The sequence below is a fragment of the Ambystoma mexicanum genome, chromosome 1p (assembly GCF_040938575.1).
Source record: "Ambystoma mexicanum isolate Mex_15411 chromosome 1p, UKY_AmexF1_1, whole genome shotgun sequence".
NCBI classification, from domain to species: Eukaryota; Metazoa; Chordata; class Amphibia; order Caudata; family Ambystomatidae; genus Ambystoma; species Ambystoma mexicanum.
The window spans coordinates 770,239,133-770,311,221 of NC_090921.1; the positions used below are offsets into that span (position 1 = coordinate 770,239,133).

Genomic DNA, 72,089 nt, shown 5'->3' on the forward strand with positions numbered 1-72,089 from the left:
CGTGTTTGGAGGACGTAGATCTAAGAAGGAAAAGTATGGTTTTAAGTGAAAGCTCGATACTGTGACTCTAGAAGTAGTCGATATCTATCCCCACTTAGGAATCCCAATCATGAACAACCCTTTGAAAACCTTTTAAAACAATATAATTGAAGCTAAAGTGACAAAAAAATGGAATGTCATGAGGAGATATATGGCTAAAAAGGGTGGTCATTCTGTTGAAGGTTGCCTTGAAATATACAAGAGCAGCATTGTGCCAGGGGCATTATATGCCCTTGAGACTATTGAAGTCAGATATATCACTGGCCTGGACAAGCTAGAAGGTAAACTATGGAGACCAGTTCTGATACTGATTTAGAAATGAGAGAGTTGCTTCCACACTGCACACTTAATCAAAGAGGATTCAATGCATAGGTTGCATGAATTTAATTATTGAGAATGCAGCCTGACACGTGTTTCGAGCTGTAAGAAAATGCTCTTCCTCTGAGGCTTTCAGGTCCTTATCAAACACCTCTGACACAGTGAGAGTTATTAATAATGTTATTTTTTCAATCTCAAATCAAGGCTCCACTATATATTCCGCAATTGCGATAATCCCATTAGTTCTGACTAGTGTTTCCGCACGAATGCCGTCTTTGGAATGCCGCCCCCAACATGAACAATTTAAGCTCCCTCCTCCCATCTCTCCCAGATTTTGTGCGCTTTCTCGAGACATCCCCTTGCTGTATATATTCTCTTTTCTAGAGACACGCAAATGTCTATACCAGATATCCATTTTCTATATTTACGGTGCTCGGGGACAGCCCAGGGTATGGCAATGTTATGCTTGATAAGACCGATCGTTGTATATAGAACTAGTTTCTCATACTGGTTGTAGGTATTCTCTCCCCATATCCGCAACAGTAATAATTTTGGTTTGCACGGCATCTCCATTCCCCGTGTTTCCGTCAGTTTATTAAGACATATATTCCAGAAATGACAGATTTGCAAACACTTTTTCAAAACGACCCCAGCGAAAGTGTGAAACCCAGGGATAGTAGACCCTATGCCGAATTTTAAGTTGTATAAATTGGAATCTAGCAGAAATCGCAAAATCTCTATGAAACATCAGGGCCTCTACCCAATCCACTGGCTCAATGAGACCCAATCCTCTGCCCATCTGTTTTTTAAATTCAATAGCTAAGGAGTCGCAAAAGCGGATATGACTTTGTATAGTGTAGACGTGACTTTGGTTGTGATACGTTCTAGTAGGATATTCCTCTCTAGTGGGGAGCATTGTGGGATCTCTGGGAAGTCTATCAACTGTTTACATAAGGCATGAGCTATCTGTATGTAGTGATATATTTCAGTATTGGGTAGTCTGTGTACCTGTAACTCACCAAAAGGATTTAAGACTTCCTTCTACAACTACGTCATTCAGTGTCGGGATATTGGCAGTAACCCATACTGTGTTTTCCATGTATTCATTTACGATATCTGTGCATTTCCCCAAAGTGGTTGCACCAATGTCAGCTTGTTACCCCATCTGATATGTTTGTGAGCTTCCCTCCATATCTGTATCATGTGTTGGATCATCAACGGGAGGGAAATCAGACCCGACCGCTTGTACAGGGGGTATATGACACCCCCCCATCCACTTTAGCCCAGCCCCAATGTGGGGTAGATGGGGATACCCATGGAGCCAATCATTGATAGTCACCAGTTGACTAGCACAGTAATAGCATTGGATATTTGGCAGCCCGATGCCTCCCTCCCATTTTGAGCTCTGTAGTATACTGAGGACCACCTGAGGTTGTTTCCCTCCCCACAGTGTCTCTCTAAGGGCTGTGTCGATCCTATTGAACTCTCGCCTGGGGATCATTAGGGGGCATTTGGTAGAATATACATGTATCTGGGTAGTGTCTGCCCCTTAAATAGGACAGCTATCCCCAGCCAAGTGAGCAGGAGGGATTTCCAATGTGTAACATCTCATAGGAAACGTTCTGTAATAGGATGAATATTGTGTGAGAGAAACCTTGCATGTTCTACACCGATATGAATGCCCAAATATTGAAAGCCTTCCCTACCTGATATCGACAGCTGGGCAGGATCGTTCGATCTTCATCTTACATAGGGAAAATGATAGACTTGGTTTAGTGTAGTCCTCTATGACACTAGCTTGACTAGTATTCTTTCACATGCAACAGCGCCTCAACGCCTCCAGGTTGTATGCGTGCTATACAAATGAAATAAATAAATAGATTTGCTCCAATGTATCCATAGCCTCTGACTTATTGACCCTTATTTGATGTGCCACTACCCACCGAGCCCTCCCTTGTTGTATTTGTGCCCCCTGGATCGCCCCCCCACTAATACTGATTTCTAGTGATGCCACTATGCCCAAGCTAATGTTATGCCTCAGTCCTTCCTACCTGTTTAGAGTAGCGGCATGACAGCAAGTGCTACGTTAAATAATACAAGTAGCCCGTCAAATAGAAAAATATCTTATTTATTTAGCTGTGGGGACTTCCTATCGCGAGATCTCGTTCATATGCATATTTGCAGGACTAAGAGCCATGCCAGAGGCTGGCTAAGACGATGATGTATACCTGGAAGCAATTCGCCGCAGCGTAAAGAGGTTCACCAACAAAGAAAATGTGGTGTTGCAAAGACTGAGGTTTTACACCCGCAAGCAAGAGGGCAACGAGCCAGTCGACGACTATATTACTCGAATGAGGGAATTAGCATCCCTGTGCGGATTTGGCGACAATACAGAACAAGTCATCTGCGACATGCTTGTGGTACACACCAATTCCAGAAATGTACAGGATAAATTCATCCAGGAGAAGGAAGTGGACCTCGACAAGGCCATCAAAATAGCCAGAGCCGAAGAGGAAACCACCAGCAGGCGCAAAGAGGTTGGGAGTCCGTCCCTGGTACCCGACATATCAGCGCTGCAATGGAGAGGGCGCAGAGAAAGACGGCCCCGTGACAACCCAAGGGACAAAGGTCCCAGACAAAGAGATGCACTGAAGTGCTATAGATGCGCCAGCACCAAACACCTGGCCAGTAATCCTGAATGCCCTGCCAGGAACAAAGAGTGTTCAAAATGTCGACGCTTCGGTCACGTGGCCCAGGCCTGCACGTGGAAGGGAAAAGCTGTCACCCGCATCGACGGCGACAAAGAGTTGAGTGAAGACGAAGAGCTACAAGACAGACCCATGGTCATAATGGTCATGCCCCCCCAATCCAGGAGAGAAAACACCCACTGCACAATAAAAGTGGACGGCATGGAGACACGAGTCAGGGCCGACTCAGGTTCGGATCTCACCATACTGCCAATTAACACCGACAAAGAGATGATGGGTCAAGACAAAGTTAAAATCAGAACCACCAGACAAAAGCCGACGGTCTTCAGAGGTGCCACCGTGGATCTACTTGGTTACATTAAAGCAAGGATTGAGTTCAAAGGCAGGTTCACCACAACAAAAGTTTACTTCGCGTCTTAAGGCCCTGCCGTACTAGGGTGGGACGATCCACACAGGCTCAGCATTAGGCTAGACCCGAGCACACCAGAATAGGTGCTTGCGGTCTCTTCAGGAGGAACGCCGAGTTGGAAAGAAGCCTTCCCTGGCCTGGTATCCGAAATTCCAGGAAAATTCAAGAACTATGTCCACAAGATCTGCCTCAAACCCAACGCAGTGCCTGTAAAGCACAAGCTCAGGTCTGTACATGCCACAGCGAGAACTGCGCTGGAAGCCCACCTCCAGAGGATGGTCGAAGAGGGCACCATTGAAACGGTAGAGTCCTCAGAATGGTTGACCCCAGTAGTACTCATTAAAAAGAAGTCTTCAAATGATCTCAGAGTCTGCGTTGACCTCAGAAGCCTCAACCTAGAAGTCGTCACTGACAGCTTCCCACTCCCCAGCATCAGTGAGATAGTGCTCATGAGGAAAGAGGCAACGATGTTCTCAAAGCTGGACATGCGTGACGCATACCACCAAATCAGCTTGCACAAATCCTCGCGCCCACTCACGGTGTTCATCACCCCGTTCAGCACGTTCCAGTACACCAGAATGCCGTTCGGCTTGTCCTTAGCGGCATCTGCGTTCCAGAGGATGATGAGCTCCCTGCTGAAAGGATTTGCGAACGTCTCCTACTTCCAGGACGACATACTCGTATACGCATAGAACTCAGAGACCCATGACAAAGCACTTGCTGCAATACTGAGCAGACTGCAGGAAGCAGGGGTCCACCTGCGCCACGAGAAATGTGCCTTCGGCGTAGGGGAAGTCGAATACCTTGGCTATCGTATCTCGAAAGAGGGAGTGAGCCCCAAAAAAAACTCCTAGAAGCCATAACCAACGCCCTGGCACCGATGTCCAAAGACGAACTCTTGTCCTTTCTGGGCCTTGCGGAATAATATGCAAAATTTGTCCCGAGATTTTCAGAAATCACGTCCCCCATGAGGGAACTCCTGAAGAAAGGGGCGAGCTACGCATGGGGGCCCCAGCAGGACGAAGCGTTCAAGATCAAAAGAAGGATCCTCCATGCACCCTGTTTAAAACCCTTCAACCCAGAGTGGGGAACATGCATCACAACCGATGCCAGCGCCTACGGTCTAGACGCCACCCTAACCCAAAAAAAGGGTGACACAGAGAACATTGTAGCGTTCGTCTCAAAGGCCTTGTCTGCATCAGAGAAGAACTACTCCACAGTAGAAAAAGAAATGCTAGTGTGTGCCTGGGCCATAGAATACTTCCGGTCATATGTCTGGGGTACAAAATTCCAATTGGTCACCGACCACAAACCCCTCATACACATGCTAAGCCCAGGAGGCACAAAGACTGCCACACCCAGACTGGCCAGAATCGCTGCCAAACTTCAATAATACACCTATGAAATAGCCCACATTGCAGGTTGGAAGAACGCCCAAGCAGATTGCATGTCTAGGCCCCTGAACCAAAATGCCCCAGGAACCACATTCCTCAAGGACGAATGCGTAGAGGCCTCCATAGGCGACCTCAAGAACAGCGACTTCATGGAATTAAGTGAGCGCCACTGGCAAGATGAATACAAGCAGGACGAAGCCCTCTGCCGCGTAGCAGAGTGGGCCTTGGAAGGATGGCCCAACGAAAGAGCAGCCCCAGAAGGGCTATGCCCCTACTGGAAAGTGAGCGACGAAATTACGACCATGAACGGTCTCATTCTGCGTGGCGACCGTGTGATTCCCCCCAGAGGTATCCGGAAAGTCATCCTGTGCAGAGCCCATTCGGGTCACCTAGGTAGCAACATGGCGAGGCGTAGAGTATGAGACGCCTACTGGTGGCCAGGCATGGGCCAGGACATACAAACCATGATAGAGAGGTGCCACGAATGCATCAACAGCGACAAACGCCTGTTCGTGAGGCAAGCCCCCATGATGCCCACCGAGGTCCCAAAGGAGTGTGGCACAAAATAGGGCTCGACTTCATAGGCCCACTGGACAGCATGTCCTCAGAGCACAAGTATGGTATCGTTATGGTGGACTACTTTTCCAAATGGGGGAGGTCGAATTCACCTCGGACATCACCACCAGCAAGGTCATCGAGGTGCTCACCGCCGTCTTCCAGCGCGAAGGCCTTCCAGAATAAATAGTGACCGACAACTGGGTGCAACTAGTCTCCCGAGAAATGGAGAGATTCCTCCAAAAACACAACATTCGACAGTTGAGAGCAAGTCTGTAACATCCACAAGCCAATGGCCTCGTCAAGAGAGCAAACCACTTCATCAAAGGGGCGCTACAGTTGGCGCATGCATCGGGTTTGGACCCCAGCAAGACAGTAAAAGAGGCTGTTGCGGCCCACCGCATCACACCAAACGCCATCACAGGCGTTTCACCTTTCCAACTGTTGAGAGGGAGAAGGGCGGCATCCACGCTGTTACCGCCGTGGCTACATCAAGTAAGGGTAGACGAAGATGTGGACATGCAAGACATAGTATTCCGCATGCAAAGAAACAAGGAAGCCATGAAGGCCCAAGAGGACAAACGCAGGGCCGCTCAACGCACAACAGTTAGCAAATGTGACCATTTCACCTTTCGGATCCGCCCTCCGAACAAGGCAGACCCCAGCGCGAGAGAAGGAAACCCAGCAAGTTCTCAGACTTTGTTATGCACTGACAGCCTATCCTTTTTCCCACCAAAGGAGGTGTGTGGGGACTTCCTATTGCGAGATCTCATTCATGAGATCTTGCGAGATCTCAGCCCAGAGAAGCGCGAAGGAGCAGCTTCCCACAGAAGCTGGCGGGAGAGTGCAGCAAGAGCGCTCCTCCTGAAACACAGAGCTAGCAGGCCCTGAATCCTGCATACCTAGCACACACACACCAGAGCATAACGCCATGGCTGAGGACAGCCTCCTGGGGGCTCTGGTGTGCCTCATCCCAAGGGACCTGTAAGCAGCATGTGAAGCAGCTATTGGGATAAAGACCATCAGACAGTGAGTAAAGATCCGCCCCTTCCCCTGGACACTATACATCCAAGTTTACCATGTTGACCCCAGTGTCCAATAAATACCTCAGTTGCCTCATACAGCGTCCTGTCTTCATTAAAGCCACCACAATAGCTCTTTACATACATTATTATTACCCAATCGAAATTGGTACTCAGTTTAGTGATCGGAAGGATGAAAGGCTGAGTCGACTGGGATCTGAATCTGCAGATAAATCACAGATATTAGCAACGCGTGCTCAACCTGCTGAGCTGTTTTACCGGCTAACACTGTAGAAAGGTTGTAACAAATAATGCGTTTGTTGTGAAACGGTGTCTTTTTTGACAGAAGCAAGTAAAGTAGTGCAGAAGCTTTCAAGGCTAAAAAAATGATATGCATTTGTAGGGTGCTTAGAAAAGTATAATTTGCAATTTAGACATATTAAAAAAAAAAAATAGCAGAGGATGGTTTCGATCCATCGACCTCTGGGTTATGGGCCCAGCACGCTTCCGCTGCGCCACTCTGCTTAGGGGAGAAACTGGTGTATATCACTCTGAAGTGAATGTACACATACTGTGTCAACGAACCACAATAATATTTAACATGCTACCAAGTTCAAATGTGTACTCCCTTTTAATCAAAGGCTTGTTGTTTTTAAAGAAGAAAATACTATCTTCTAAAACAAGGAGAAACACTAAGGGAAGGTTTTGTCTCGGTCCGTCCGTTTCCACAATGTGGTCACTGATTGGCTGTGCTACTGATTGACTAAAAGCATTAACAGCAGGGTGGGCGTGCCCTAAAGCTTTCTGGGCCCTGTGACTTGAGGCACTACTTGTAACTGATTCGTTGCTGGCTGTAACCCCCAGCAACCTTGCGCCTGGCCGTTTCATTGGTCTACTTCACCGACATACTGGAGAGGATCTGTATTGAGGTCATTGATTGGTGGATTTGGCGGTAAGCGTGGAGTAGCCAATCAATGGACCGGATCTTGCTGGTTCCCTTTCTTCCTTTCTCGCTCCGGCGTCGTCGTGCCTGAGACTCTGCGGCCTGCTCTCTTCCCCCATTGTGTCTCGAATTGGAAGGGTCTTCAGCCGGCAGAACTATGAGGTAGGTGGTAATCGGTCGCAGGTGTAAGGACAGAGCTAGGTCGGGGCGCGCAGGCAACTAGTAGAGTAAACTATGTTCTAACTCCAGAGCGGGTGTAGTTGAAGATGAGAGGGATGGGCCGAGCAGGGGAGACTGGAAGCGAATGCAAATAGCGGGTAAAATGTATCCTGGGGCTGGGCAAAGGTTGGCATTCGGCCGTAGGCCAGCTCTGCGACGGTTGTGAGGCCAAGTTTTTTTTTTTTGTGGGCTCCGTACATTTTACCTTTTAACTATATGCAAAGGTTTCGTAGATGATGCTTAACGCAAATTATGCGTTTTTACCCCCAGAGGTGAAAGAGGACGTGGTCGTGGACGCTTCGGCTCCAGGGGTGGCATTTCCGCAGGGTGAGTAAATTGTTTTTTGTTTTTTTTTCACTCGGTCTTGTGTACTTTCACCCGGTCCTATGTACTCGGGACCAATGCCTTGTTATACACCCGCACTCTGATTTCTCTGCTGTGTTCGCTCGAGGCCTAAACTGGCACCGTAACGCCCCCATACCGTCAACTTCCAAAACTCGTTCTGTCCAAGCGGCCCCTTTTTGAGAACGTTTTCATTGAGTCGTGGGGATTAAATGTCACCAAATTGTAGCACCCACTGGGATGCCTCGCCAACGTCATGCGTAGTACGCCTTTTCGGCGATTGTAAGAAATATGGAGCACGTTTCCACTTGGTCGGTAATTGGAACTCGGTAAACCATCCAATGGTTGCCACTGAGCTAAACGTCCGATGTAGAGCTTTGTGGCCACTGTACGATCACGCACCCGAGTTCTTAATTCTGCTTCCTTCCTTCCAGTTCACAAACTAAAATCCGGAATTGTTGTCCCTCGAGAAATTCTTTGTGGTACTTGTAGTTTTTCAATTAAGATGTGAGGGGGAGGGGGGCAGTAGCGGTTAAATACTTTTAATTTCGACTCAAAGAATCATAAAAATATATGTAGTAACAATAAATACACGAACAATGCACGGCTTGAGCTTGATAACATTCGGATCCATCTACTAGAAAATCATCGATCCATAAAATGCAAAGCCCCAAGTGAATAGAAGATGCGCAAGCATATGACCAGTGCGTGACAGGTGGTTGGTAAAAAGCAGATATCGTAGTGTGTATTAGAAGTTCGATTTCTCTTACCCCAGGCAGAACCAATATTATTCGAGGTGGTAAAAGACGTGTTAGTGGGTACAAATAACGCTTCTGCTGCGTTAAAGAGTACAGATACCATTAAGCGGATATGGTTTTAAATTTGTACGGCGAATGGCCATATTTTGGGTAGGATGAGTGCTTTGGATTTGGTTACTCCAGGGCAGAAGGGGGAACAATCGATTTATTCCATCATACGAGTTCCCAATTTTAGTGTGTATATTGGGTCCTTCCTAAGTGGTTTTAGCGACGCTATAAAAAAAAAATGCTCGTCGAGATGCACAGCCACTTAACCCAACTTCGTTTCCAAAGACCGGTTTGAATGCGCGTCAATGACCGGTTTACAGCCCTTGATAATATGAAGATACAATAATAGGTCTCCTAAATTTACCTTCCAGTTGATTCTCCAATTAACTTCAACCATGGGAGTGAACCTGCTACACAATACATGGCTCGTTTAATATCGAGAGGCCCAGCTATAGCAATGCTGCTTTCTTAAGGTCACATTACTGAGTTTGATTACTAGATAATCGAAGAACTTGACATCTTGTGTTATATTTTACGCTATGCTATAACTCATTACACCATGGAATGAGTCAAACATCAATTATTCAGGCCTGAATAAATATATATCCCATAGCAACATATTTTTACATTGCCATTTACCATTGGTATGATTCCAAAGCGCTGTGGGTTGAACACCCTCTGGGACCGTAGGCCAGGTTGTGTAGTAAATGGTGCTTGGGTGCACTCTGTATGCGTGCAGCTGGGACAGATTAAGTGGTATGCCAGGTGTGGTGCAGTGGGTGTGGGACATCAGTAGAAAGTGTGCAGCAAGGCCAATTGACTTGGGAGACTGCACGTGTAGTATGTGAATGGTATGTGTGCAGCTATGCTGCTTTTTGGGGGTTAGCCGCATTCTGAAGATTGTTGAGCTCCTCACATTGGTGTAGGAGTATGTGTGCAGCTAGGGTTAATTAATCGAGGGGTATAGCTGCATTCTAGTGTTTTTTTGGTGCAGGTGATGGTGTTGGGGGGTGGGGAGGCTGTTCCTTTTGACCTTCCAGTCCCTGTCAAGGGGATGGTATCTCCCTTTGGGGTACAGGCTATTGGGTTGGGTCTGCCATTGCTTATTGGCATATTGCTGCATCTGTTTGTTCTATTGGTCCTAGCACAGTGCTTGTGAGCCTGGACCAGCCTCCTCGTCTATTGTCACCCATTTGTCTTGCTGAGTGTGCCTTTGCTTGTTGGAGGCACCTTCTCACTGTGTGGTTGCATCAAGTTCTGTGCTAATAGACTTGTGTGTTCTAGATATGGTTGCAGGTACTTAATAAAACCGAAGGTCCAGTGTCTGGCCAAATCTTGTGCTACATCTTATCGGTGTCTTTGCTGGTACTTATTGTCAGTTTGTTGCCTGGTGTCGATAGCATTTACCTTGAAAGGTGGGAATTAAGTTGGTGCATAGATGTGTTTGTATCCGTTTGGTCTGGAGTACCTTACAGCGTGTGGTCGGGTATCCCCGTCCTCGTTCATGGTTTGAATTTGATATGACACTGCATCAAGTCCTTTGGAAGGACTGGTTGTGCTAAGAGCGCTTATCTGAAGGGAGAGCAGCAAGCCCAGTAGAGCATCAGAATACAGGTGTAACCCCATGTGAAGGGAGGTCTGGGATCTATCCAGGACAGATCAGATTAAGCATCAAGTGGTCCGAGAACATTCCTGTCTGTTGGGCGATGCCAACCAGCTCTGGCCCACATCATATCATTCCAGTATAGGTTCTGTAGGCCCATGGACAGCAGTTCCGCTAAGTACTTCCCTAGAGGTAGGATTCGAAAAGATATACATGCTAGTAGGCATCATAGCGTAGTGTATACCTGGTATAGGAAGGGACTGATTCAACTCGGTCATGGCGTAGGTACACAAGTGCTACTATGATTCGGGTTTCAGGGAATGGATCCAGATATCCACCTCAACTATCTTCTGCTGTGAGATCCTTTTCAAGGGCCCGTAATGGGGTCACCAAGCCATTTCTTGGACGTGTGGTGGTTCAAGTGGTCAGAGCAATCCCGTATTGTTTAGGGTTAAATGGTCACCCATAGAGTCTTCTATTCAAAGCCTTTGTATGTTAGCCCAAGTTCTCAGTGTGTAACATTAACTGTTTTTACACATTTTAGCTTCTAATCTGTATGGCCAACACATAAAGACGAGCACATGATTTGGTATTTTTACCACCCATTTTTCATTTTGATATGGCTTGTTAAATCATGACTGTTGCAAAAAGGTCCATAAGCTTCATAAAACCGGTGTGGGACATCAACGCAATGTCTTATGCGAACATGTATCGGAAGTAGCTGGGGACAATTTATCTGCTATATCTTCAAAGAATAAGTTGGGGTTAAGATGCATCCCTGTTTAACTCCCTTATCTTAGAATGATCGCGTGCATTCTACGCCTGCACCCAGTCTCATGGAGGCTTTGCTGTCGTATACTTCCTTTATTGCTTTCAATAGTGGCAAAGGGACATTTTTTCTTTACGTTTTGGTATCCCACTGAACGTGGACTTCAGGTCGATTAACATGAAATATGAACGCCCTTTGTCAATTTAAATATCTGTTTGATATTAAAGTGCGCCTGGAGACTTGATTGGGGGTGCTGATCCCATCGAGAAGCCAGTTTGAAGATGGCAAATGGGATTGGATTCTACCATATTTGTTCTGCAATGGTGGTATGGCGAATTCCCCTTCGTAGCAGCAACATAACATGTTTGTTTATATATCGGTTTGCAATAAAAAGAAGCAAGTTAACAATCCTGGGACAAACTAGTGTAACAATATGTAGAACAGTTTCCTTGGATATTGGAGGTGGGGGAGAGGGGGCATAGAAGGGGAAAGGGAGCAAGATTCAATTATGTGATTATAAGGTCAAGTGAATATGAGAGGAAGGAGAGATGGTAGGGGGAGTTATGAAGGGCTTTCAAGGAGGTGCGGAAGGAAGTGGATAGAGAGGTAAGGAGTTCCAGTGTAGGGGGGCCAGGAGCTGAAAGGAAGCGAGAAGTGGCACAAGGAGACAGAGATGGGGGGGGGCGGGGGCAAGGTCATGGAGAATTTGCAGACCAAACAGGAATTGAGAGTGGGGAGGAAATGGTTGCGAGGGCCATGGAGGCAGAGAGTATGGCTGGAGGAGTGGTAGATGGATTTGAGGGAGGGGGGGCAGATGGGAGGCAGGGAGTCCAAAGAGGAGAGAAGAACAGTAGAGATGGGAGGAGATTTAAGAGTTTGGAAGCGTGTAAGGTGAGGGAGGATTGGATCTTGCGGCTGTTGTAGAGATGGTGAGTTGAGGGAAATGTGGTGGGAGAAGGAATTGCAAGCATGGGGGAAAGAGTGTTAGGAAAGATGGGATGACATCCAGTTTTTAATAGCTGTAAGGCAGGAAGATGGGGAGTGATAAGGTCCGGGGTGAAAGGAGAGAGTTTGGTGTGATCAGCGTAGAAGTGGTGGGAAATGCCGAAGGAAGAGATGACGGGAGCGAGAATGGAGGTATAAAGAGAATAGCCTAGTACCAAGCCTTGGGGGACACCATAGTCCAAGGGGATGCTGGAAGAGATGGGGCCACCCCAGGAGACAGTGTAGGAACGATTGGGGAGGTAAGAAGAAAGCCATGTCAAACGAATCTGGGAGCCTGCATCGGAGCTTCCCAATCAGTCGGCTTTGATCTTAAGCAACATTTGCTCGTACACTTTATTTGTTCATTTTTTACATTATTTCAAGTGGTTTTAGATATTTGCTACGTTGCCTTATTTTGGCTTGCAACGTTTGCAGATGTCCATAAGCTTTCTGGGAAAAGCCAACCTATTTTTGAGAGGGAAACAGGTTTTTGAGAAGCCTCGCACTAGAAGGCTCAAACTTGCAACACTGTCAATGAGCCTATGTGAGCATTGTTAACTCGAGTACACTAATCAAGTCTAGGTCCCCGTTTTCCACCCAGACCTGTATCACTCTGCCGAGAGCCTCAAAGGTGTACATGTAATTGTGTTCATATTATTCTACTCATTTCTGTATATCCAATTTTGTGCTTAATAGATATGCGGTGTAAAACGCAGCGCATACATTAATGGTTCGTGCCTGTTAACCTGCAGCCTTCCTCTATCACCTTTAATGTTGAGTGTACTGTCTGCTTCAAATGGCTTTGGGTGTATTGACCTGAATTTCATCTAATGGTATATGTTCATTTTTACGAATACTTAAAACACCAACTTTTTTATTTTAGGTTCAGGCCTTTTGTTCCACACATACCCTTTGATTTCTATGTGGTAAGTTGTGCTTAAACATGTCTGTTCATATTCCATGGGTTGAAATAACGATTTAATTACCAGGTGCTTAATGAGGAATGAGAATGAAATTCTGCTTTTATAACCCATTAAGCAAATTCAGAGCTCTCGCGTTTTTCGGTGGTCCTGCTTAATGCCCAGCCCTGTTTTTCCCCTTTGCATTCTGGCACTTGGTCATCACAAATTGGGGGCGCTTGAAGTACCAAAATACAAAGCCAAAACGAGGCTGGCCCCGGGTAACTCTCGAGCTGTCTTCTAGATGTGCCTGGATTCTGTTTACCCAGCCAAAGGGTGAATACCCCATTGGTGTGGTTGCATGTCCAACCTCAGGGGTCAAGATTTCAAATTCCAAGTTACTTCCTGCCGCTGCTTCAATACTTCCACAAGTGTCCATCACTAGCAGCTAGTGGCGAGTGGACATTTTGAGGCTTGTCTTAATTTATTATAGCCGTTGGTGTCTAGCTAACAAAGCTCTTCTGGAATAAGCCCAATACATCAGTCATTTTGGTACCGTATAGTCTAGATAATAAGAACTCGCTTGTTGTACAGGCCCAAAGTTGCCATGCGATCTGCAGCGTACGCTTTGTTAATGTTAATGTCTGCCTTGGGGCGTATACTCATTTACACCATAAACTTTTTTTTTTTTTTCTTTTAGTGTGAGATGGCCTTCCCTCGTGTTAAAGCTGCCCCTGATGAGACCCCCCTGAGTGACGCATTGTTGAAGAGGAACCAGGACCTTGCACCAACACCAACGGAACAGGTACTATTCCCCATTGTCCAAGCCTCGTACCATTGCGGGCTTTACAAAAAAGAAATGTCAGTACGGGAGCAGTGAATGTATTTGAGCCAGATGTCATTGGAGGTGTGGTGTTTTGCTGTTTGGTCAGTGTGGGTGATGGTGCCATTTCGGTGTAGTGTGATTGATGGGTATGCTTGCTGGAGTATGTTATGTTAATGGTATTATATAGCGCATCGTCACCAACGGAATTGGTCTCCAGGCCGCTCTGGCGGATCTGTTAACGAGAAGGTGGGAGGGGTTAGTAAGGTGAAGGGGAGTGGTATACTGTTGGCAGCGTCAACTCTGTAGACACTGGGTGCTGAGCTTTGAGTATTGGATCAGTGCCAGTCCACGTGTGCTGTTGGTGCGGCTTATGTGGTGTTGCAGTGAGGTGAAGTGCGTGCAGCTTGTTGTGCGAGAGATGGTTGTGTTTTGAGTGATGTAAGTATGCAGCATTTGAGCTTATATTGGTTAGTGGGTTATGACATTTAACATGCTGACATTCTCAGTTCTGTCTGAGTGTAGCATTTGCTGGCCGTGGCATGCGCTAACCGTCACAGTATTATCTAGATAAGGTGCAGGCTAATGTTGTCAATAAGTGTGGCACATGCAAACGTTCACAATCCTGTCTAGATACTGTGAAGGTTAACTATTATTGCATCTGTTTAAGGTGATATAGGCTAATCCTGACTGTTCTCTATAGGACAGTTAACATTTGCTTTGTGGGCTATATAAATGCCACATCATAAAGTGCGTAGTGCAGTGCAACATTTATAGTCCAGCCACGTATGTATTTAGGTTGGTGGTCACTAATCTCTTTAAGTATGCATGTTGTAATTCTATGGCAGTCAACGTTATGAAAAGCTAGAGCGGCGAGGGCTTTCTGGAGTGGTGATTGCTCTACCCTCCCCACCCATGCCACGCTTGGCTTTGTTGGTGTCTGTTGGCTGCTGGCTTCCTCTGCAGACACTTGGGGCCCTTAGCCACAGGGGATGCCGGGCAGAGGGTTGCCCTGGGATGGTTCTTGATATGGGGGAGGGGCCAATCTGGTCGCATGGGAGGGCTAGGGAAGCTGGATTGGGCTTGGGAGGGATGAAGCATGGGTAGTGAAGGCCTACAGCGCCAGTGCATTTAAAAAAATAAAATGAAGCACATGATGGGATTTGGAGGCCCCTTGGCTCCGGTGTGCGGCACAACTCACCCGAACCTCATGGACGGTTGGAATGGATAATTTTAGTGGTTGGGATGCAGATGGCGATCCTCATACCGGGAATAAGGCTGAAGCGTTGTTGCACATGTTTAAACTGAAACCTGCTGGGCGGATGTTAACTAAGTTGGGTCTCGCTCACAGTCTCTCTTGGGCCAGTCCGCTTGGATTACATGCCTTTGGGGGTCCTAAGCTAAGATCTGTATTTCGTCATGCACCTCTTTACATTAAACTGGCTCGCTTCTCTTGGCACACGGGCTATTTTATCGGAGGTCCTCGTCTAGTAGGAAACGTTAGAACACCAAAGTAGTCCAACAAGGAGCGGTACACCAAGTATGGACTAATGCTGTTTTTTACAGGTGCACTCAGTGGGGAGAGCGCAAAACAGGGCTGAAGTTGTCGGTTAAAGTGTTGCCAACTTTGTCTTATGCTAGCGTTTAACCATCGTTCAAAGCTTATTGGCGGCACTATGTTGGTCCCCTATAGCTAGGAATACGTTAGTCAAACACGGTTGGAGCTGGCCCCCTCTGCCCAAAACTTCCCTCAGTGACTTCACAATGCTGACATTTTCATGACCTAGTTTTGTGACCACCAGAACCTTATTCATCTGGTGGTGGCCAGCTCATGAGAACCCCAATGCATCCGGGATTTGGCAATCTAGATATTCGTGTGTATCTAACCAATGAGGTGCCCTGCTGTCATAGGCAAGGACAGAGGACACTGTTGCACCCTCAGGATATTCAAACTTCCCAGGCCCGTCTGCCAAGGGGATATTTGTAACCACTAACTCGGCCGTAATTCTCAAATTTGCTGGTGTTTGTTAATTAAAAATCTCCCTTTCCCAGCAAGCGCCCAGGAACCTGGCTCACTGAACTAGAGTATCTGCCAAAATTCATGTCTGCCCTGAAATACTAGGTTTGTGGGTGTGTAAACCCAGGTGGCTTTAGTTGCCTGCGGCTATTGTATAGTACACATTATACTCTGCTGCCCGTTACCCGTTCCGTGGGTGTCTATTTCAATGGCCACCCTCCCACTTTATCCCGCAAACTCATCAAGCTGCATCTGCGCGCTAGGTGCATATGGTGCAGCGGTCCATGATGCACCTTGACCTGCTCAAACTGTATGCACCCTGGCATGGCATGTCGGATCAGTGAAACTGCTTTTGGCAGCAGCTCATTAGAACATTCCTGGTGATGGGAGTGGGGTGGGCTGCGCAGGCCAGGGCCCGGACTCGGGCTGACTTGTGTGCTTCACTTCACACAGGTCAGCCTGGGCCTGTAGCAGCGCCGCGGCCGCAGGTGAGTAACTCACCTGCGGCCGCCCTGAGGCCAATATTTCACAATGGGGATCATTCCAAATTGATAATTAGTAAATCATTTTTGGTTTACGAATATTAACGAGAAGCGCGTGAACACTGGGGCATTTGGAGTAAATGTCATATACTGTCCGCCAGAGGCAAACAGTATAAAGCTATTAGAAATGCAAGAAAAACCAAATGATCGTGAAGGCAAAAAAAGGGCACGGGAATGAAGGCAGCAGGATAAAGAGCAGGTGCTTTTCTTTGCATCCTCAATTCACAAAGGGGCGAAGAGAGGCATCCAAACGAGCACACACGAGGCACCCATTCAGATTTCCTTTGCGAAATAGCCTGCTCTTTTTTGGGCGCAAAACTGTTTCATAGAATTTTGCTGAAACGAAACAATAAGCAGTAGTGTCCGACTTGGGATACCAAAAAACGTAGGGCAATAACCCAAAGTGTGTTCAATTATCAAAGTTATACATGCAATGCTGAAATGTGAATGGCCACATTCGTTAAGGGACACCAACTATGCAGATAAAAACCGTACCAGGGAGGGAATTAAAAAAAAAAAATACCCCAGTCCCCGGCAGGGGCCGAAGGCAGCCTCTCGGCCGCGGGGAGGCTCAGAGCGGGGATGGCTCCGCTTCGAGCCTCATTGAGGTGCTGCCACGCCTCCACAAGAACAGTGTACCTTTTACAGAGATGATCACTTATTCTGTCGCTGCCTTTGTTCACTTAACTGCACATTCTGATCTTGCACTGGGTCGCCTTCTGGAGTAAGCATGGAAGTTGGAGAATTATTTGGGAGTTATCTCCCAAGAAATACCGTGGAGGGCAGGGGGGGGGGGCATAACATTTACCTAGTGAGCATCTTGGTTTAGGGTGTGGTGCTTCTTGGGAGCCTTTGGTAGAAGGCGATATTTTTGTGTACCCATAATCCCATGCTTTCAATGTGCCAATTTTTAACTAATTTTTTCCCCCTCTTCTTCCACCGCTTTCAGGCATCCATCCTTTCCTTGGTGACCAAGGTCAACAATGTGATCGATAACCTTATTGTTGCACCAGGAACATTTGAAGTGGTGAGTTGCTGTTAATTAACCTTTCAAACTGTTACCCTTCAAAATGCCCAATGCTTGCAAATGGAAAACCTGGGGAGCATGCTCTAGACCAGTTTGTAGTGATTGTGTTACTAGATATGCAAAATATCTAGCTTGCAGTGAATTCCCATGTGCTGGGACCATGAACCCTCATGGACTGTGCTAACTCGAGTTGTACTCCCAAATCTGTGACAAAGATTTCAGCCAAAAATGGGAAGCAGTCTTTAGATCTTGGTGCTGAGACAAACGTAGTCCTGTGACTACAAACCACCCTTTTAAAGGCCGCTGTATATCTTTTAGCAAAACCCGGCGTACATGGCAAGCGCTCACAGGGTCACCCGCATTTCAGAGATGGTTATCTTACGTTTTGGCGTTAACATTACTCCTAATGGCAGAAAGCTTTATTGACTCGGTCATGTGGTGTCCTTTCCCTATCATTCGCGGGATTGGGGGACGGGGGGGGTCGTTATGCATTTGAGCTTCGAAATGTAAAAGTCCCAGCAAGCAACAAATAAAATTGCCATGCTCCTGCTTGGCAGGAGCTCTTAGATGGTATGACACTTTGGGTGGCGTATGCTGCATGTTGCCTTGTAACAGTGAGGTGTGGTGGGGGGCTGGCGCATACACCACAACCGGGGTCTTAAGGAGGCAGAATTCAGATTGTTTTGGAGGCGTGGTCAAAATGAAGTCGAGGACCGCCAGGTTGTTATAAACGCGGTTGGTCACATTCCAAATATGGATACTTGAAGGGCATGGGAGCTTTGGGTTGAGAGGGGCAGTGTACCCTTTGTGTGCTTGTTAGGCAAGAGTTGGTGTTGGTAAGTATTCCACATATTCATCAGTATATGGTTGTCGTCCTAAAATCTGTATCCATTGTGTCCCTTTTACAGCAAATAGAAGAAGTTCGCCAGGTTGGCTCGTACAAAAAAGGCACAATGATGACCGGGCATAATGTTGCTGATCTTGTGGTTATTTTGAAGATCTTACCGACTTGTAAGTAGAATTTTTTATTTTCTCTAGTTTTATAGTAGAAAGAATGGTATGATCAGCCTTTCCTAATGCTTTTCCTTGTTCTAGTGGAAGCAGTTACGGCACTGGGGAACAAAGTAGTGGAAAGTCTGAAAGCCCAGGATGCTTCTGAAGGTTGGTTTCTCGTAGACTCCTTTTTGTTAATGGTGTAGGCTAGTAAGCATTTCAATAAAACTATACGCATTCCCATATCCCCAATGTATAACCCAATTCTCTTTTAATCCCAGCTAACCCGTCCAGTATCTTGCTGTCATGACACCCGCTCACTTTCTTTGAATTTTCACAATGCACACCTTCTGGTCTTCAGCCTTGCTTGATTTGTGATGTTCACAAGTCACAGGTGACAACTTTCCCTCCAAGTTACGTGGGACCATCGTGTGGTGGTGATTACCACTGTAGGCCTGAATCATTTGGAGTATGCGTTTTGTAGAAAATGAGAGGGGCTATTTATATGGACGGGGTTGGGGCTTAACCACGCAGCAGCAGGGCACTTTATAGTCTGAAACATGGTTTTCGTTTGTGATATATGGCATATGATATGCACCAAGTGTTTTACGGTGCGATAAAGGGGGGGATGAGGGGGGGGTTGCAGACAGCGATCTTACTAGGCCAAGTGACTTTATTGGGGAGGGGGGAAAGGAGTGCTGTACTTTGGACCAAAACAATAACCAGAAGTACGGCCAGCAGGTTTTTAAAGTGCAAGTATAGGGACTGTAGGGTTACAGATACAGACCCAAGTGCAAGGTTTGCTGGGAGGGAGTGCAGGTGGTCCTGAAATCAGGGGATAGTCAGATGACAGTGCAGTATCAGACAGGAGAGGGAGAGAAGGCAGAAGCAAAGACTAAGGTCTTCAGGTGCTTCTGGAACCAGAGTTCTCGAAGTTTCAGAGGCAGGGAGTCTGTTCCAGAGGGCGGCCCCAGCCGAAGGAGATCTACCACCACCTCGTTGCTTGGAGAAGCGACTGATGCTATGGGAGTTGGAGGTGCAAAGAGCTCAAGTAGGAAGGTATTTACTAAGAGGGAGTTGGAGGTATTGAGGACCCAGGCCCCCGAAGGCCTCCTTGACAATGCATAAATTCTTGAACTTAATCCTTCCTTGCAGTCACTGGGAGCCAATGCAGACATTTCAGTGCTGGAGAGATACGATCCATGGGCTTGAGGCCAAGGGCAGAGAGTAAAGGCAAGCAGTTTTAGAAAGAGGCTGTTGCAGTAGTCCAGCCTAGAGAGAACTAGAGACAGTGAGCGCCTGGGCGAAGGAGCGGAAAGGAAGAATACTTCTGAGGAGGTGCAGTTGGTAGTTTGACTTCTTAGATGTCACAAGATGTGAGGAGAAAAGGACCAGGTGGGAGCAGGAAGAGGGCCAAGGGAGGCCGGCCAGAGTGACCGGGAAGGAGGGTGCAGGTGTGCCCATGAGGAGAGACCAGAGAGGAACAAGGTCAGCCAGGCCAGGGCCTGATCGGTGATACCCAGGTTATCACAGATGATTGAGCAGGGTAGCATGGTTGACCATGTGAAAAGCAGAGTAAGATGAGCGGGGAGGTTAGAGAGCAGGTCTTCAGAGATTCAGAGCTGTTGTCATGCTTCTGGATGCTCTGAAGCCAGATTATGGTCATGGAGACAACCAATAGATTCAGTGAAGTTTTAAGCTGCGAGATGGCCAGCTTTTCCAGCATTTTGGCCCAGGAACGAAGTGATGGAGATCGGGCGCCAGTTAGCTGGGTCGGCTGATGGGTTCTTGAGCAAGGGTGCACAAGTGCTTCGGGGATTAGGGGGGGGGTGTAAGGCTCCAGTGGTGGAGTGGCTGCAGAAGTCAGCCAGGGCAGGAGCGAGGTTGTCAATGTGGTCCTTGATGGTTTTGGGAGAACAGGCACGAACCTGTTTTGATGGGACTTTAGATCAGACTTGTCTAGCAACCTCAGGGGAGGGAGGAGAGTGGCCACAGGGGGGTTGGAGGTAGAGGATATAGAGGGGAGGAGAGGACGAGGGGATGGACTGGATGTCTTGGGTTTTAGAGATGAAATGAGAAGCCAGATTCTGGGAGGGGACAGGAGAGGTAGACTGCAGCAGGATTGGCCAGCTCCTCGCAGGGTTTAAAGATGCAGCAGAGATGTGGGCTCTCTTCTTGGTGCAGACAGAGAGCCGGTATTGCCTTTGAAACGGGCAGCAAGCCAAGTTTATCGGAGGATGCGAGCTAGCCATTTCCTGCACTTCTGTTTAAGGGTGACTAGGTCAGTCAGACCAGCAGTTGCACTTGGCTTTGGGCTTCAAGCGGATCCCCATGACATGGGCAAGAACTCTTGCTTATCAGATGGAGCATGGAAAGGGCTGTGTCAGGATGTGATCATCCAGAGGGTTGGAGAAAGTGGAAGCTAAGCCTCAACTGACCCGCTTCATGGGTCGGATGACCAAGAAGGTAGGTGGCAGTGCTGGAGTTGGCTTGGCCTGAGGGGGTAGAGGGGGGGAGATGGGGGGACTGAGATCCTGCACAAGGCATTCGAAAAAGCAGTAGGCCTTCATAGGAATGACTGAGGCACGAATCCACTCTAGGAAGATCAAGGCTACACCCCCTCAAATAGTTGGATCTGGCCACGGATAGGATCTTGTAGCTATCGGGGAGGAGTGTGTCGAACCTCATGACAGAGCTGGCTTTTAACCTTGTCTCGGTGAGACCGAGGACACCAAGATCAAGTTCTTCTAGGAGGCGGTGAGTGTTTGGCAGCGGAGCGAGAGTGGCAATGTGGAGAAGGTTGCCAACCTTGAAAGACTTCCGGGGAGGGGTGCAAATCAGAGGTATGCCATGCGAGGTGTTGAGCCCAGGGGAGGTTGGGAGGCAGAAGGAAAGAGGGCATCGGGGCGCAGGAAGCAATTTACAAACAGATGGTTGGCCTGAAGTCCGTACCAAAACTGCCATTCGGGTCAACATTAATGACCTTGGAGTGGAAGGAGGCGGGGGGGTTCACACCAGGGTGTCACCATTAATGGGGGAAGAGAGAGCAGAGACCATATGAAGAGTCAATAGGTCTGGCACGGGAATAACAGAGGGTTCGGGTCTGGCTGTGTCCTGGGTGTCTAGTGTGAAAATACTAGTTCATAAAAATGTCCCTCCCGCAAATAGCTCTTCCCTGCTGGAACAGATACTCATTACTAACAATGTTAAATATTTCACTCTGGCAACAAACTATACATTTGGGGCACTGGGTTGGGGAGCTTGGCCTAAGATATGATCAAATGTGCTCTATAAGAATTCCAAATGTTAGCAGCTGAAGTGCGTGAAAGCAACATGGGATTGGTGCCTGTATATATCACACTTTCCTCTAATTTTGTGTTGAGAAATCGCCCACTGCATGGCAATTTTTTTTGTGGGTCAAAATTAAATCTTGGCAGGCCAGAGACTGCTAGGGCATCTTATTTTAAAAGGAGGAATTTGCCATCTGACAATATGATATATCAACTCTTACCATACACATGGGCATACCCTTTTCACTGTAGGAAAGCTTTTATTTGTAAATGTCCAAATTCCTCACCCAAACTCTAAGCTCTACAGCTGCTGTTGCCCAACTTTAAATTTTTTTTACCTTTACTGAAGAATGCACAATGGCTTGATCAGTGCTTCCTTGGATCTTTCTGGTATATAAAATATTTTGAGTACATGGACATCTTGCTCAGTGTTGGGCAGTAGAAATCTGGATTTGCCACCCTGTCTACTTTGAAAACCATCTAGTTTGTGTCCCAAGCAGTGCACAATAGGAGTTTCCAGAAATTGAGTCCGATTGTAAAATTTCATGCAGGGTGTAAAGTAAGACTTGACGTGGTGTGAGTAGAACATAGAATTCCCATGTGTTCCTGTTGGCAGTCGCAAAGATGTACCATCAACTCCCACCCCCCCCCCCCATACCCCCAAGGATATGGTGGCATCGATTCCAAAATGTTTACAGAAAGGGGCAGATTTATTTTGCTGGGTTAGATTTGCTTTTAAAAACTAGCAGACCATTTTGTGTGCCTCCAGGTAGGCAGCCACTTGAGTGATGTGGGGTCTTTTGCCCCCCGGTGTCTGTCTTTGGAGAACAGGAATTGATATGGATTTGTTGATCAAACTAATTAAGCTACGACAGATGGGTGAAATTTTGCGACTTTTTGGCAGCAGCACATATTAAAAATGCTATGCTTTTTATTGCGAACTCAAATCGCAAGAATTTGATCTGTGATTTGCAAGTACGTTTGCTTCTTTGGAAGATTATTCAAACAGAACTGCAGCGAGTACTTGTTGGGCTTGATCTTAACTCGTAGCGACTTTTTTTGTTTTTAAGATTTGGAAATGGAGACTAACAACACTGGCATTGACATCAGCAGTGGGGATGCAATGGTTCAGATTCTGATCACTACAGTGCCCCCAAACCTGCGTAAACTGGATCCTGATCTGCATTGTAAGTAACTGATACAGGCTGATAACCATTTTGCGTCTTGAATCTTTTGTACTCTTCAAATGTTCCTGTGTACTTCTGGGACTTCCCGCTGGTCTCCTTCGGGTTTTTGTGCTTGAGGGTTTTGCAACGCTGGATAACTGACCCTTATTTCAGAAATCTTTCTTTTTTTCAGTGGATATTAAGGTGCTGCAGGGTGCCCTTGCTGCCATTAGGCATGCACGCTGGTTTGAGGAGAATGCTTCGCAGTCTACGTAAGTGTACATTTCATGCCTGGGGGAAAAATGCTACCCAGACGTCATTCTATATAACTGTTCCCTGTAGTTCAGTCCGCTTTAATGGTGTCTGACTTAATGCTCTATTCCTCCATCCCCATATGCTCTCACCTATAGACATCTGTGGAAACCAACTTCCTTTTTTTGTTGCTTTATTGCCTGACTTTATTTTTTGAAGTTAGTAAAATCTATTTTGTGGGCACTTCCATACAGCTACCCTATCGCCATTGTGAAATTCTTTGTTTTTTAAGGTGTTCACGTCTCACAGCGAGGTGCGGAAGGGGCACTTGGATGCAACTTGATAAATGTTACTAAAGGGGATACAGGACTAGCTGGTGGCGAAATTACTGCACAGTGCCATTTTGAGGAGGATGTTCTCACGTTTAGGCTCTTTAATATACCTTAAGGAAAACCCTATCCTAGGTAAAGCAGCTGGTTGTCTTTGTATGCTTGGCCCTTATTATAGGGCAGTGTACCACCAAAACTGGTTCTAGGATGCTTTACTTTTCTGAAGTACAAGTGGTGTTTAGCCGGGAGCGCCCCATTTTGAATGCATTTATGTGCTTGGTGCAAATTTAGTGGCTACTAATTTAATTTTCATTGCATAGATTTTCGAGGTCTAATTCTATTAACTACTTCCCTGTCTCTCTTGAATAATTGCAGTTGTCTCTCATTCACCACGCCCCTTTCTCTTAACTCTTCAGTCTCGCTACCATTTTATGGTGGGGTGGCTGCTCAGAATATGCCCACCGGGTTGATTATTGATAAGAACAAAACTTTAGACTGGATTACTGTACATAACAACATAAATTGTACTTGACAATGGAAGGTAGTGAAGGTTTTACTGTTTCCTTCTTGTAGAGTAAAAGTTCTCGTCCGCTTGCTGAAGGATCTCCGGAATAGATTCGATGGTTTTGCGCCCTTGACACCATGGATTATTGACCTCTTGGTATGAGTTTGTGGGGGGGGGTGGAAGGCGGGCTACCGATATTTGTGCCCACGCTTGGTGGTGTTGTACAGGTTTTGCATTGTCCTAATCTCCTTGGTCCCTTCCTACAGGGACATTATGCAGTGATGAACAACCCCCAAAGAACACCCCTGGCTCTTAATATTGCCTTCAGGTATGATTTAAGATGTTGTCCATGCTGCATGCTTAGTGAATTTTAACTATGCTTCTCCATATATTCACTGCATGTTTTTCTCTGGTAGACGCTGCCTCCAAATTCTAGCTGCTGGACTTTTTCTTCCTGGATCTGTAGGAATCACTGACCCATGTGAAACAGGAAATTTTAGGGTTCATACAGTCATGACGCTTGAGCAGCAGGTAACGATTTTTTGTGGGCCTTGCACTGCTATATAAATGAACTGTTTCAAGGCAAGGGAGGGAACAAACATACAATGACATTCTTACAGGCCATGAACAGTAAGAATGTGAAATTAACGAGGGTAATCGGCCTGGCGACATTTCAGATAGTGCTGTAGAGGGGGGGGGGGGATTCAAGATGAAAAGGGAACGGCATGATTCAGGGCCACCAGGAGCACAAGATTGATGGGGAAGTCGAGCATGAGAGTTGCAAGAGGGTGAATCACTGTCAATGAAGTCCATAAAAGTCAATCCAAGCATTGGCAAAAGGCATTGGTGGTGAACCAGAATGGACGGGCTCCTGCAGATGTTGGAGGGGCCGGGGGGGTTGCTTTTATAATGCACCAAATCCCTGTGGCGGTCTCGTAGCACCGATGTTGCGGTATTGTCCCCATCACGTTTCTATTTCTGTTCTAGAAGATTGGGAGGGGGGGGGTGAGGCATCTGTTTTTGAAAGAAGCATGTTGGTTATGTTGCAGGACAGTGTGGCTGTTTTATCACCAGTCTGCCTCATGAAGGCAGATTGTTGCAACTATTGCCTAATTCAAAATGTGCTATGGGAGGAGGAGGGTCTGAAATGAGCTCGGGCAGACTGAAGCTAAGAGCGTTCCGCCCCACTGGATGCCTTGAATGTTTCTGTGGGCTGAACTCAATATTTCTTGGAATGCATGCTTGGGACCAGGCAATGTTCAGTTTCTGCTTAGTAAGTGAGGTACCTTTTTGATAAACATAAGATACCGACAACCTCAATATATATATATATATATATATATATATATATATATATATATTCTTATTTGAGCTGAGTGATGGTTGTACTATGGGAGCTGATAGTTTCAACACAAACCAGTATGCTGGTATAAAAATGCCCCATCAAGTTTCCCTAAAATGGATTTTAATTAGTTGATTGCATTACTTTAAACACTATTACTTAACACTGAAGACCCACCCCTGTAAGAACTCGATTGATGAGCTGGGGGTGTTCATAAGAGGGGTGCTTAAGTCGCGATGGTCCTTCAAATGCCTTTTTAGCTCTTGTCTTCAGGGCTGAGCATTGATGCAATCGAACTGGTTTTGAGAATATAGATACGAATATCTGAATGATTCAAATGGGTTTGTGTGGAGTTGGGGGGGCTTCAACAGGTCAAGTTGACGCTAAAGTCTGCATCCAGTCTAGAGGGTGATGGGATTGGCCGATGCAGTCTGCTGCAATGGGTTGCGTCCCTCTGGGTCGCTCAAAGGTAGCAATGCAGGTCCTGTAGCGGCTCTGGGTCAATGTTGTCTTGAGGTGGGGAAACGGGGTTCCAGCTTCTGTGTTGGGAGACCCAATCCAGTAGCTTGGAGCATTTATTCAACAGGTGGAGGTGGTAGAGGGCATTGGCAGAAACCAAGATGGAGGAACCCCTCTCGGCCCACCTCATCTAGCTACTGAGCCCACCCTTTCCTGACTTCAAGAGGTGGCCAGCACCCAGCTGTGAGTTTCAGAAGTGTCTTTGAAACACTGGTACCCAGGTGCCTCACGCTGAGGGTGTTCATGTGCCCTGGGAGGAAGGAGTTCACCCGGCTGATGCGAGCAAGCAGTTTCCTGTGCATTTTCCAACATGTTGTGGAGATATACAGGTAGCTAATACATTGGCCCTGCCATAGGTGGAGTTGGGTCCTAGTAGCTGCCAAGCCCAATCCAGGGCCAATGCATATTAAGCTCAATCAACCCAACCCCATATGTCTGCAATCCAGTTCTGTTTGGCATTTATATAGCGCCATGTATATCATTGGTATGATCTGAAAACGCTTGTAGGTTGAACGCCCATGGGGACCGTGGTGAGTAGGGTAGAACTTGGTGCTTGGGTGCACTCAGTGTGCACAGCCAGTGCGATTTGCGTGATGGTGACTGCTTCCTGGCACTAGGTGCGGTGATGGTGAGAGATCAGTTGAAGTGTGAAGTCAGATGGTGGGTCTCTGAGACTGCATTCTGGCAGCATTAGGCACGTGTAGGATGTTTGTGTGCAGCTCAGCTTTTTTTGTACTTGTCAGGGATATCTGCGTGGAAACAGGTTGTTGAGGTGTTCATGGAGAATTACTCGTATGTGTGCAGCTAGGCTGAAATTGATCAAGGGGTATAGGTATCGCTGCTTTCTATTTGTTGGTGTATGGTGGCGAGTGAGCATAACGGTACGGGAGTTGTTTGGAGTGGATGATGTACTCTTAGGAGCTCACTGTTCCTGGTTGCCTTCAGGGTCTGGATGAGCTGGCAGTCTCATGTTTCCCAGTTTGGGCTGGAGTAAGTTAGGATTTGTACGATCAGAGGGACATTCTTAGGCTCAGCCTTGTTGGAGCCCATTTTCCAGGTCCCTGGTTGTGATTTATGGTGGATTACACGGTAGGTGTTGGCAGAATACTGGCTATGGGTCATGATGTATCTTGCAGCAACGTAACCCTACCGAGGCAGTGCTGCTAATTGACGGGCAGGACAGAGGCATTGTGGAACCTGGTAGTTTAATGCATTGTACAGAAAGGGTATACTTTCTTGCGAAGCAATTTATTCTGTCAACTCAACTTCATTTTTTTCCTTGCCTGTGAGGCTTCATTAATTCAGCCTTGTTTTAATGTTATGAGGTCTGTAGCCTGATCTGTTAACGCTTACTGAATTTTATTTGTGTTCCAGGATATGGTTTGCTTTACAGCACAGACTTTGGTACGAATATTGTCACATGGGGGATACCGAAAGATCCTTGGTCAAGAAGGCGATGCAGGCTGTATGTTACCATCCTATGGTGCACTTCTCTGATTGGTTATGTTGGTTGGTTATGTTATTAATGCAGTCTGTTGCTTTCCCTTCAGACCTTGCAACTGAAATGTCAACTTGGGATGGAGTTATCGTTACACCTTCAGAAAAGGCTTATGAAAAACCCCCCGAGAAGAAAGAAGGTGAGGAAGAGGAGGAAGAAGAGACTGTAGCTGAAGGCACAGAGGTAGCGGAAGAGGAAGAGAGCATGGAAACGACTGAATAAAGAAGGCAAGTACACTTTGAACTTGCAGTTTGACATCCCTGGAGGGATTCCTTTTTTTATTTTTTTGGTTTAAACTACATTTCAGTAACCGTTCCGTGCAGTTTTTCTACTTATTTTCACAGATTAAAAATAAAATTGTACCACGCAGGCAACCAAATACATTGTATGAAGTCCAATTATACCCCAGCATATTAACGAGTATTGTTGAAAAGGGATGGGCTAATGCTGTGTTTGATGCTTTTGAATCTGCTTAGTCACATGCTGTGTATAGTCCAACATCGAGTGGTAATCGTGGAGTATTGCATCTTTTTTCGAAGATCTAAATGGGGCGTCAATCCCTACCGTGCCGTGTAGTACCCATGATCCCTCGTGCATAGAGGTCCCCAGATAGCATTTTTTCTGTCATACTTGTTGGTAGCTTCAATACAGAGATCGCATTAATGAGATTTATTGCATTATTCATCGCATGTTCACATCCTTATTTCATTGACTGATGTTTCCTGCTTTCTGTCCTGCGAATTTCCGGTTGGTATTCTTGACCGCTGGTTACTGCCTTTACAGTAAGGACCCATGTTCTCGGCGTTTCTCTTTAAACAATGCTGTTTGTGGCTGTTTTTTCACACTTTATGATGGAGAATACTTAGTTTCCTTGGGTGGAGTGGGTGTACTGCTTACCTCATGACCAAGATGAGCGGTGCTACAATGACTCTAAGCCTAACACGCTTGAAGAATGGCACACTAAGCTGTGTGCGACTATGCCATGCAGGCTGAAACTGTTCCACTCTGTGCGTTGTCAGATTGAGGACCCTTACAGCAGCTACAGTTCAGAGGCTGAAGACACTGTTCCCAGTAGGCATACTGCGTGCACGGCTACAGGGAGACCTCCCTCTGATAAAAGCAACACATTTGCATGACTAAACACCACCCCCTCAGTGGTATCTAGGCACCCGCAGGCCCATCGACAGCTTGGGCAGGGCCTGGTGAACAAGTACTCTGAAGCGCCTCTGCATTTGCCACGTGGTACCAAGTCTTCCACTCTATAGGGTGCCTCCCCTAAAATGTTGGGGCTATTTTTATAAGACATGACAAAGCACTGCTACCGTAATTTCGGGTGAATTTCACTTGTAATGCCATGGTCCTTCCCCACTGGGACTCCCATAGTTCTGGTCCCCCCTGATGCTGTACAAGCCCTATCGGGGGAGAAGTCTCATCATTTTCAGCAACATGTTCCAAGATTCTTGAATTCGAGGACCCTAGGCGCAATTTTCAGGACAAGTATAAGATTTCATGTCCCAGACCAGGATGAAGTGCGCCAGGACCCTGTCTCCTGCTCAATACAGATAAGTGGGGGGTGGCTTGACCTACTATCCCTGCTCATGAGCCTGACCAAATCTTTTTGGGCGCCACTCTGGTCACCCAGCCCAGGGATGCTTCCTCTTGACGATCAGCTGCTCTTCAATAACATTCTTGGGAAGGAGGGGGTCATTTCAAAATTGTTAGTCATGAAGCGGTGCCTGACTTCAACTTTGTGGAAGACCTCCCCAATCAGCCAGGCTCCTCCTGACAAAGACTTTATGCCTTGGGCTAAAGAATCACTTAGACTGTGTCTTACCAGCTACAGTGATGTGTAGTGGGGTCTGGTGCAAGACAGACTTTGAAGTATATCTGAACTGGATAAGTCACAGCGGTATAGGACGAATTACCGACCCTACCAAAAGACACACCACAAAGTTTTAAGTTAACTTTTCGTGGTGATTTTAGGTGTTTGGGTGTCGGTATGGGGGGGTGGGGGTGGGGGGGGGCGTTTCGGGGTGCAAGCAGATCACCCTGGTACAGCTTGGTAGTCTATGCACAGCATGTGATTCTAAGCAGAACACTGTAATCATAGTGTATCATTTCTGGTGCTTGTATGTCCTATTACCCTCTTAAGTGCCAAGGACGAGTATGCTCGTCCTTTTTACATAGACTTAAAGGCATGGTCTAGTAAAAAATGTTATTGTCCCAACGGGTCGGCCATGTTTTTTAAGCCTAAGTGGCTCGATTTTAGAAAACTTTCCTATGGACCTTACCTGAGTTTTCGTCCATTAAACGCACGCGAAAGAAGCACCAGGGAGCCACCATTTTCTGATAATCCTATCTTTTCCCCGATCGCCCTGGCTGACCTGCTTTTGTGGCACTAAATCAATTCCCCCGCCCCTGAGCCTGACATTATCAAAACATTCATATTCCTCGCCTCTCCCGTGACGTTACTGTGCTGCGTAGGCAAGCGCGCCGAGTCGTCTTCTGCGCGACTCCACACAGAACCCAGAAACCAACACAGATCAACTCTCAACACAGCGCGCCACAATTCGGAATATGAAACTGTACTTTACAATGAAACAGCAACACGGTACATTTGGTAAAGTACATTTATTTGACATTAAATGTTTAGAGAATATTCAGCAATTGCCATATGAACTCCGGAAGCCATTTATTTTCTTTATCTGTATCCGCAATAACTGTTCCGTTTCATCTTGAGTCACGCGGTACACAGGGTGTTTTTTTTCGTAAAAAGAATGGTTACCAGACATTTGGTCGACCAGACAAATGGTCGAACCAATTTGGTCGAAACCCAAATGGTCTAATGTTTTTAAACCCTTTTTTAAAAAATTTTTGGGGGTCCCCCAACCCCCTTTTTTCTCTAAAACCCCCTTTTTTTACAAAACGAAAACCCAAAAAATATATAAATAAAAAAAAAAATTCGACCATTTGGTTTTCGACCAATTGACTGGACACCAAAAGAATCACTTTGGAAGCGCGGTGAACCGCAAGGCTGTTCCATCAAAAAGGCACTAGTCCAGCCTAAAGGTTGTTATGTTGCTTCTAGCCACTAGTACAGCGTAAGGGCATGTGGGCCCTTGGCGATCGTCCCATAATATGGTGATCGTGCTCCAGTTGTTGACACGAAGCTGCAGGTGTCTGCTGAAGAATCCATCCGCCGGTGTCTCAAACAGATGGCAGTGGCAGTAAGGGATCAAATACCTGTTATGAAAACAAAAAAATGATAATTAGTCTCGCTAGCCGAACTTCATTAATATTACTCATTTTATTTATTACGGCCGATCAGAAACTATTTGCTTGCAAGGGTAGTTCAATGGAGTATGTTCGTCTCTAAAATCAATGCGAAAAGTAATGAGATAAATCGAGGCCAACACACAATGATAAAGGACAGTCTACATGCGTGAGGAATGATATATGATATGGCATTTATAACGCGCCTAGTGTTACTAGGCGTGACGAGGCAGGTGGGGAACAAGGGCAGGCAGACAACGATCCTACTAGGCAAGGTGTCTTTCTGATCGCGCATGGAGATGGGCTGTACAAGGTTAGTTGAATACAAATTAAATGGGGCCAGCTGGTGGCAAGTGCAAGGTAAATGCCAGGAGAAGGGGCTGAAGGATACAGAGACAGTCCCGTAGTGCAGGGAAAAGTGGCTGGGCCATGGAACGAGATCGGTGAGACCAGTGGACCTGCATGCCCATGTGCCCACTACGAACAGTTATACTTGCTTTTCCTAGCTCTTCATTCATTCATGCATCCATTCATTAAATCTTCATTCCGGTATAAAAGCGTGTAAATATTTACTTTATATTTGAAATTTCCATTGTGTCTCTTCGTAATGCAGTCTGTAAAACGGACCGTGCTCTTAACAATGATTTTTCGTATACTGACCTAAAACTGAAACTCGGTCTAGTTTCTGAATTTTCTGCCTTATCGTCTTACGTTATTGCGCACTCCCTTCAAATGTAGTTCTTTCGGCATGGTCCCTGTCTCAAGGTCAAAAAACAATAGACCCTTATACTTCCAGTGCGACTTGGTGGGCCTCATCTGGGCGCTGTCCTTCGCATTCTTTATTTGCAACATCACGTATTATAGGCATCTATGAGAACTTGAAGTTTAGAATCCGTCTATGTAGTGCGCCTCAATGTGCAAATGGGAACTGGCTTCTCTCCCAAATGCCACGGCCCGCTTGGCTGGCGCGTTCTAAGTGCCCCAATTTTGTCACCGTTGTCTGCGAGCTTTGCAGCGCAAATTGAGACATTTAATTATTGGCAGAAGGTCAGGGAAAGTATAAAGTACCACAGGAGTTGAGTTAAAAGTGAGATTTATTGTTTTATTATTTGCAATACGCAAGCCTCCCCTCCGTTAACATTGCGCAGCATTTACATGAGATGAGACATGAGAAAAATATACATGCACATATGTGAGGTGAATAGAGAATTCAAAGATGACACCCAGCTTGTTCGCCACCCATGATGGTGAAGTTAGGGGTTAGGTTTACAGGTACACTGTACAATAACATTTATTTACAAAAAGACAATCGTATTGCAATTATTTAATCCGGGATTTGTACTTCACAATCAGCTGTGCATCGGGTGGGCATGGCACAGTCGCAATGTTTGGTGGCAATGGATCACTGCTCTGTACAGAAACGTCAAATTCCATATCTGTGCTTCTCTAACACAGCAACAATAAGGCCTTTCACAAAGTCTTCATCATAGACTGGTTTGATCACCCATTGCTTACTTCGTTTTGAAAACACCTTAGTGTAGCGAGGCATCCTTACTTTACCCCTAGTCCTAGATTGTTCACGTCCGACATTGCTGTTATGGGCCAAGACCGCTAGTAGAGTGCGATGTTTCATGCCCCGAAAGCTAAAATGCAAGCGCTTTGGCCTGTACTTTAGGCACATATTGTGAAACACCTCCAAATCTCCTGTGTGACAGAATTCTGTCAGTCCTCTCAAATCTCTTGATAGAGTTTTGTCAAACAATCTTCTCAATGGCTTTGTGTGTCGGTGAAGATGGAATCAACCACTTCTTCCGTGCCTCCTCTGGGGACAAAGGGCCATGTTCACATTGGTGGAAATGTTCATTTGCTGTCCAGCGGTGAACGTTGGTACAGTGGTGCATCAGTGACCGCCATTTTTCAAGTAGTATTTCCACTGACCCCTCACGTTTTTGAGCTCCACCAAAGATGGTTGGTGATAGAATGTGATCACTGCAAAATACTTTCAAAACCTTTTTTTTTTCCTGCAGCCGAGATTTTCTTATTGATTTTTAGCAAGATGCCATACGTCAAATTGATGTTTAATATGTGGGAACTGCTCTCTCATTGTCTTGGCAATTGAAACGTGTCTATCCGTGGCTATGAGGTCGATGTGCATCCCCCTCGATTGTAGATGTTCCACTGATTTTATAAATCCTAGTTTCTCCATGGCCACTGAGGATGTACATTGTGTTACCTGCACGACCACCAAACTCACAATTTTCTTACTATCCATGTCCTGAAGTGGTAGGTGCAGTACTTGGCAGAAAATCCAGGGCTATCGCACTGTCCATCGCCGGCTAGCCTGAATCGTTTGCCTTCGAATGTACTTGCTAGAGACAATTGTTCAATTTTCCAAGCATCACTAATGGCCGGAAACAGATAATCACGTTGGTATGTGTAGTACAGCGCTTTAGAAATGAAATGGAGTCCCACAAACTGAAAGAAAGCCTCTAACTTTCTAAAACTGGAGCCACTAAAAAGTGATGCAGCTGCACACAGTAGATTGCCTGCTGCCATTTTCCCCAGCATTGGTTGTGCAGACCATGAGAACCTATGATTTAATCTACAGGCGGCATTTATTTTGACTATTAATCAATGGCTTCCCACATACATTCCCTCTAATGGAAAGCACACATTTCAGCATACTTATAATTTCCATCAAACTGTCGAATACAATTTATTTGCTCTCTTTCATTAGACTGTCATCCTGCGTCAACGTTGTTTCAGCCTTTGACGTTGTGGAGATTTCAACACATTGGAAAGTAATATAGCTGATATCAAGTTCTGATGCGTCTATGGATGCTGCGGCTGGTTCATTCTGTCATTTCGACATCTATTACTTCAACAATGTCGACAGGTTTTTTGGTGGCAAATTTTTGGTGGGTGTAGATTGTGTAAATTGATCTGCAACTACTTCAGAGCTATCTTCAATACATTCAATAACATCTTCTTGTGGTGGTCCGGTCGCACTGTAGCTATGGTCCAATGCAACTTTGCTGTAGTCTCCAACACAGTTAATTCATGTTCTGGCCATTGGACATGAGCATCTCGAGCCTGAACACGCCTCGCCTCAATTAATTAATAGTTCCTCCATAGTGTACACGGTCTGGCAAGCCACATCTCATTCGCTTCACTGTCTGTGTATAGTTCTGACACCCACGGGTAACTGGAGGAGAGATTGGAAAAGGGATGTTCAGTTTAAACACAAGATGGAGTGTAGTAGAATTGACTGGAAAAAAACATAAAATAGTCCCCACCACAAAAAATGTTTTCAAGTTATGAACTGTTTGTAACTAACCTTTTTTGGTTTTTTTTCTTTGCAACTTTTTTGACTCTACCGTCAACATCTGCACGCTGTAGCTCCGATTCGTTTCCGCATGTCCTCCCTTCTTGCGCTGCAAGGACTATATTTTCTGTATCTGCATAGACAGCACGGAATGAGGCTCCATCGTCTCCCTGAAACATAGTACTTTCATTACTATGTATCAAAATATTGTTAGCATAAAACACACGTGAGGACGACCACACAGGTACATCTCAATAGCCAAATACGATTTAAACATTGTGTGCAACAATCAAAGGACAAGTATTCGACCAGTGATGATCTATTTCGATGGAACTGTCAGTATCCATACCTCTGGCTCTGCATGGACTGCCATGAATGGTTGTATTGGAGAGGAGGCATCCGCATCTCCCTGAAACGCAGTACTCGCATTTAGTATGCTTTTCAATATTGGAAACACAACACACACTTGGGGTCGACGGCACAGGTACATATAAAGAGATAACCGCAAATGATGCATTGTCCAAAAGAATGAAGGAAAATCCAAATATGATCACATTTCATCGACTTATTTCAACAATTCCTTTACATCTGCATCATCTAAATGAGATGTTGTGATTGTGGTGGAAGCTCCGTCGTCTCCCTGAAACACAGCACTTGCGTTAATAGGGAAGAAAGTATGGCAAATGGAATCACGTTATACGATCACGCATGATGGAGCTGTCATTATCCATACCTCGTGCTGCTGAAGAATATCTATGGATGTTGCAAATGTAGTGCGCACTTCCGAAAGCTGTTGCGCCGATTCGTATATTTGAATGTCGGGCTCTGCATCAAGTGCAGGGGTTGACGCTCCATCAACTGCCTGAAACATAGTACTTGCATTAGTGAGGATTACAATTGCGAAAACATAATACACCAATCAAACGACAAGAATTCCAGCTCTGATGATGACGCTCGATGGAGCTGTCGGTATCCATACCTCCTGCTGGTGAGGAACATCTAGAAACGTAGATGTGGCGGACGCTTCAGCATCTCCCTGAAAGACAGTACTTGCATTAGTATGGATAACACTAATTATAACTGAACAAACACCAGTGGACGATAACTAAGGTGTATATTAATTGGAAAGCAGTAACCAAACATTCTGTAAAATAATTACACGATAGAATAAAACTATTACTTGACATGCATAAAACAAGTCTGTAGCGGATTAGCCTAGTAAGATTACCTGATACGCGCTAGAAGTGGTTGATCACTGCGACCACGTCGAGGATGTAGAATATTCTTGCTTCAGATTCAAGGGATAGTCAAGAAGTTGTAAAGGTCAATTAATGATTGATAATGAAATGCCAATATTAAAAATAGCCATGTAAGCCAACAGAATACTTGGAAAATGCTCAATACAGCACAGTTCCCTGTCCATATATATATATATATATATATTGCGTTTGTGGGTTATGAAATCGAAAAAGAATTGATAAATGTCATTATTCAAAAAAGTATACTCATATCAATATCGAAATTATTACAAGGGATAGAACACCTACAATATCTATTAATCCATTTGGCTACACACTACCGCAAGGCCTAAAGCTAAATCCGGACACTTGACTCACCGGTGGCGGAATGTGGACGAATAGAGTGGGAATAGCGTTTTCGCGCAATTTCCGTGTCGTTCGCCGTTTATTCTTCTTTGTTACCCAAGAAGTTGTGTACATGTCCAAGGAAAAGTGCCAGCTGCAGATGCGGTATCGATCACCCCTCTTGTCCTGTAAGACTTGTTGGACTCTACTTTCCAGCTCATCCAGTGGATATCCGCAATGTCTGACCCATTCTCTTATTCGATCAACAGTTTTCGGGAATACATGCATTGTAGTTCCTTCAGATTTCGCATGGGTCTTCGAAGGGCAACCGCTAATCGAACAGGCAGGCATTGTTGAAAATTCTGAAAATTAAATATCAAGATTATTATACAATCTTCAAGAGTAAAGATTTGATACAAAAGTAAATGAATCATACAATGATCAATGCAAGGTTTGTTTTGGTCGCAGGAACTATACCAGTTCATTATGTGCTGCTTAGTATTTGCATAAGTTGCAGAAATGTATAATTGATGTGACTGAAATCTGAACATGTGACTCGTCCCTTGGATGTTCTGTCTTGCATGAGAAGGAAACATGCTAACATTATTGACTGGACCCCCGAAGGATGCAATTCAATCACAATCGTCACAGATGAAAATAAATAGATCTATTGATAGCATAGCAATGGAAACTGAAGTCCAGACCAATGAACATAGCACTATTTTGTACTCTACTGGAAAATAGATATTTAAAAATCTGCGAAATATAACCAGGATACATGGCCTTACCTTGACCAACAGACAGTTGGGTTCAGCAAGCAGAGCAGTATGTTGCGGGAGAATAGGTGGATGGCCACAGGTAGCGCACTGATGGGTATGCTCGAAGCGGTCGGTCACAGAGTTCACGGATAGCACGACGACAAGCAGATTAGCATAGATCTCAGCGGTTCCCAGGTAGCACGTTCAAGAGTTGACTTGCAAAGCACAAAGATGTTCTCATGAGACATATCGAGTGGTTTTTAAAGTATTAGAAACTGGGGTGTGTTTGTGAATGAATGACGTATGTATGTCGTGGTATTAGGGGGGCGGCCTGCCTCAGGGGAGGCCTGCCTGGAGTCACGGGTTTGAGGAGGCCATGTGACCGATGGCCCCTTGGCGTGGGACACCTTTTGAAGTGTACATGTAGTTTGGCACCTTGGCCTTTCGCGCCCGTCACAGCCCCCCATGCCAGCGCGCATCCACCGGCGCGAACTGCCTTTATATCAATATACAGTATATCGCCTTTATATCAATGATAGTATATCGTTGCTTATCAATAACAAATGCCACATACCGGAGATTCTTGTGAGCACAGACCCACACTTCAACCGGTGTATTATAGTGGCCAAGACCCTAGGGCCTGTATAATCCAATGGTAATTGTTAGTATAGATATATGACTTTTATAGAGACATAACCTACTGAAAGACTTTGAACAAGTGTTATTTAGTGCATGCATTATCGAGAATGTTATGTTAGCTTAGATAGTGACCACCCTGCACAGGTGACGTCCATCCTTGAATGGAGACACACTTGATTCATTTAAAAAATCGAGACAAACGTTAAAATATGTGGTTTTATTTTGTATCTTATTTTCATGACACAAAAATACAAGACTTTAAAGATTATACAGGTCAGGTTGCAGCACAGCGAGAGAAAATCCCCTGTACTGACCGCTGCCACTCGGGAACGTTTCTCTAATGGCACGAACGGCACAGGCGGGTATCACTCTTCGAACGCGGTGTCCAAGCCTCCCGTGAAGCCACCATGTAAAGGAACGATAGGCCACAAGCCTGTACCACCTGTGAAAAGGAATGAAACGGACTGTTTTTAAATGACCCAGATAAGTTAAACGTTTGTCAATGACAATTCTTGTAACTAATAGCATTTTACACGGACAAATGCTATCTAGACAATGCACACTATTAAATGACTTACATGCGTTACAATGATATGTAGATGTAATTTTGGATATAGTAGAAGAACATGAAATAGGAGTGGCATGACAAGCAGAGTATACTTATTCGTTACTCGGATTACGAGGACGAACAGTTGCTCGAAGTTCGTGCATAAGCACCATCATTATTCTCAACGCGGCCCGTGTGAGGCAGGCTGCCCCGAAGTCTGGCAGCTTGGTGATGCATTGCAGTCGTGGCTCGCCTTCCGAAATGTAGGCCAGGCATCCCGAGTCTTCTCGGCAGCAGCAGTTCTCGTCCTCAGTTGGCATTAGCTCGCACCGATTGCATGTGCACCAGGTGGAGACGCCGTCCATTCGACTAGGCCCAGGCTCTTCATCTGTTGATTCGTCCTGCCAACTGCCGTCCGAATCCCCATCGTTTTCGCGTGCTTCCCTTTCCAGTAGTTCCTCCTCAGTATACTCTGGCTCGTACATGTAGGGCATTATTGTAGCCATTGTGTGTTAAACAAACTAAAATAATTTATACCGGTGGTACTGATATCTGTTCACACGGGCTACAAGCGGCGAAGGTAGCTGACCAGAGCACTGAAACAAGTCACAGAATACTCAAAGTAACAGAGAGGAATGGAATCGAAAATCGGCTGCTGTGTTGTGAAACGGTCTGTTTATACTTATTGAGGAGAGAGGCGTCCTGCCATTTCCATGGCGACACGTCATTAGCTGAAGCGCAGCGAATGTTGACACGACGTGCTTTGGCGTTGGGAAATGGGCGGTACGAGTCTGCTGATGACAGGCTCAGCGGCGGGGGAATTGATTTAGTGCTGCAAAAGCAGGTCAGCCAGGGCGATCGGGGAAAAGATAGGATTATCAGAAAATGGCGGCTCCCTGGTGCTTGTTTTCCTGTGCGTTTAATGGACGAAAACTCGGGTAAGGTCCATAGGAAAGTTTTCTAAAATTGAGCCACTTAGGCTTAAAAAAAAAACATGGCCGACCCGTTGGGACAATAAAAATTTTTTACTAGACCATGCCTTTAATTGCCTGGCACTAATGCATGTCGTGGGTTCAGAAAGGGTCATAACTAAAACGGTGCGAAGATCCAACACTTGGTTCTAATGCGCACTGGTCTGTAGGGGGGAGGTAGGGAACCAACACATCTGAGGAGTTGGTCCATTAATGTTAGCTTGCATATCTATAGCTCCTCCTGCCATAGTTTTTTGGCATTGAATAGATTTGCCTGTTGAGGCATCGGAGAAAAATAATATAATCACTTCTTGTACTGTTCATTTTTGTGTTGTGCGTTTACGAGGGTTGCTACCTGCCTTCTTATTGCTGATATCTCAACATAATAGAACATGACCTAACCAGCTAGAGTATTGACCTATTCTCCCCCCCCCCCCCTCCCCCACCACCAAAATTGAGTACCTACAGTACACTCGGTTAGATTCTAGATAAAATGCATTAAGCTTTAGGAAAAGAACACATTGATCCCAGCCTAGCAAGGCATTACTAATCTGACATTTGAATGAGATGTGTGGGAAAGAAGGTTCAGGTATTGACTTGATGGAGTGCACAAGGTTGAGTTTAGGTTTGTCTTATGGCACTTGACTCTACCTCCCTTATCTGGTTAATCTTCGATTGAATCGCCATCTAGATCTGGAAGTATTTTCAAATTGGATTAGTGGCAAAGCTAATGTCTTTGCAAGCGCTGAATTGACATGGAACACCCCAGTGACTTACTAGAAAACATCAAATGATGTTTTGGGCCATTAAAGCGCCCCTCTTAAAACTGCACTACCTACTAGGCCACTATGCCCAACAACCAGTACTGTCTGACCTCTTAATCACGCCTGCCCGGTGGGGTGTTTGGACGAACACATTTCGTAAATGGCACTTCTATATAATTTTTACTTTCAAGATTTGCCTGCATTTTTTTCTGTTTAATTCATCAACCTAAAGAGAATTGATCTCACTTAAATATCCCCTAAATACAATGTTCCGAAGTAGAATGTGGAATACCAAGTCCTGATTCAATTACAAAAGCGAATGTTAAACCTTTTTCACAGTGAAATCTGAACACCCAGCTTTGAGAAGTAAACCAGTTCAAACGAAAATGTATTTAACAGTGGGTAAACCACCATCGTTTGTTTTTGAGATTACTGGCTACAACCAGCAACTTGAATATTAGGGCGGACGGAGCGAGGTGTTGCAATTATTAGACTAATTCCCATGATTATAACCAGGTTCTAGTTCGGATTCTGATTTGAAAGCTGCAAGCCTACCTGCCTAAATTCATCCCTTTTTACACCTATTGCTGCCTCCCCTGTAATGGGCTAGTTTGGTGGCTAATTGGACATGTGGAGATTATGAATGGAAGGTGGCTGTACCTGTAGAAATTGGATGGGATTAATTTGTGAAGGTCGCTGGTAGCAATTCCTTTATCCTTCATATTGGTGTGCAGGCCTATTAAAGTTGGGAGAGGTAAACTGAGGTGGGTGTTATTGCACAAAGGCTTTTCTCAGAGTTTGATCCGCAAATTACAACCGAAGGATGAGTTGGTTTACTCAGTTAAGTGCAGAACTGCAATCGTGTGGGGGGGAGGGGGTAATAAGAATTGACCAGAGTGTTCCAGTCATATTTTAACCTTGTAAAACTCACGACCTACCACTTGAAAGCAGAATAAGCTCATCGTGGGATTCTAAACTAATGCAGCACCAGAATGATTACTGTGTAATGTCGGTCGGTCTTAAGACCAATGCGTTTTGCTGTGCATAGATCAAGCGCAGCAGTAAGATGACAAACCAGAGTGCAGATTCCCACACATGCCAACAGAATAAACTAACTCTTAAGTGGGAGAAAGTGTTATGAATGATTACCTTTAATAATATAGGTGCACCCAATGCCAACTAGCAGGGACTAACGTTGGCTGAAGGGTTCCACAAAGATTTTTTCCATTTACTTAGTTTTCACTAGACTCCTGTTGTCCCATGGGATATAACTGGACAAAGTTGGCAGTTGGATATGGAGTTGTAGTGTGAACCAAACAAAGCATGTATTGTTTCCTACAAAGTGCCCCTTTGAAGAATACTGTAGTAAGATGGGTAAGAAAAAATACTTTGCAAACATTCTCAGGAGCACCAAAAATAAGACCAACGACTTGCAGATTTGTTTTTGGCAGCTTGGGCAAACTACAATAACAGCTGCTGGTGAACGGGCCCTGAGTTTGAAATTAATTAACCATTTAGCTCCTGAGCAGGGCCTAGATGCGCCTGGTTAGCTTGACAGCTACCACGAGATGCATTTGGATCCCTAAGATAACTGGGGCCAGAAGTGTGCCTCTGACGTAAAAAACACAAGTGGCTATATGTAGTGCAGAGTTTCAGTTGCATCTCAGTAGGAAGCCAGTAAATCTATCTAGAAGCACTGCTTTGTGCAGGATAGTGAGCAAAGTCACAGAACCAGTTGCAGAACACTGTAATGGAGGCTAATGCACTAATGGGTGTAGTTGCAAAGGTAGGTGAGACTAAATGGAGCTGCAAGAAGAGATGTGAAGGGGAAAAAAGTTTGTCGACACCGAGGATTAGTGAGCAATGGTGCAAAACATGACGACAGAGTGGTTCAAGAAATTGTTTTTGTGTGCATGCCAGTTATGTGGGGAACAAGTTCTACCATCTTCCGGGCACTGCATTAATGATTAGTAAAACCTAAATTGTGGATTAGATACAAATTACTGCGCGCTATTTACCAAATTTGAGTCTTCAAATAGAAAGCGGACAGCGATCCAGCAGCGGGAGTCTCAATAACTGAACCTCCCACAAAAGGTTCAACTTGCAGTGAAAGTGTAATTGTTACAAGACACACTCTGCGCTTGGAACTAGTACTGTTATTAGTCCAGAGATAACACTTAATTAATCATGTGATTCTTAGGAATAATCCAAACATTGACTTGAGAGTAGTATTGTGTGGAATAGTCAGATATAGCCGACACGTGTTTCGACCAATTTGCTCGTTATCAAGGCCTCGGCATACAATTAGCATGCAAAATTCTCAGACCCATCGGTCTAACTTCAAAGCAAATAGTTTTTCTTAAATTGTAGCAACAGTCCTTTGAGTCACTCAGTCCCCTCTTTATTGGGATTGGTCCCAGAACACCATCCTTGGTCTCTCGACGTCCTCCAATGATATTGATATTGGATATCATTGGAGAGGACGTCGAGAGACCAAGGATGATGTTCTGGGATAGACGATGGGTCTTTGAGAATTTTGCACGCTAACTATGCTGAGGCCTTGACGGCCAAATTGTTCGAAACACTGCTATATCTATGGATTATTGCACAACCAAATACACGAATACTACTCTCGTCAATGTTTGGATTATTCCTAAGAATCTCATGATTGTTATCTCTGGACTAATTGAGTAGTTCCAAGCGAGGCATTTGTCTTGTTACAATATACTTTCACTGCTTTAATGAGGCTGTCCTTCAATAGCTCGTTGGCCAAAATAACCAAAAAAATAACCAATCCTAACACCCAGGAGCTCCTGCGCATACATGCTAATTTGATTTCTGTGGCCCATGAAATTGAAGGTGCCAGAAGGGGTTTTGAGTTTGGTCGCATCTGTTCTGGAAGAGTACAGGAATTCTACCTCGGGATGCCCAGCAATCCTTCACTTACTGTCCTGTTACCCAAAGAGGGCTGTAAGATCGGGTAGATGGAAAGCAGTCTTAGAATGACCCAGCAAGGGTCTTACTACCACGATGCAGGGACACGACTCTGCTCCAGCAGGCTGATTCTGCCCCCCCCTCCCCTCCACACCCTTTGGACGGTTGCACAGCAAGAGGAGCAGTAATACAGGCGGTTCGGTGTCCCAGCATTGTAGGAGCAGAAGTCGCAAGGGATAGTGTCGCTTCCATATCCAAGACCCACAGTTCCAAATGCACACAGTTTAGCATTTGTCACCAAGACATGACTTTACACAGTAATGGCTAGTGAAGTCTGGATCTTGATGGGCCTCCCGACAGTGGTTTCCTACAAGGTGAGCCAAAGAAGGTGAAGTACAGTGAACTTGTTTTCAAATGTTTGCCAACCGTCCAGTTCCTGGTGTTTAATTTCACTTTAGTATTTTTCACTTTAGTATTTTGGTTGTCGGGCAGACAGCTGTTCATCACCTTAATTGTCTTGGTGCTCTGGCCAATGGCCTTGTTCAAGAAGTCTGCTTTTGTTGCAAGTTTGCCACCACCTTTCTATTTGGGCAGTTCCAGAACGGTTCTGTAGAAACAAAGAGAAAGCTGTTCATGGCACTTGTATAGTGCCTACTGGCCAAGTGCTTTGGGGTTGAACTCCCTTAAGGAAGACTGAAGTCGAAGATGTAAGGGGAGTGGATTTTTAAAATGCCTGTGCCTTTTTAGCCAGCACGAGGTGGGTAGGGTGTGGCTAGGTCCCTAGCAGCAACCCATAATCTGGTGAGTGATTGGGTGGCGTGACGGGTTGCCAGGGGGGTCGGATTATGTGAGCTGCTGGTCTGAATTATGCATGGGTCGCCAAGGTGTTGAGGTGTGTAATCGAAGTATGCAGGCAAGTGGGCTGTGCCTTATGTTTCGTTTGTTCTTCCATTGAAGAGAGACTGATACCTGGTTCGAAAGATCTAGTGGAGCTTATCGTAGAGGTATTACTGGGATGCATTCAAGGTGGTGGAAATGTGTGCCTTGAAGGTGGATAGTCGCCCGATCGCAAGCTGGTTAAGGATACTTGAGATGTTCTCTTGGGCTAGGAGGAGCCTTGTAGCTGTTTTGTACCCGTTGGAGTTTACTTGTGTGGCTCCCAGGTATGGGGCATTGGCATAGTCTAAGCTTGAAAGGATGACGGCCATGTTTGCGGTTGTGAGCGAAGGTCGGGTAGGGAAAGAGGTGATGGCGGATGTAAACTTGTAGGTAGTGGCTTTTTGTCGGTTTGGTAGGGTCGGGTCTGCATCTTGTGGTGGGAGGCCTATAGAGTGCCAATGGGGTGGGGGAAGAGGGAGATCTTGTACATGGTCATTTTGGATTTGTATAGCGCCGCCTTTATTGCGAAGTTCTTTAGCTGTCTAAGGCAAAGTAGTAGTATGGTAGAACATGGGGTAGGGAGAGGCAAAGTCGGGTAGATGGTTGGGATGAGGGCCTAGGATAGATGGGATATTCGGGAAGGCAAGTGAAGGTGGAGGAGCTATGTGTACAAATGGGACAAATTTATTGTGGGACTAGACTGTATTCTATGGGGCGCAGAGGCTTTTCGGGGGTTATGCCCAGAATTCTTACTGCATGGTGGTTGTGTGACACTATAGAAATGACAAATGGAAATGGTGAGCCTGGGCATGTTGCTAGGCATTAGGCAAAATAGAATTTGAATTGTTTTTGCAGTGAACTCAATGACTTGCACTACACAAAGTGAAGATGAATCCTGGTATACAGGAGAGAAAGGTACATGGGGACATATGTAGATTTAGCTGTATGTCCTGCATGGAGCTCTGAAAATCAGACCACTTTTTTAATCCACTTGTGGGGTAGTGAGCTTCTTGATCCGTTTCATCAATGAAACGGAGGATTACTGGAATAGAAGGTGCCATTTGATCAATTAGTCATTCAGATCCAACTAGTGGTTAAATTATATTTTTCCAGCACTAGCTTTAGGAATTATCTTTGTCAAATTGTCCATAAATTAAGGGAACAAGTATGGCCTACTTCATGTCTGAAAATGTCCACTGGATGGCAGCACTGACCTTGCTTGTAATTTTCAATGTAGCACAGAATTCCATGTCTAGCAAGGTCAGCAATGCCATCCATTGGACGTTTTCGGTTAATCCATTAGAAAAGGGCATTTCCGGGAGCAGACATTGGTTGAATCGGTTTTTACTGAAATCGCAAAAGCTTTGATCAATTGCTGCTTAGAGGTCCCCTGCCATTTCCTCACATTCCTGCAGCATCCTATAGCTAATGAAGAGTAGCATGTATTGTGAAGAGCGGGATTAAAGCAGTCTACTCCCGATTGCCACTCCTCACAAGAGCCTCAATTGTGGCCGCGAGTGCAGGAAAACCCAACTGCATGGAAAAAGGCTGAACTCTAGACTCTCGGGCTGGGAGCAATTAACAATCTCTCACACACCAACAATCATAATTAATACATTCAGAACGCTGAGATGAGTGTTCAGGAATGCTTGTTCCACAACCCAGAACAATCACTGGTGTCTGACGGGTTCAGCAGCTTGGCCAAACTAGGTGACTGCATTCCTCAAATTTTTATTTTAAGCTGCCCTAAATTCACTAAGATCTATCTGTATATGGCGTGGATTACTAAGTAGTGCCGTCCTTTTCCTTCTACACACATTTCCCCTGACTAACCAACTCGCCTCTAAAATGTCTTATCGCCTCACAATACGCACACGACCACCACAGGCATAGCTGTTTGCACATCAATACTAACTGAGCCACAACTAAATGCTTTTTAGCCCTGTCTCACTCAGTGGCTAACAGTAGTGTATCAGATCTTTGGCTCGTCCCAATGCAATGGATTACGAAGTCTCAAAGCCGATGAGCACTGAGAAACCAGGAACCTCTCTAGCACACCACTACAGGTTTTGCATCTGACTTTCCCACTAATGAAACGGTGCCAAGTGTATCGATGCTGATAATGGTGGCAGACGGGCGCTGTAGAAGACCATACATTTCATTTTTAAATGACTTTCCTGAAATGCCCCCAACCTGCACATCCCCAATGTAACTGGTCTTCTGGACCGTTCCCTCTTTATGTTCGGCTCATTCACACAGGTGGAGACCGATTCTAACATGGATAAGGACGCAAAGTGTGTTTTTGACTTGAAGGCGTTGGTGTCTGCCTTATCTTGTCAAATTTGGTGCAAGAGGTGCACCCAGCAAGCCAATTTAATTGAGTCTTAAATTTGAAAAGATTATAATTTCAAGATGGTTCCAAAAAAGAACTATGTACTTGCACTTTGCAGTCATTAAGGCGCATTGCATCCATTTTTCTCAGTGGCGTGTTCTGCAGCTTCTTGGCTCTGTGTACAATTACTTAACCCTCCCATCCATTTTCCTTGCATGCTACTTTGCAAGAAAGTGTTTCCAAAAATCAGACAAAGTATTGTATAAAGCTTTATCAATAGATTTGTGGTGCGTCTGTCTACTTATGTCCTTTCAAGTTACGTGCACCATTGCTTGGCTAAATAAAAAGGGGGTCCCGTGGCAGTTGGAAGGGGTTGGGCCACATTATAACAGTTAATGAAGTCTGGTACAGTGTATGTGGAGGCCAACCATGGACGTTCCTTCAGCCCTTAATGCATCGACAGCAGCTTGCCCTACAAAACGAAAAGTTTGGTTCCTTTCTGGAGAAAGATGGGGCCAACTTTTTAACATGATTTATGTAAGAACGCGTGCCAAAATGTTTGAGTAATTTCATACTTTTGGCGTTTGCTTCAATTTGGCCATGTTTAATCCTTTTGATTACATGGTCATTTTCAGCCTTATCCAGCTTGGCCCTCTCCTTGTTGGTAGCCCATACCATCTGCATATTTCCTTTTTTTTTTGGTTTATTTTTTTACATGCAGTTCCTACATTGTCTTCAGCTTCATAATTGAATTGCATACTGAGTAAAGTGGAACCCTTTTTGCCTCTACATGTTTTGACGCATAGGGTCTACATCCTCCTCACATCCCAGTCCCCTTCCCCAGCACGATAGCAAAAGTTTTGTCTCCTGTGTATTTAGTACCACCTCAAGAAACCTACACTAAAAATGGGCACGCACCTTTCCATGTCGTTGTTGAAAGCCACTGAACTACCAGAAGTCATGCTCTTTGTCACTGACCCTGTTCTTTGTCTTGATGTGGGGAATTTTACTTCGTCATATGCTTTTTAAAGGGCTGGTCTATCGCAGTTGGCATCCTATGTGGTTGTGAAGTTGAAAGAGCATCAACCTAAACATAATTTTCTCTATTCCAGGTGGTGGCCTTTATCCATCAGATCATGTCCAGAAGGAAAGCTCCGACGTTAGTTCTGGACCAAACCTGGGGAGATTTCCATAATTTTATTGTGAGCTGTTGCAATTCGTGGACTTATTTTTTTTTAATATATATTTTGGGCAGTTTTATAATGAAATAAAATGTTTTAGTTCACCTGTTTACATTACTTGTGTAAATGTTTTTTTCTTTTCGGAGCTGGGGCTTTGCGCCATGTAGGCAACCAGTTTCTTATTAGGCCTCCTATGGGCCATCTTACTATGAAAAGTTGAAAGGATTTGTTGAAGGGATTGACTTTGTGGCATCGAATCAAGAGCTGATGGCCCAGAAATTGGAGTGTTTTCTGCTGTGAACCACTAACTCTTCAGAGGCCATCCTATCAACAAATGCGGATTCCAATTTCGTTCTTATGGTAATGTGAAACCCCTGTTACTGTTCCACTGGAGAAACCGGCAATCTCAACATACATCTGTATATAATGGCTTATGAGCTGTGTGTACTCTGGAAGGAATAACGGTTCTAAAATTATTTCCGTAGCTGTAATTCCCAGTGCTTTGGAGTGACCTGTTCAAAAATAATTGGGCAACTCTGCATATGGTCCTCGCAGCCTGGTCTAGTGAACTGAAGCACTTTGTCAATTTTAAGTGGGTCTTTTGAAGAGATGCATCCTGTGGAATGGTACAGAAAGCAGTAAGAGACACAATTACTTGTAGTTTTTAAAAAGGTGCTTCAAATGGCCTAACAAGCTGGAATTAATCATTCTCCAAGGGCACTTGCCTTACCTGTTTCGGTTTCTGTGTCCAGGCGTCCGAAACTGAGCGGCACCTTTGCTTCATTAGCTAGTTGCAGTACCATTTTTGATCTGACTTGTAATTTCAACTAAATGTTTACACAATGGTGCAACTGAGAACACTACGGTTCTTTTAAGTGAAATGGCCATATTTATTAGCACTATATAAACTCTGCTTTAACCAAAATGTTTTTTTTTCATGGGGATACCCCGTCTTGATTTCTTTAATGTGCTGAGGGCACAGTGTATTTGGGAGAGGGTGAAGTTGGGGTGCGATTAGTGTCTAGAGCAGTAGTCTACAAACATTTGGCTTAAGCAAAATGTGGGCAGGTGGAGCCCCCAAAATGCCAAATGAACAGTAAGTCCAATTGGCTATGAACTCTCATGCGCTGTCACTTTACTCCGCCACATTCTCTGGACCCCCCCAGCATTTTTTAAATGCCTTTGTTCAAACATCCAACCCCTGCCCCACTCATCAAAATCAGCTCCATGGCCTAACACAAATATTCACACAGCAAGCACGCTTGATCATTAATACGATCACCCATCATACTCTCTCCACATGCATCCATACACATCTTTAAATAAACATACCCTCTGCCGGACCATTGGTACTGAAACTCCCTGCTCCATTATGTGTGAGGAGGCGCAGGAGCTCCCTTTTACACATACAGACATGCAGTTCCCCAGCCACCATTTCCAGCGAGCTATGCAAGGCTGGCAAAGCAAAACACCCCCACCCTTGCATTGAGCATTTGCGGCTGGGGAACTACTGTTAAAAGGAAAGCCTTTCAGCCAGCCCAGGAGCACTCCCTCAGCTAGAAAAAGCAGAGTGCTTAGTTTCACTGGGCTGGCTCCCCCATAATGGGTGAGGGGGTTGCTGGGTCGATGCCCTCTCTCCCATTATGGATTAGCTCCACTGCCCAGGCCTCCCCTGCCACTCCCTGGGCTCCCCATAACCAACCTACACCCTGCAAAGTCCTGGGCTCCCCACCCAAAAAACAACCCCAGGGTTGGGACGAGCATGGCAGAGTATAACAAAGTTGCTCACCGTAGTGACTACCTTACTCTTAGTCCATAGTCCCCTTTCCTCCATACTTTTGGGACATTCCGTCCTGTGGGACAGGACTGGAGCACTTTTGTAAAAAGCATCAAATTGTAAATTTGTTCTTTTTTATGTGTGGTACTGCATGCAGCCGTAACCCTGACCTCCTTCGAACCGTCCTGCGCATCACCCTTCAGTCCTATAGCCAGGTCTGAGACCATTTAAGCAATAATAGAGGGTACTTATTAGAGGGGATGGCGGGCGTATGGAGGAAAGGACTATGGACTAGGAGTAAGGTAGTCACTACGGTGAGTAACTTTGTTATACTCCTACGTCCCATACTTTTGGGAGCTTACCAAGCACTCCTTACAGAAACGAGTGGATGAAACTCCTTTACTGAAAGAGGTTTTGAGAACAGCTTGCCCGAACTGAGCATCAGCCCTGGAGCTCAGGTCTAAGTAATGTTTCACAAAAGTTGGTGGGAAAGCCCATGTAGCTGCATTGGCAACGGTTCGATGTGTTTACAGAGTGACTAATAGATAGGAGGCAATGAGGGGAAAGCATACGCTTTCATGTTGACCCACATGCTGCAAAGAGGACCACCTCTGGAGTGCCCCATTGCTGGAAAGTTAGAGATATTGCTCACACTCGTAACTGATGCTGACTGGTGCCTGAATTAATCTGTGGTCATGTCGAGGTGACCCGGGATGTGTGGAGCCTGGAGCCAAACAATATACTAGATGGCCCAGCCCAAATTTGCATGACAATATCCAAGGAGAGGATTCTGTTCTGCTTGTTGATGTAAAAGCTCACTTTAAGGGAGGTATTCAAAAAGGTAGCTGTGGGCTGCCGTTATCCCACACCAGGGGCGAACTGTCACAGGAGCAAGTGAAGCAATAGTCTCCCCAGGGAAGTTGGGGGGGGGGGGGGGGCAGGGGGGTACTTGCGTGCCATCCTAGCCTCTTAATAGCCCCAAGCAGGGAACCTCAGGTTTAACCCTGGTTTTATAGCCGCCTCGAGCCAAGACTCTGTACAGTTGGCTCCAGATGGAGAAGCCTCAGGGCAACCCCTGGTATCCAAAGCTTAGCCCCAAATGGGGAACCTTGGAAGATCTGGTATTGGGAGATGGCTGCAGGGCAGGGCCCCTCAGAGTAGTTTCCAGTGCGTCTCACTGATCGAGACCAAAGAGTACCCAAATCTGAAGTGTTCTGCTCCCACAGAGAACCGCAGATATTTCATATGTGGCCTCCAAGTCAATGTGCATTTACACATCTTGGAAGACCACCACACGGAGTCAATCGCCCTTCCAAAGACAGTACTTTATTTAGCAAGGGCGAGATCAACTTGACTTTCTCTTGGCAAGATCAAAGAGTGCGCAGGGCAGCACTGTGAAAGGACAGCAGTACTAGCCCCTCCCTTACTCCATGAGGGGACAGTCTGTCGGAAGAGGTTTGATGGGTGGGGTAGGAGGAAAGGGCAAGCCAAAATGACATCCCCCCACCAGTCTGGGGGGGGGGGCGGAGGGGGGGATGGTTTGCCACGCCTACAGACTGGACGAGATTCGTCCTCCCACCGAGTGTAGTGTGACCCGACAAAAAAAAGTTAGTGCGCGGTACAAATGTCCTTTCATATTATCACCACCGGAGTGGTCCTCTGGTGGCTCTGAAAGAGGAGGGGAGGTTGAGTTAGTGGGAGGAGGCAGGAAAAGTGCAAGAGAGCAGTGATGTGCTGTTGGGGGCCTCAGCCCGGTGGGTCTGTTTGCTGGGTGTGGGGTGTTTGTGGCTGGTAGTTCAACTGTTTTTGTTTTGTTGTTGCAATGTAGTGAAGTTCGTGCAGTTTGTTGTGCTGTAGATTTTGTTTGTTTGGTTTAGAGTTTGAGAGGTGTATGCAGAAAGGGAAATTGTTAGTAGGGTTGGTTAGTTTGCATCTATCCTGAATTGAGGCGATCGGCGTGTGTAGTCTCCCCTGATGCGGCTCATTCCTGATCTGGGTCCGACTGGCATAAGTTTCCTTACTCTTCTGGCCCCCACCTCTAACATGCTCTCATAGCTCCCCTTATCCTCCCTTCATACTCCTGTGGCCAGTGCACCCGCCAATGTCAACCTCTCAGTGGTGATTGCCAAATCTCAACAATTCTGCACCACTGTGGTACCTGGTGGTAACTAAGGAGCGGGCAAAAGTGTTGGTGGGATTGTCTGGGGTAGTTGACTCAGTCTTCGAACGTGCTGCCTGAGTTCCAGTCTATCCGGTGTCACCTGTCCAGGTGCTGTGGGAGCACCCTCCCGGGTCGCGGATGTGTCCTTTCCGGTTTAGTCGTTGTCTTTTCGGTTTTGGTTTCCAGATTTAGTCTGTGGTGCTGAAGAGCCAGGTTTTTAGTGATTTCCTGAATTTTATGTGATCTTCAGTGTTTATTTCTTTTGGGATGTTCCAGGTTTTTGCGGCCAAGTGGTAGAAGGTGCCTCCAAATTTTTTCTTATGCTATGGTTTGAGTTCTAGGCAGATTTCGTTGCTTGATCGGAGGGGTCTCGTTGGTTTGTAGACTCATTTTCTTTTCTAGGAATTCTGCTCCTTGTCCGCATGGCGACCCTGATACCCCCTGATCCCAGAGAAGGACCAAGTCTGAGCCCTAACCTCTGTGTACAAGGGGCCTTAGCAGAAGCTGCCGCCAGGTCCAACGAATGGGTCCATGTTGACCACATAGCACCAGTCGACATGAAAGTTGGTGTAAGGGAGGTATTCAAAATGGCTGCCATGGCAGAACTGAGTCATAGGAGAAAATGAGGCAACCGTCCCCTTGGGAGTCAGGGGACTTAAACACTTAGCCTTGAAACAAGGATCCTCGGCTGAACCGGTGCTGGGCGATCTAGGATGTTTAGTGGACATGACCCAGAATTAGCCTCCAATGGGGGAACCTCGGCAGAGCCGGTACTGGAAGGCCTGCTGCCGATCACCACTTTTACCCCCCCATCCCCGACAGAATCGGTACCACCACACCCAGATCGTGGGACGGTTGAGGAATGTATCCTACCGACATGACCATTGGAGGATCCCTCGACTCCGTCGGTACTGTATTTGGAGGAACCTTGGGTTTTAACTCTGGACATATAGCTCCCTCAAGAGGGGCCTTTAGCTGTGTCTCGGTGTGACAAGCACCAGAAACGGAGATCTCCGTATGAACCCCGGTATCAAGAGCTGAACCGTAGCACCCAAATGGTGAACCTCGGAACCACGTCCGGTTTTGGCAGATCCTCTAAGACCCTTTGAGAACTCTGGTGTGCCCATTAGGCCCTTGAGGCACCTCTAGGGGAATCCCTGGTAACAGAGCTACACAAGCCCCTCCCGGTCATGGGATACTCTCACCGATCGGGGCTGCTCATCGGCTTATGCCTCATCCTAATGAGGCAGAAACAGAAGACGGGTCCTTCACGCCTAAGGTTTAAAAAAAACTAATCTGAGCCGCCTGGGATGGGGTGGAACAGGAGTGAAAAGACGCTTGAAATATGTCCTCATAGGGTCGGAGTGCATGAGCATCTGAAACTTCCCAAAAACTCATCCTCAGCTGAGGGCTTAGGAGGATGGGTGCCAGGAAGGTCCACCCCGAGCCGGGTCCACATAGATCAGAGGGGCAAAAGCAGGAGGGAGTGAGACAGTATGAGGCAGCAGAGCCCACTCGCACTGGTCAAAGAAGGGCAGAATGGGTTACTATTGCCGAAAGGAATTCTCCCAGCACCAGACGATGCAAATGTAGGTGTAAGGGAGGTATTCCAAATGGCCGTCATAGGCCACGCAGGTTGGCCCGCCATTTTGTGCCACCTGAAGAGAACTGCGTCACATGTGTAGCTGAGGCAATTGCCTCTGAGTCAGGGGGCTTAAGTGACACTTTAGCCTTACAGGAACCTCGGCAGTGGTACTGGGTGGTCTTGGATGCTTAGTCGACATCTTCGAACCAGTCTCAAAATTAGCCCCCAACGGAGGAACCTCAGACAAGCCGGTACCAGAGGGAATGCGGTCCCTGATCCCGCTCCACCGCCCTCTTTGCCCCTCAACAGAACTAGTACCACCACAACCCTGAGCGTGGAACAGTTGAGGACAATACCTCAACGACAAGACCCTCCGAGAAGGTCTCTCAGATCTGTCGATATAATCTTTAGCCGCCACAAGAGGAACATCCGGTTTCAACCTGGTGCGTAAAGCTCCCTTAAGGGGGGGCCTTGAGTTGGAACTCAGTGGTTACAGCGGGGAAAGCTCCAGAAATGGAGCCCTGGGGGTGAACCCTGGTATCCCAGCACCCAGTCGAACTGGGCTTAACTTAAGCACCGTGATGGTGAACCTTGGAACAATGTCCGGTACTGGCAGGTCCGTCTGAACCCTCGGAGGAATCTCCCGCTGACCCCACGATTTTGCAAACGCCTCCACAGTCTGCCAAAATTATATCCAGAGCCATTCTATTTTGGAGTGTCATTAATCTAACTGCCTTCTCTTCTAGGGTCATATTATACAATGTCCTTCGTTCCATTTATCGTTTTTCTAATATTCTGGACAGTCTCTGTATATTCCAGGAGTTTATTGCTTACCCCCAAAATGGGATGAATGATTTAGCTATGTCTTCCGCAATTAATCCTGTCATCCCGCAGAGGCCTGGATCTAGATAATTTCGATATGTCTGACGTTTACCAGAGGAATACACCAGGGAAAAGGATCCCGAAGTAACGGGTCCCTCCCCAATTTCTAGGCAATCAGGGATAAGCTTTTTCTCCACATATAAAATAAACAGGATCACCTACATTTATTGGTTCTTCTCGTACGTACTGCAATATTAATGCATCTATTGAATGTCCCTACTGAATAGGAACCTTTCTTTCGTAGGCAAAATGGACCGTGCGAGGATTGTAATTTATAGTATGAGGGGGCACTACATGCTTGTTTCCTACTGGATTCATGTGAAAAGTGAGTACAGATGATTTATAAGGCGCATAAAGTCTATTTTCTGGCCTTACTGGCCCTAACTCTGATATCACTCTTGCTCTGTTAAATATGGAACAACCTACAGGTTCCATTACCACTCTTTCAAACTGACCTGTAACACACTTATTCCATTTCCCATAAAATAGTGCACTTAGTGATGCATTACATGACGTATTGAGGAGTAATGGCTGTTCATGCCAACCCATTCCTTTCCCGCCATGTTGGGGTAAATGGGAGCAGACCCAGCAATTCGTTCTGTTCAGGATAGTGAGTCATATTGATGATCAAAAGCAACGTGTTATTATCAAACCCTTCTGTCTTCTAGTGGAGGGAGAGTATAAGAGTACATGGTCTGGACTGTCTGTGCCAGGTACATTGATAGCAGGCAAAAGAGCTTAATGGATGCACGCTCTCCAGATACCATAATACTGGGATCAGTGTACTCAAAATACAAAGTTGTAATCATGACTTTCCTACAGCGAATCCTTCTAGACATTTTATAGTCTATATCACGTGTTTGTGCCCTCCCTGACACGTGTGAAATGAATAAAAACACTCCCTGGGCAGGGAATAAGGCACAAAAGAGCAGGCTGTGAGAGTTCAAGGAAAAGTTTATCTAGATCTCAGAGCGCTCTGACCACATCAAGGTTACAACACATTTATATAGTAGATCTACATTTTTAACATATGATGCTTCGTTGGACCTGGATTGGTCAGCCGTGGTGGTGTCTTGGGTGTGGGCATCAGCTCTTCCTCCGGGTTGGTTGCTTGTTTGGCGGGAGGATTGACGTCGGACATTTGTGCTCTGGATGGGTGAAGGTCGGGTCACTGAAACACGGTGGTCACTATCTAAGCTAAGAGAATACATTCTGAGTAATGCATGCACTAAATAGTTGATCAAGACACTAGTGTCATGTTATACAAATCACTCGCGAGTTTATATCTACACATTTGGGTTATACAGGTCACAGGTTTATGGGCCTTGACCACTATAATACTGTCATTGAACTATATGGTTAATCTCACAAGAATCTCAGGTATGTGGCACTTGTTAGTACTGGGCACGATATATTGCACAGGGGTCTAATGTTAGTTGGGGGTCTGTTGGGTGGGTTTCAGAGCATGGTTGGCAGTCTGGAACATGAAAGGGATGGCTTGCAAGGACACAGGGTTAGAATGGCAATAAGTTTCAACTGGCGAGAGTAAGAGGGCAAGGACACTTCTGTGGAGATGGACGAGCTCTGTGCTTGGCTCATGTTGGTTCACATGCAGGACAGTGATCTCAGAGGAAAAGGGATGTTACATTTATTATTTGTTGCAAGCAGCTCCGGCTTCAGCGTGAGAATGGAGTTGCAGAGTTTTCCAGTTGGAGCGGGGACCAGGGTGGGGGCCATGTGCTCCGAGCTACTACTGCGGCGGCAAAAGGGAGAGATGCATTTTGTACTATCGCAGTGAGGCCTGGTTACCAAGATGGAGTCGAAAGGGGGTACAAAAAATGTATGCCCTGCGTCATGCTCGGTGGTCCAATGTACGTGAATGTAACCAAAAGTTAGCATTGCAGAAGGGCGAGAGGCGTACCAACCACTAGAGGCACTTGGTCCGAGTTTTGTGCTGAGAAGTGATGGTGGAGAGGGGCCCATTGGCCCCTCGCTCCCACACACACGTCATCAGCGTTGGTGCAGGAGGGAACAGAAGTGAGTATAGGCATTGTGTGCAATCCTTCTCTCCAACAATGTTCGTCGTGAATAATTTCTTTACAGCAGCACCCGTTAAAACAAAGCGTTCAAGAGGTCAGCAAAGCGTCTAGGCCAGTTCTCATTAGCCCGAATTGCTAATCATGTGGCAGAATTATTGTGACTCTGCACAGTGCTCCAAAGACTTTAGAGCAGGCATCAATTGTGTTTGTACCATATGCGCCCCGCTTGTTCACACGGGGTGATCAACATAGGTCATTCATTTTTTTTCAAAGATAGCACCGGGAAGCCGCGTTCCAGAGCTCTCCATTTGATGCAGATTGGTACAGCTCCCACGCTCCACTTCCCTAGGCCTCCGATTCCCAATTCATCGTGGTGGGAATAGAGGCAAAACATGTAGATCAGATCACTTCCGATTTTGAGAACGTAGGTTGTACCTTATTGCTCCAGGTATTGTGATCAATGAACAATGCAGATTCACTTCCAGATGCAGGCTCCGTGTCAGCCTGTGATGATGCAGGTTCAGCTGGGCAAAGTTGCGGCACCTTTAGCCCCCTGCGTGGCAATCTTTTCAGGCACTTTCTCAGGCTTGGGCAGTATTTGTGGCAGAGAACTGGCGATGTCTTTGGAGTCAAGGGCAGCTGTTTGTTTCTTGTCTGGATCAGGCAGCTCTTTCAACGGAAATGGAATTCTTTTTGTATGGGTGGCATGAATCCATGCCTTTCGACCATCCACTCGGATTGCAGTCTGCGTTTCCAGGAGAATCTGGTACGGGCCCCTCCACCGAGGTGCGAGCAAAGACTTTCTCTCAGTTCTTCACCAGAATCCCCTCTCCTGGCTGCAGACGATGCCCTGGGCCTGTGTATCTGACAGGAAGAGCCTCCTGCACCTGCTGATGAATCAAACGTAGTTTCTGAGATAACACGTTACAATAAGTCCCCATTACAATTTCGTAGGCGTAGTCCAGTCCTTGCCTGCAAAGACGTGTGCATGCACAACAAAGCTAGGGGCAGCACATCCGGCCACCTCAATACTCCCTGAACAGATTTTGCTTATCTTATTCTTCAAGATTCCGTTCTGGCGCTCAAGACCGGCACTCATTGGGTGTCTGGCCGAATGGAATTGTTTATCAATCTGGAGGCCTGCACAAATCTGTAATATGGCAGCAATAAAATGCGGGCTGTTGTCTGACCATATGTTTTGCTTTTATATAGCGCCTTATGTATCATTGGTATAGTCTCAAGGCGCTGGTAGGTTGAATGCCCTTGGGAACCGAAGTTCAAGTCAGTAGAGAAAAATCGAAAATGCGTGTGAGCACCTGATGTGTGCAGCTGGTGTGGCATTCGTGTGATAGCTGCTTCTTAGCGGTAGGTGTGGTGGTTGAGTGATCGGGAGTATGTTTGTTTTAGCAGGTTTTTATCCAGACTCCAGACCGATTCTGGCTGTGCTAGGCCTGAGGAACGCCTAGGCTGGAGGGTGTGTTAGCAGCAGTGTTTAATTAGGGTGATGGGGAGTATGAGGCAGATGATGGTATGAGAACAGCTATACTGAATGGTGTCATAGTATCCTGTGTTCTAGTTGAGTGGTGCTGTAAAGAGGAGAGTAAGCATGGAGATGTGATATGGTGGTTTAGCTTAGGTGTTTGAGATCGGGCCCACTCCAATAGTTACATGTACTCCATCCGTTCCATGCATTACGACAGTTTCAAGCACTCAAAACCGATCACTTCCATGCTCTTTCATGCATTCCATCCCGCACATACATCACCTGTTTGCTCCACAACTCGCCACCCGCTCCACACCATACTCTACATCCGCTCAACACATACATTGGCTTAACACCACTGCACCCTGATTGAATTTGGTGCAGTTGTGAGGGCCAGCAATGGGGGTCACAGACCCATGCACGTGTAATTGCAGGGCCTACAGGCCAATGGAAGGTGCTGGGCAGGATTGGAGGCAGGGGGGACAGGGAGAGCGGATTGGAGGGACACATGAGGAATATATGAGGAAAACTAACAAATAATTTAAAAAATGACGCAAAACACACAGGAGCAGGTCATGGGGGAGGACTGGCCTACCACATGGCCACTGGTGCCGTGGAGTGAATGGGTGAAGAGGCGCCAAATGGGGTCAGAGGCACTGCACTTACCGTGTGCTCAACGACCACGCCGGAATGAGGGCCAGCAATGGAGGTCAGACCCATGCATGTGTAATCGCAGGGCCTACAGGCCAATGGAAGGTGCTGGGCGGGATGGGAGGCGGCTGGAGGGGGGGGGGCAGGGAGAGCGGATTGGAGGGACACAGGAAATAGGAGGAAAACTAACAAATCATTTAAAAAAGGATGCAAAACATACACATGTTAATGTTAAAGGACATTTGTCCTTTTGGGAATAGATACTGGTTCTGACCCATGTCTTGGGCTGTCCTAGTTGAACAATACATCATCCGATGTAAAGTCGCCAGAGTAGTATGAATTGGACTGAGTATCAAAAACATTTCCTTCTCTTGCACTATTCTGCTGATGTTGGTTTTGGTTCTGATTCGGGTTGTTATTTCCTTGGTTATTCTGATTTTGTGGCATCCTAGTGTTTCTATTTTGTCCTTGCGTTCCCGGGCGACCTCTATTCTGCCTTCTCGGGGCATGTCCATTCCTATTCTGCAAATGTGGGCACTGTGCTCGCCAATGACCTTCTTCCTTACAATATGCGCATTGATTCAGTCCAACTGGACCTCCATGCATGTTGGAAAAATTCCCTCATTTGTGCATTTCCCCCGCCCCTATTACCTATTATTCGCTACCTGTTGCATCAATACCCTTGTTTTTAGATTCACTCTATCCCTCACCTCTTTCTCTGTATTTACTCTATTCCCATAGTATTGTGCCATGTGTAATACTTCACTGTGATTTTGCTTGGCGCGCACTTTCAGACGTCATTAAATTTTGAATTTTCGGTAGCAACCCTCTCACATATTTGTCAACAAATAGTCTCTTCCCGGGTTCAGTGCTCAAATCTTGGCCACTAAAATCTGTAAATACTACTTAAAATCTATTGAAATAGTCAGTAGCCAATTCATCTTTGCCTTGCAGGCATGCCGTTAATTGTCCCAGATAATTCTCCTTTCAGGTACCAAAATCTTTAATTTCTGTACTATTCGCGCTGGTAACGCTAACAGAGCTGGTGATGGCTTTTCGCCAGCTTTTCTGTCCGTATCCTCCTTTATCAAATGTTCCCAGGTATCACCCAAAGTATCAGTGTCCTCTACATTCCTAATTTGCTTCCATATATCTACCGGGAGAATCACAGGAAGTAATGGATCAAAATCACTCATTGTAAAAATGGACGATTTCAAATAGGACTCAATCTCTTTATAAAATCCTGCCAGATTCTTCCTCAAATCAGGGATTGTTTTATATCGTTTACCTCTTGTCTAGCAAAAGGGACATGCCCATACTGTTCTGATAATGGGCTTCTATTACCCTTGGTGGATTTCCATCAGCGGCAGGAATTTCTTCTTTTGGCATGAAGGTGGGAGGGACTTCTCGCATGGGAAATATTAAATTGGTCCTTTCCTCATTAATTGGGTTAAGCACTATAGGTAAATCGAGGGAAAACGCAGTCTTTCCAGTTTCAGGTAAAAACGCTCTTTTGTATATTGTCATTAAATTGGAGGGGCAACAATACTTCTTTTCTAAACGTTCATCTTGCAAATACTCAACCATCGCCTGCAATACTTTCCTCTGCATCTTTTACCGTACACTCATCGAACGTATCATGCACCTCCATTGGAGAAATATTAGCATCCATAATCCATCTAAGCGCTTCTCGTGTGCATATTTTCATCTCCTTGCTAACAGGTTTTGACGGCAGAAAAATCGCCGTTTGACATATGGTATCACCTGTTTCCCTTTTCTCACCTCTTCATGCAAATCATCAAGCTCATTTTTAAATTCAAATAGCCTGTCTATGTGCTCTTTTATTTCTGTTGCACTTTCCCTTGTACGTGAAAAAGCATTTAGATCCCGTAGCTTCTGCAGTGCTAACATGCCGGTTAATTCCTTCCATTGATCTATAAGATACACTCCCATGCATTCTAACAATACCGGTTCTCCAAGCTTCTTATAGTCATACATTGCATTCAGTGTGGATCCCTCGTTATTTCCTTCAATGTATGTTTATGCCCATTCTTTAAGTTCTTCTCTCCTCTCCCTGCTAACCGTACTACGGGTTACTCTGGTGCTTCCTCTCTGTACAGGCCCCGCCTTTGTAGAGCTGCCTTCTCTGGCAGCTGCTAATGCATACTCTGTCGGTGGTGGGGGGGGTAATGGTATCATGTGCGCAGGGGGAGATGGTGCACTTGGAACAGGAATAGGGGGTGGCAACTGAGGTGGAGCAATGGGTACTGGTGCAATTGTGTCAATACTGCTTTGAAGACGTTCTTGTCTTTTTTCATTCAAAATTTTATTAGTTCATCTGCTGCTTGTAACTTGTTTTGGATATATCTTTTGTATGCCTAATTGGATACTCCTATCCCCTCTTCTGATATCCTCAGTCCATTTTAGCTCTTAGATCTAGCGCTTTTTCTGTGTTTGATTTGTGCCTGCGCGCATGTTTCTCCCTACTTTTTAAACGGAGGTTTGCTTCTTTCCTCCAGTCTCTTATGACGTCAAATGTCGTGGAGCATGCTTTTTTCTGCAGCAGTACTGATTCTAAGTACTCTATTAGAGCCATCTCAAAAGTACCATCATACGGCCACTGCAAATCTACTGCATGTCTGGTCTGCCTATACCAAATTTCATTAAACATTATTGCTCCTATACCATATTGCAGATACATCGCAAAAGCTGGCGACACTACGGGTTGCGCAACCTGGCCATTTTCCAAAGATTGTCTACTGCAGTGGAAAAATCCCACTAGACAGGAAGACAATTTTCCAGGCATATTAATCTTATTTGTACCTTATCCTGGGCGTTTGATCTTGCAAGAGCAACACTTAACCAATATCAAGGCTGTTCAGAATCGGGGCACGACTCACCTGATCAATCAGTTTGTCACTCAAGGCGCATTTCGTCCGTATACAGATGCAACCAAGAATCGCTGTGACTGCGTATCTGGCTAAATCTGCCTCGTTTCGGGACCCTCGATGCTCTTGGGCTGCTGCTCGTTGATCAGGGACCGGTTATGTACAGATCTGCAAAGGAGTCTCATCACCTTCACAGGGGCGCCCCGAACACCTTTCGATCCCGGCTCGACAGCCTCGTCCTCTATTCGTTTTCACCTTCAAATTCAATGTACACGATGGAGCAAATGGGGGAGAGTCCCTATTCGGGTGCCATTTTTTGCTAGGCCCTGAAGACCCTCGCGTATGGAAACAAGGCACAATCACCATACCCCAAGTGATACGACGGACACGAGGTTCGATTTCCAAGTACTAGGGTTTATTGCAAAGCAAAATAATCTGTCGGCCGACTGGGGTCTAACGTCTCGCAACGTGTCACCCAGACCTCGTGAGATGCAAGACTGCACATTTGTACAACAGTATCATATATACAAAAAGACAACCGTACAATCTTTGTGGCACATCAAAAACGCCCATAATGTATCTTCTTGAGCTAGGGTTCATAATTGACAATTATGACAAATGACACATTACACGTTTCTTATTCAATCTATATTACTCGCTTTAGCAACAGTTGCAATTTGCAGTAAGCAGACAGTTCTGTTATGAAGAACACTAAGCACTTGTTCAGCGAGGATACTGTGTTTGAAGGAGATGCACATTCCAATCTACTAGTTTCTATTTGTGAACTGGGGGTCAGCCTGATCTAAAGAGAGCCCCGAAGTGGGGGCCGCTAAAAAAGTATAATTCATGCTTTAACAGCCTGTTTCTACAGTTTCAGTACGGCCCTCGAACCGTGGTTCAGTACAGAAACCCTCAGAGGCCCCAGGGCGCACCCCGGTGTCTGTGTGGGAAGCTCCTGACAAAGGAGACCTCAGAGCGAACTCCGGTACCGAACGCCTCAGCACGACTATGCTGGCTATTATCACCTGACCGGTGAACCTCGGATCATGATCTGCTATAGGTAGGCCCCTTGCAGAAACTCTCAGAGAAAACCCTGGTATGCCTATTAGGCCTGCGAGGCACCTCAGGGGAAAATCTTGGTAGCAGAGCTTTTGAAGCCCCTCCCGGACCTGGAGAATCCCGGGAAGGAGTCCCCCGGCCGGGGTGCCCTGAAAAAGTAAGGAACTTACTGGGCGTCTCTTCTTTCTGTCGATGAAGAGTTGGAAATGCGATGGTGGAACCTTCTGGAAGCTCTCCTTCCACCGACGAAGATGGCGCTTAAGTACCTGGACCGAAAGAGAGTCGCAGAAGAAACACGTCCCAATGGTTATCCAGTCCCAGACACTCCAGCAGAGAGAATGGGGATCTGCCCTAGCGAAGCGATGTTCGCAATAGGAACAAGTAGCAAATCCCAAACGATCCGACATAGACTGAGGACTATGCGACCGCAGAACCAGAGGACAACGGGAAGGAAAGTCTTCCCGGTGATGCAAGTGTGTCCAGTCCCGACTGTGTGGAGAAAAGGACTGAAGGGCAATGTGTGGGGCGGAGCTAAGGAGGGCGGGGTTACAGCCACGTGCAGTATGCCGTGTAGAAAGGTCTCATTTTCAATTTGATGCTTTTTACAAAAGTGCTCCGGTCCCGTCCCACAGGACGGAATATCCCAAAAGTATGGAGGAAAGGGGGACAGGACGTAGGAGTAATGGGATTACTGGTCCGTAATCGGAACAATACCTCCTTGTCCCACTTCCTCATCTCAGTCGTTACTGCATGCATATATACCCAGCAAAGTTTACGGGGGCGGGGGGGATAATGTACAAATACAGTGGTATGGTAACGCCATATGCATTGCAAACAAACAAGAATTTGAATCATCAGTTGATACAGGGACGAACTACCAATCAAGAATGTCTTGGAAGACTGTTTATAGTGAAAGGTAAATGTCTGAAGGGAAGCCCACATGGTGTCCCAAAAAAAAACACCTCCCTGTGGGACACCCATAAGGAAGCGGATCTGCCCTGTGCAGTCTCAGAAGATGGCAGATGTGCAGCCTATGCTATGCTAATGTGTTTGCCTAATGCATCCCGGGCAGAGAATGAAAAATAACTTGCTCGTGTTGTCTAGTTGCAGCTGTTTTAGCTAAATAAAAGGCCACTACCCTGCAAATATATCTGCTCAAACTCACAAAGGGTAGGGAGTACCATGTCCTCCAAGATTTAAGTACTTTGGAACTAGAGGGGACAGCACCATCGCCTATATGACAAAGCTCTATTGTTCCGAAGTGACCCAGGCTCCCAATTAAAACCTACAGGTGGAGGCCATTGCTACCAAGGAAAGGCATGTATAGACGGAAGGAAATAAGTAATTGCTTTGATAGTTCAAAGCGTGGGAAGTGGTACTAGAGGATGGACACATGTCTGGGAAATTATGCGCCCTTGGGTGGGAAACTTCCACCCCTCAAAGGAGGTGGGAAGCCCGCTCCTTCATAGGAATGGCAACTGAAGGTCATGGTGCCCTAAAAAGCTTACTGCGGTAAGCTGAGCCATCCGTGTAAAATGTGCCCAATCCAGAACATTCATGCAGAAAATCCAAGAGGCATGCCAGATCATAGCAGGACAGGTTGTCAACATTGACCTTGAAACACCAAGTGACAAAGTAACACTCTCTAGTGGGGGTGTCTGCAACCCATAATGGCAGGGCTGGTCACAACCGCAACCGTTTCAAGTACCTATCTGTTGAGAAGCAGGCATACCAGGGTGTAGATTTGATGGGCTGACCACCTCTTTGGGGGGTTGGGGGAGTGGGGTGGTGGTGAACAAGTGGAGCTGCAAAGCAGGATGAGAAACAAGGACTTCATGATCAAGGTGTAGCTGCCAGAATCTGCGGAACTTCTCGCCTGACCTGTATGAGTACTGACATGAAGGAAAGGGGTGCGCAAACTGGACAAGAGGAACACTACATAAGGGATTTGGCCTGCCTGACCTTCTCTACTGCCAGGATGTAAGGCCTCGAGATTGATTTTGGTCCATGCTATTTTGATGGCCACCTGTTGAATGGGACCTTGTGATGTTTGGAAGCTTTGTCCCCTGGATTGCCCTCCCACTGAGGGGGGTTGGTGTGGCATCTTTCTGATGGACAAGGGCCCCAAAGTAGCACTCCACTGGCATTTTTAGGGGCATCCAACAGGAAGCCCTGTAGGAGATGGTTTCCTTGCTTTGTCATCCCAACTTCTTCCTCTTGATTTAGGTAGACCTCTAATTCTGTAATAGTCCAAAGAAGTTGCATCCTAGTGGGTGTGCCACTTAATGTGTGTGAACTCTGGCTCTAGGCACAGCAAAGGCTATTGCTGTCATTTCTTCTGGTACCTGAATCACTGGTGGGCTAAACCTTCTCTTCTGCGCACCACTCGCCAGCCTTTTCTGCAGCTTGGTGCCCTGGTGGAGTCAGGGAGACCTCCCCTACTGAGTTTTGAAGTCCTTTTATCAACTTCATATTCTGTGTAGGGCTCAGCAGGGACGACTTCAACATCAAGCCAGACTTGTGCAGAAGGGACTGCACAATTGTTCTGTTCCTGAGGGCAAGGCTTGCAGAGGGGGTATGAAATCAATAATCCAGGTAAGGATGGATGAAAGTGCCCTGGGCATGTAGTAAGGCTACCAATTGCACTAGGATCTTTGTAAAAACAGTTGGCTGAGAGGAGGACAATAGAGCCTGAAAATGTTCCTCCCCTGCTGCAACCTGAGCAGTTTCATGTGACCCTCGCAGATTGTGATGTGGAAATGGGCATACTTGAGGTTTATGGAGGAAAGTATAACTTGCCCCTTGGAACAATGGAATGATGCCCTGAAGGTACTCCATTCTGAAAGGAGGGGATCTTGATATAGCAGTTTATGCTCATTGGGTTTTGTGGGACGCTGTTCCCTGAGGGCTTCATAACCAGAAACCAGATGGTGTAAACCCATTTCTTCACTTTGCAGTATCTAATGGCTGCCTCCTGGTAACAGCTGCTGAAAACCACCCTGAAGGGCAGAATCGAAGTCTGTCAAGCATGGAGTCAATCAATCCTGGACTCTGGGGGACAGCAACTGAATTGGATTGAGTAACCACTGCTTATAGTGCCCAGACCCAGGCCTCTCATCTTACCAAACATAAACAGCTGGAGGTGCCCCACCCTGTGGTGAAGGAATGTATGGTTCCATGCTCCTGGAGTTGAAAGTATTAGGTGCTGCCAGCAGGTTAGCCACGGGCTTGATGGGCTTAACCCTCCCCACCACTTCATTCTTAAAAGAAATTGGTGCGCATAGATGCCTTCATGGAGGGTCTGCATTGGTGTCTATAAGGAGCTTTAGGATGGACCAATTTATCCTTTTGTTCAGACCGCATATTGTCTTCTTTCACTTGCTTAACTAGTTTGCTAATCTGGGAGGCAAACCTTTTCTGGTTCAGAAAGGTAAATCTCAACAACATGGCTTTCTGGGAGACTTCCCTTCATTGCCTGAGCGAGTATGTTGGGCTGAGTTCACTGAGACCTTACCTAGGGCGACCACTCATAATATCCAGGGCACCAAGACTTCCTTCTCAAGGATTTCCATGAGGACCTTACAGTCTTGACCAACTGTGAATCAGTGCCTGGAAATCTTTGAGCAGGTGCATCGACTGGTCTGCTCAATGTGCCCTTTTTAGAGCAGCCTCCACCTGCCTACCTTCGGGTCTGATGGTGCATGGCCAGCAAAGGGAAAATTGAGTCTACTTTGCTGGTACATCTCTAAACTCCTGGGTAAACCTCTGGAAGGGCTTGTACACACCTGGGACAGACACCTTATCGGACTCCTTCCAGTCTCTGATAACATCCCAGATGCTGTGTGGTGTAGGCAGCTAGATTTAGGCACAGCACATAACTGCTCTCCACATCGTGTTGCTTCAACTTAACATTTCGTAAGTTTAGGTTATGTAGGAGATGCATTGCCACTTCATCCAAAATCTACTTCTCGTGAATTTCTGACCTGCCATTACTCCATTGAGGTAACCCCAGTAGGTCCGATGGAGCCAGGGTAACTCCAGGTCCTTAAATCCTGCAGGTTCCCGTCTTATGAGGCATGGAAACCTCGTGCTGTAAGGGTGGGGGGATCAGGAGAAGAGATTTAAACTGCTTAGTTCAGTTGCCTAGCTTGCTGGTTTGTGAAGGTACAATCCTTGCGATTCCTACCTGTAGTTTTCTACTAGACCTACACTTTGTGGTTGTTAATGTAGTGCCCCACCCCCATGCTACTCTGCCATCTTTATGGGCTCCAGGTGCTCTGGGGTATCTGAAAAGGGAAGGAGTGATTCTGCAGTATGGGGTCAGGCATGAATTCACATGCTCATGAATATTCCACGTCAGGCTGGGAATCGTGTGTGAAACAGTTTTTTATTTTACCAACTGTATTTCTCCTCTTAACCAATCACTGAGCTCTGGGTCATACTGCCCCCAGCCAATGACTGCCCTCACCCTAAGCCCCGCCTCTGGCAGACTTCTTCAGATTTTTACTGCACGTTCAAGTGTTGGTAGTCCTCGTGTTTTGCTCAGTGAGCTGATTTATATTTTTCGTGCTTTTTCACCCAACATTTCTTTTTCTTGTTAGACCCTGTGTGCTCTTTCTTAACATTGGCCGACAAGAGGGGATCAATTTGTTGGTGAATTTCTTCACCCTCAAGGGTAGAATTGTCAAATTCCAGATGGCCATCAGGCCTACTCTGCACTCCGGACATGTCAGAAGAGGGAAGCTCCCTTTTAAAGCGCTCTGCTCCTGCTGCCAACTGCAGAACGTGTTTGTGGAGGACAAACACCTTCAATGCCTCTGTCTCCATCCTGATCACAAGGAAGCACATTGTGAAATCTGCCTCTGGTTCTCCAAGCGAACCGTGAAGGATCATCACAGCAGACTAGCAGCTTGGCTCAGTGCCAAGGCCTCTACCCCATACGGGGAAGTAGGGGGCATGCCTCACTCAGGACTGGCTGATCCTAAGTGCGGGTTTCTAAGTCCTTTGAGGGCGCCCCATCCGTGGGGGCCCAAGACAAGGCCAAGCACTGCAAGTCCGTTTCAGTCTGGGGTGCTGCGCAAGTAGGGGCGCTCATCTTCACCATCTGCCTCCATCTCCAGCCATCGCTCCAGCTCCTACTCGAAGAGGAAATCGGCTAACCCGGTAAAGTTGCAGGAAAGCCAGAGAAGACAAAGGTGCAGGAAAAGACCGCCGACCTGCCCCAGGCGGCTGAGGTGAAGTTGTCGATCGAGATGGTGGCGGCCGCCATCTCGAAGGCCAAGGGGGCTAACCTAGGCATGGTAGCCCCAGCAGCGGCCAGAGTATCCCTGCCCCCGATACGGGAAGCATCGGCCAAGCCTGTGGAGAGGATGCCATCCCTGAGCCAGAATCTAACTCCCTGGGATGCAAAGAAGGGGGGGGAGGAAGAGCAGGCCTCCACCATACGCCAGGGCACAGATATATCGTCTTCGTACGTGGAAGACCAGGCATCTGTCCACACAATCCAGGGGGACAGCGCCAAATGTGATATTCCCACTGGGGATGACAGATGACAGCGGAGCGGGGCCCAGTTGGGGGACCGACCCCTCCCTGGGATTTATTGCTGGACATCCTTTCGACCCTGCACACCCTGGATTTGGAGATTCAGAAACAAATGCAGACGACGCCGGTGGCCACGGACTAACCTCTGGTGAAGAAGAGGAAGCGGTCCCTATGCCGCTGCATCAACCTCCTCGCATGCCTTCTCCCCCCAGAGACACAGGGACGGACACTATGATGGATATGGACGACATGGGCACGGAGGGCGGTTCAACGCACCAAGGGCCTCTCCCCCAGATCAGGTGGTGTTTCATGTCATGGTCGTCAGGGAGTTGGAACTCTTACAACTGACACGGAGGAGACCAGGAAGGGAGGGTTCCTATATCGACACAAGGCCTCTCCTGGACGACGTTTTGGAGGAAGGCCTGGCTTTGATGAGGAATCCAGCCACGGCCCTGGCCAAGGGGGGAACGGCAGGAGAAGAAATACTGGGTGCCTGTGTGTGCATCCAGTGCCTACGCTCACAGCCTTCCCCGGACTCGGTGGTCTCGGCGGCAGCAAGGAAGCAGTCCTCTAACCCCTCTTCATCCTCCTCCATCTGGATAGTGAGGGGAAGAAGTTGGATGTCATGGGAAGGAAAGTAATCTACTTGGCTGCGTCCAGTCAAGGCTGCCAACACCCTTGCTATCCTGGCAAGATGCAACCGGGAGCTGTGGTATAAGATGGCCCCACTGCTGGAATTCCTACCTGACAAGCGGGTCGAAGCACTTTAACTCCTCCAGGAGGGGGAGGTGGAATCGGACCATGACATCACTGTGGCCCTGGACATTGCGGACACAGGGTTCCGACGGATTGGGGAACGGTGTCTGTCTCAGTCGCCGTGGATGGTTGAAAGTCACCAACTTTCGCCAGGAGGTACTGAACAAGGCTACTGAACATGCCCTTTGGGGACAACCTTTTTGGGGGCCATCGCTAAGTTTTTGCAGGCCATTAAGACCAACACTGAAATGGCCCATGCCTTGGGCACTCAAACACTGCATGTCCTTTCGTGCCTTCGGCAGAAAATCTGACAGATCGTCGTAGGGTTTCGCCAGGGGGTCCTCCTCATACAGTCAACTCTCCCGATCCATGACTCAGGAGGCCATCAGAGGCCGTTCTAAGGCCTTCGGTGGAGGTGGCCCGTGTCGCTCCCAAAGCGCCACGCAGGCCCCAAAGCAAGATTGAACCAGGCATGACGCCTGGCCCCCACCATGCACACTGATGTGATGCCGGATGGCTGGCTTCGTCAGCGAGTTGGAGAAGATCTCCACTGACCGATGGGTGCTGGACCCTCTCACGCACGGACACGCTAGATTTCCAGCAGAAGTGTCAATGTATACCTTCCGTGTCCCGGCAGGAGCCCATCCCTCCGCTTCTGCAGGAAGTATGGGCCATGATAAGAAAGGGGGTGATAGAGCTGGTTCCAAAGTTACTGCGGGGCACTGGAGTCTACTACAGATACTTCTTGGTAACGAAGACTGGAGGCTGTATGCCCATTCTAGACCGGTGTCTCAACAAATACCTCCAGTCCCAAAAATTCAGGACGGTCACGTTGCAGCACGTGCTTGGCCAACTGGAGACTTCTTGAAGTCGCTGGATCTGGAGGGAGGATGCATATTCCATGTCCCCATCCATGAGAAGCATCAGAAGTTCCTGCGCTTTGTAGTACAGGGAAGGCACTACCAATTCAAGGCCCTCCCCTTCGGTCCAAAGTCTGTGCCCCCGGTGTTTACGAAGTGCCTGGCACCAGTGGCGGTCTATCTGCGTCTACAAGGGATACATGTGTACCCGTACCTCGACGACTGGCTCATCCAGGCCAAGTCAAGGGAAGTAGCCGTCTAACACAAGGAGAGGACTGTCCGGCTACTGATGGATCTGGGGTTTCTCAGCCAACTATCCAAAGTCCTGCTTGATACCATCACAGAACGCGCTGTTCCTGGAGGCCCCTTCTGACAAGAGGATAGCAGCCATGCTGTGCAAGGTGCAACGGTTGTTGGCACTGAAGACAGCCATGGTGCGTACTGTCCAGTCGCCACTCGGCACAATGTTGTCATGCATTTACCTGATCTGGCTTTGCAGGTCATGGATGCAACCCCTTCAGGAATTCCTGGTCGCTCAATGGATCCAGGTGTCCGGAAGATTTGCAGACAAGATTACTATCGACGAGGAGTTCCGTCGAGCAATACGGTGGTGGGCGTGTGCTCCAACATTGCCGGGGGCATGGATTTCCAGAGCCCACGTACCAGGAGATGGTAACCACGGATGCTTCCCTGGAGGGCTGGGGAGCCCACACCGGACGTCTCCACGCCAGAGGTCTGTGTCTGCCAGGGGAGAGGGATCTCAACATCAATATCCCAGAGCTATGGGCAGTGTTCTGGGCCCTCAAGTCGTTCCTTCCGTCCCACAAGGACAAGGTGGTGAGGGTCTTCTCGGACAATACCACCACACTGTTCTACATCGGGAAGCAGGAGGCACCAGATCGCCAGCACTCTCCAGAGAGGCGCAGGACTTGTTGCACTGGGCCGTCACCCAAGAGATGTCACTCATCACTTTCCACCTGGCGGGAGTCTAGAATACCATCACTGACTCCCTCAGCAGGAGCTGTGCTCTTGCCACGAGTATCAACTTTGACAGGATCAAGTGAACAGCCTCTTCTCAGATGGGGCAGACCCCAGATCGATCGTTTGGCAATGGTGACGAATTCCAAATGCCATAGATCCGCCAGCAGGTTCCGCCAGCTGAGGAGCATGTGGGTGGGTAGGGGATGGGCACGTTTTCCTTCCCGTGGGAAGGGCTGTTCTGTACATGTTCCCGCCTTTGCTTCTCCTGCTGCGAATCATCAATCTAAACAAACGGTGCCGATGCAGGATGGTCCTCGTCGCCACGGTGTGTCCTACGCAGGTTTGGTACCCAGATCTTTTCAGTCTGTCCACGTCGCCCCCTGGTCAAGCTGCCAGTGGTTGCGGATCTGTTGGCCAGAGGAGGCGCAATCCTACATCACGAGCCAGAATCGCTGAACCTGAAGACTTGGCTCCTGCTGCCTTAGAGTTTGGAGGGTACGAGCTACTGGCGGACTGCAGGGAGGTCCTTGCCAGGGCCAAAGCGCTGTTGACTCGTGTGCTACGGGCACAAGTGGAAACGTTTTGTGAAGTGGTGCTGGACGCAGAAGATCAATCCTGAGGGTCATGGCCCTGCAGATTCTTCCGTATTTGTTGTCCTTGGCCAGGGTGGGGCTGGTGCACGTCTCTATCAACATGCATCTGGTGGCTATCTCCCACTAAACCAGGTCTCCAGGACGGTCTTCTCTTTGGTCCCATCGTCTCGTCAAGGAGTTCCTCAAAGGAATGTTTCGATAGTTCCTGCCGGTGAAGGCGCATGGCCCAGCATGGATATTCAACGTGGGACTGACTAGGCTCATGTGGGGGTCCTCTTTGAGCCTATGCATCAGACCTCTCATTCCTTTCATGGAAAGCGGCTTTCCTCCTAGCCATCACCTCTGCCAGGAGGGTAGGTGAGATCCAGGCCCTATCCTGCAAACCGCCTTATTTGACTTCACGACACAAGGGTGGTGCTGCAAATACACCCCACTTTCATGCCAAAGGTTCCATCGGAATTGCACCTCAACGAGCCTTTGGTGTTGCCTGTGTTCTTTCCGAAACTTTTGTTGCCGGCAGAGAGGGCCTTGCACTCGCTGGATGTGGCTTGTGCTCTGAAGTTCTATGTGTCACGCACGAAGAGTTTCCGTAAGACATCTTGAACTATTTGTGAACTTTGGTCCTGTGAACCATGGGAAGGCCTTGTCCAAGGCTTCCATTGCCAGGTGGCTCTCTGGCTGTATCACACACTCACTGAGTGGCAAACCGACTGCTGCATGGCCGTGCGAGAGCCCATTCCACCCGAGCAATCGCTGCAATGACCTTGTTCCTGTCTGGTGTGCCCCTGCTGGACATCTGCAGGGCTGATACATGGCGATCCACGCACACCTTCACAAGATTCTACTGCGTCGACAGGGATTCCAGAGAGGAGTCCAGGGCTGGCCAAGCAGTGCTGCACATTCTGTTCGCTTGAAGGTGAGCCTGTTCCAGAGGCAAGAGTAATTGCTTCTGTTGAGCCTTGCCACCTCCTGTGGTTGTGTAATGTTGTACTGCTATGTATTCTTTATTCATGAGCATGTGAATCCATGCCAGACCCCATGCTGGAGAAGTAACAAGTTATTTACCTGTAACTATTGTTCTCCAGCATGGGTCTGGCATGAATTCATATGCAAACCCTCCCGCCATCCCCTCTGCATCTCTTCTTGGTCACACTGCCACTTTACGTCCTTACCAAATCTGAAGATGGCTGCTAGAGGGGCTTAGGCAGAGGGCAGTCATTGGCTGGGGGCAGTATGACCCAGAGCTCGGGGATTGGTTTAGAGGAGAAATACAGTGTGAAAGTGAGACTGTTTTTTCTTTTACAGAGGATTCCCAGCCTGACGACCGGGAATATTCATGAGCATGTGAATCCATGTCAGACCCATGCTGGAGAACAATAGTTACAGGTAAGTAACTTGTTCCTTTTATAAGTTGGAGGTGAGGGTATAGTGCAACAATACTTTGCTGTTCTGTTGGTAGTTTCAGTTCTGGAAAAAGTCACTGTTGGGTTTGCTTGTAGGCGGTAAGCGATGGTGTGTGTGTGTCATCTGCATAGGTGGCTTATGAGCCTGCGGCATTAGGGTATTGGCTGTGTTGCGAATTTTGCAATATGGCTTGATTGAGGTGGGTTGTGGTAGAATGTCTTAATTGATTGATGTGGGTTGTTTGCAGGAGTAACTAGTTTTAGTAGGGTTAATGGTTGGAAGGACGTGATCCTTGTCTTATTGTTGCATATATGGTGTTTAGAAGTCCATTGTGCTTTGTTGTCTTATTTCAATCAAGGCTAACCAGCTTGGTTGATTTAACTGAGTCCTGACCTGGACCCAATACTTTGCAGTGTACGTCTTTGAATTGACTGCAAATCAAAGAGCCAGGTTTTTAGTTATTTTCTGAAGGGGTTGGTGTTCCTCTTTTGGGCGTATCTTGCAAGTGTTTGTTTTGTATATTGTTTGGTTTCCAGATGTATGCCACTGCTAGATCTTACACCGTGGACGGTATGATGTGGCATTTATAACGCGCATGTACAAGTGTTACTAGGTGCGACAAGACAAGGAGGGGGAAATTAACTATCTTACTAGGCCTTGTGTCATTCAGATCGCAAGTGCGGGAAGCGGAGAAGTGCAGTTAACTCAAGTGCAGCCAGCAGGTGGCTCATAAGTGCAGAGCAAAGGCACTGTAGGGTTGCAAATACAGATCCGTAAGTGCTGGGGAGCCTGGAGGCAGTGCGAGGGCAACTGGACAAGCAGCATCCTGGGCAAGAGTTCAAACGGTGACCAGTGCGTGGAGCAGTCGAGTGCATCAGCAGGGGAAAGGAAGAGAAAGCGGAAGCAAAAAGGAAGGTCTTGAGTTGCTTC

General features: G+C 46.7%; 1 protein-coding gene across 1 annotated transcript; it reads left to right on the top strand.

The window, feature by feature from the left end:
- The first annotated feature begins 7,273 nt into the window (after positions 1-7,273).
- ILF2 (interleukin enhancer binding factor 2) lies at positions 7,274-46,611 on the top strand. The gene is made up of 15 exons (XM_069651221.1): positions 7,274-7,550; positions 7,878-7,934; positions 12,995-13,037; positions 13,711-13,815; positions 17,342-17,419; positions 18,328-18,430; positions 18,515-18,580; positions 22,773-22,889; positions 23,062-23,140; positions 24,023-24,110; positions 24,221-24,282; positions 24,371-24,485; positions 27,190-27,280; positions 27,366-27,540; positions 46,431-46,611. The coding sequence occupies exons 1-14, from the start codon at positions 7,546-7,548 to the stop codon at positions 27,533-27,535; spliced, it is 1,179 nt and encodes a 392-aa protein (XP_069507322.1). The 5' UTR covers positions 7,274-7,545; the 3' UTR covers positions 27,536-27,540; positions 46,431-46,611.
- The last annotated feature ends 25,478 nt before the right edge of the window (positions 46,612-72,089 follow it).

What these genes read in the sequence shown, in the direction of transcription:
- ILF2 (XM_069651221.1), top strand. An exon ending in CACCAACACCAACGGAACAG is followed by an intron (nt 13,816 to 17,341) that starts GTACTATTCCCC and finishes CACCGCTTTCAG; the next exon opens with GCATCCATCCTTTCCTTGGT. An exon ending in ACTGGATCCTGATCTGCATT is followed by an intron (nt 22,890 to 23,061) that starts GTAAGTAACTGA and finishes TCTTTTTTTCAG; the next exon opens with TGGATATTAAGGTGCTGCAG.